At 44.4% G+C, this 72089-nt stretch overlaps 1 protein-coding gene across 13 annotated transcripts; it reads right to left on the reverse strand.

The window, feature by feature from the left end:
• Nucleotides 1-10628: 10628 nt before the first annotated feature.
• On the reverse strand, nucleotides 10629-39058 carry LOC109733531 (uncharacterized). Of its 13 annotated transcripts, none has more exons than XR_012184229.1 (15): nucleotides 38495-39058; nucleotides 38231-38320; nucleotides 37973-38024; nucleotides 37543-37666; nucleotides 36162-36293; nucleotides 35728-35917; nucleotides 34300-34562; nucleotides 15883-16514; nucleotides 15062-15207; nucleotides 14184-14907; nucleotides 13527-13605; nucleotides 11531-13381; nucleotides 11286-11435; nucleotides 10996-11088; nucleotides 10629-10892 (listed from the first exon to the last, which is right to left on the reverse strand). XR_012184229.1 is itself a non-coding variant. In XM_020292752.4 (4 exons), the coding sequence occupies exons 1-4, from the start codon at nucleotides 11789-11791 to the stop codon at nucleotides 10846-10848; spliced, it is 489 nt and encodes a 162-aa protein (XP_020148341.1). In that variant the 5' UTR covers nucleotides 11792-12240; the 3' UTR covers nucleotides 10629-10845. The 13 variants fall into 13 exon arrangements, 1 of the variants encoding a protein (XP_020148341.1); XR_012184231.1 differs by having other exon boundaries at nucleotides 11531-13605; nucleotides 14184-14278; nucleotides 14807-14907; nucleotides 38495-39057; XR_012184234.1 differs by lacking the exon at nucleotides 13527-13605 and having other exon boundaries at nucleotides 14221-14278; nucleotides 14807-14907; nucleotides 38495-39056.
• Between the last annotated feature and the right edge of the window lie 33031 nt (nucleotides 39059-72089).

A 72089-nucleotide genomic window follows, 5' to 3' on the forward strand; every position in this document is an offset into this window, starting at 1 on the left:
ACATCATACCCGACCTGGCACTAGCAGCGCTAGTAGCTAGCATGCTGATCACTAATCTAGGTTCTCTATCATGTGTGAAAATTCGGCACCACCATATATACGTGTTTGCAAAAAAGCAGAAAAATAAACACAACTTTTTATTCAATACGTTTCACAGAACCACACTTATATAATTAACTTAATATGTCGTTAAATTGCTTTTAACCCCTGTGTGATTTCCATGGACTTGACCAAGAGGGCGTGCTTTCCTGTCAGTGGAAAAGAAAACCCTATAGGCTATAACTAAGAGTCAATTACACCACTGGTGCCACAACTTGGCGCGAAAAGTCAGTTTAATGATAAAATTTGTAGCATACATTGAACTGGTGCCACAACTTGGCTTTGTCGCTCATATACGGTGCAAATTACGTTTCTATGCGAAGAGGATGTTGATTAGGCGCCCCAATGTGGCATGGGGCCCGCTGTCAGCAAGGCAAAGAGGACGTGTGGCCTGCTATTTTACACACAAAAAGCCTCAGAAAATTTTCCTCACGAAAAAGCTCTTGCCACGGCCGCAAGGGTCCACTTGTCAGCGTCTCAAAAATAATTGAAAAAATGGCACCTGCAAGGATTCAAACTGTTGTCCTGTAGCTCACAGCTGCGCGCGCCTAACCGCCTGAGCGAGGACAAATTCATGTAACAACTGGATGCTGCCCCTATATATTCTTTGAATATTATGCGGGCTACAGTCCCTACAACCCATTTTACACTGTTCTTTTACGAATTTATAGGATATATGTAAATTATAATCGTGCGTTATAAATAATATACATATTAATAAATTAAATTAAATTATAAATAATAATGTATTAATTTAACATTATCCAAATAATGAAATTATAAATAAAAAACTGTTCATGTAATAATTTGCATATTGAATAAAAACATATATTCAACAAATGCTTACATAAGTTTAATTTTTGTTGCAGTTTTAAAGAAATATTAATGTAATATACAAAAGTATGCATGCTTTAAGAAAGTGTATATTTTTTATACTCCCTCCGTTCTAAAATAAAGTGCACCCGCGCTTTCCGAGATTCAACTTTGACCATAAATTTAACCAACGAGACCGGCTGCGGCGGGAGCAAAAATTATATAATTGAAAACTTCTTTCGAATACGAATTCACTGGTATAATTTTTGCTCCAGTCGCAGTCGGTCTCGTTGGTTAAATTTATAATCAAAGTTGAAGCACGGGAACCGAGGACACACTATATTTTGGAACGGAGGGAGTATATTTTAGTAAATGCTTATATAAGTTTAAAAATGTTCACAGTTTAAAAAAGTCATGTAAGTATATAAAAGTGTTCATGCTTTAAGAATTTTTTTAGTTTTCTATATATTTTCATAAATGCTTATATAAATTTTAAATATTCACAGTTTTAACAAACTACTCATGCAGTATATAGAAGTGTTCATGCTTTAAAAAACATAACAGTATAGTGTAATTTTATTTTACACGTATAGTGTAAAAATAGTTGGCTAGGATTCAAAGCTGCAATATCTGGGCATCAGGTGTGAGTGGCCACCGCACCACCCAGCCGTGTTACTTTTTGTAGGAATTTATAAAGTATATGTAAATTATATTCTTATGTGATAAATAATAATTATATAGAATAATATTATGTTATAAAAATATTCAAGTATTATTTAAAAATTATATATATAATTAAAATATTTATGTAGTATATAAAAGTGTTCATTGTTATTTTGAAATTTATTTTATTTATATCACATGGTTACAATATTCATGTATTTATAAAGTTTTTTTAAATAACAGTGCAAAATGGGCTGCTGTGACTCCATTCCTCTTAAGATAAAAAGTTTATACTCCCTCCGTCCGGAAATACTTGTCGGAGGAATGGATGTATCTAGTCATATTTTAGTTTTAGATGCATTCACTTTTACACATTTCCATGATAAGTATTTCCGGACGGAGAAAATATATGTTACGTATCAATATTTATCATAAAGAACGTTGACGAGTGTACTGGTGTGGCATATGCTCCTGCAGGTCACGGGATGGAATTCCATTGGCGACAATTTTTGCAAAATGCTGTGGGTTGCTGACAGATGGACCCCACACAGCTCCATCTGTGAGAAAAATGAAAAAAATTCTGAGTTTTTTTTTTTTGCAAGATAAGCAGGTACACGTCCTCCTTGTCACCTTGTCCCTGACTGCGGGCCCATGCCATGTTGGCGCGCCTAATCAACATCGTGTTCGTATAGAAACGTGATTTGCACCGTATATGCACGTCAAAGCCAAGTTGTGCCACCAGTTCAATGTATACCGCAAATTTTAGCACTAGACTGACTTTTCATAACAAGTTATGACCCCAGTAGTGTAATTGACTCTATAATTAATCACGTAGAAATTTGCATCCACAAGATGTAAAATGTGACTCAAGGCCTATCTTGCATGTGGTCAGGATCTTATGCCATATACATATTGCTCCGCTTTCTCCTGCAAAGAAGAGTTACTACTTACATGCATACGAGTCGGTTTGGTGCACCATATTCCATGTTAGACAAGGACCCGCAATGGGGTTAGCTAGGACGTTCTGTCCAGCTGAGAAGTGGGGCCCATTCCTCAAACCACCACAAATGCAATCATAGTGCAACATATTGTGCCGAACACGGGTGATCACGCATGTGCTTGCGTGGAATACAAAACAAAAGGTGCCAAGTTTGAAAAGTGTGAAAAAATACACGTACAAATGGCTACCGTATATCATGCCAAGTTTGTACATGGCCAGGTTGAGCTTAATCTGTATTGGGACGTCTTTCATTTGACCCAAAATGTTTATGTACAAAAATGCCTCTGTTCGGAATCTTATACAAAACCAAGAAGCGTAGGGCGTGCTTCCCTACGCGGTCGAGTCTTTTAGGTAGTACTCCCTCCGTTCCTAAATATAAGTCTTTGTAGGGATTCCACTATGGATCACATACGGATGTATATAGATACATTTTAGAGTATGATTCACTCATTTTGCTCCGTACGTAGTCCATAGTGAAATCTCTTCAAAGACTTATATTTAGGAATGGAGGGAGTACTTATTACTCGGTCATCCTTTTACATGGTGGTGCACACTTCCTCCTCCTACTTACCAACGGGCCCATCAAGAGACAACTACTCTGAGCTCTCCTAGCAAGAGGTGCGCATATTAACCAAGGACGAAAAATTGATCCGAAATAACCGAGACCAGAGCAAAATTGACCAAAAAAAGAAATTCAGTTGTTACTTCTCAAAAACTGAATTTACTTAGGACTTTTTGGTTTTAGGCTTCAATTGACTGGAATAACCAAGTAAAGATATATCTAAACCTATAGAGTAACCCCTCCCAACATCTCACTCCCTGAGGCCCATCAAGCTCCTAACCCGCCGGCAACCCCCACGATTGCATCTCTCGCCTCCACCCTCCATGATCCCATCTCTCTTGCGGCTCCAGCTCGATCTCGCCTTGTCGCCGATTTGAAACCGGCAGTCCCTGCTCTCGTTCCTCACCTTGACCCGCTGGCTCGAAATCCCGACGACCTCCGTCGGTCGAATCTGGCGGCTGGTTGGGGCAGTTGGGGGCTAGGGGCTCTACATCGGGGGAATACCTTGTCTTGCTTCGGTGGGCACGATGTCGGTAACTCCCCGGGCATCGTTCCCCTTCCTGTAGGTGGCATCGAGATCCATCATGTGCCCTCCACCTCCGTGTCCTGGATGAAAGCCCAAAATATTAGGATTGGCCAGTGATGGCACTCCGGCGTCGCTTTTCTTCCTCAAGGCGCCGCTATGGGACGGTGGAGGTGATGGTCAAGGTTTCGGCGTGGGTTCTTGGTTTCTTAGTCGCGAGTGTATATTCAGTGGTGTTCCTGCTTAGCGGCTTGCAGTGGGTGTCACGTTCTTTGTCGGAAGTGGTGAGAATGTCAAGGTTTAAATTCACAATGAGGTCACCATGCTTGTCGTCATATCTCAGGCAACCCGCTGGTCCTTCCCACGCGTGCCCAGGGTTGAGGCGCCCTACCTGCCGATGGTGTAATGTCTCTCGATCTGGGAGGAGAGGGAAGGGTGGCCCTCTTCGGAGGCAGAAGAGGATCGTCGGTCAGTAGTGTTTTCCACATGAGAATTGACGGGGCGTGGCCTACTACGGCGGCGGTTTGCTTCCTTGGCTTCGTTACATCAATGGCAAAATCTAGGGTTCGCTAAGGGCTTCGATGTTCAGCTTGTTCTTTGTGCATTCGGATCCTGTTATTTGTGATTTAGCTTCTTGTAGCTTTCTCATTTTTTCTTTGTTTTTTTGGTTGTAATGTCATATATATGGCTTGATCGGTGCTTTATCTATATAAAGCGGTAAGAAAGTCTTTCTCGACACAAATAAGGGCCATACTTAGATCTCTTTGATGATAATTTTCCCTCCAAAAGCAAGTCCTCCGGAGGCTTCCACGTAGCTTCATAGCCTGGCTCACTCCCTTGATCGTGCGAGAGCCGACCACGTCTTCGGACCCCACAAATCCCACCAACAAGCTCCCATGATCCCATCTGTTTCGGTCATGCATTCAGCTTGCACCGGCAACAACGTCCCAAGTCGTACCGTTGTAGTACAAAGCAGAAGGATTACCAATTGCTTTCGAGGACTGCACTACTCCTGTACCAAAAGTTAGTTTGAGGCGAGTCACAGTGCAAAGCTCGTAAGAGTGGTACCGTCTACCATGCCACATCGCACGTCCAGGAAAAGCTGGTGCCCGGCCCGGTGCATTGTTTCTTTTCAATGCCTATGTTACAAACGCTGTCCAGGTTTCTTTCCCATCTACGGCGCTCAGCAGCCACCATAGGGAAGCGGGTGCTCAAATTACTTATTTTACCTTTGGCACCTGCACGTTTGCGGATCGGTTGCTGGTTGCATGTATGAATGCGCGCAACATGAACAAGAGATGTCACTGTTCTAGCAACTAAGTTTCGTGGCCAAACCTTTTTTTTTGTATATTCCACGCAGGTACATGCTTGACCACCCATATTTGGGACAATATGTTGCATTACTATGCATTTTGTGCCCGCCAGACGAATGGGTCCTAGACATTAGTTTAACAAACCGCCCTAGCTAACCCCATTGCGAGATTCTTGTGTGTAACATGAAATATGGTGCACTAAACCGATCCGGACGAGCTCATATGCACGTAAGTAGTAACTCTTATTCGCACAAGAAAGAGGAGCGGTATATGTATGGTCTAAATATCCTGACCACATGCAAGATGGGCCTCGAGTCACATTTAACACCTTGTGCATGTAGAAGTGCATGCTCTAGCCAATGCAACCAAAAGACCGATCTAATGAAAGAGACTAGATAGCACATTATACGTCAACACTCCTCCTCACGTGTGGCTCCTTTGGGCCTAAACGTGGACCGAAAGTGGGCTGCAATTTTAATTGCGTCAGCCGGGTCTTGACCTCAAGACCCCTTGGCTCTGATACCATGTAGAAGTGCATGCTTTAGTCAATGCAACCAAAAAACCGATCTAATGAAAGAGACTAGACAGCACATTATACGTCAACAGTGCATGCAAATCTTCAATGTGATTAGCTATAGGGCATTCTTATCCAATGACATGGAAGCACATCCTCTTGGTGAAGTCAAAATGTAATTTTGCGGCATATTATGTTAATTGCACACGGCCGGTTAGGTGAAATAGATATGTTTATAGAACAAAAGATTGTGTTTATTCTTCTAGTTTTTGCAAACATCGTATGGTTGTGCCAATATTTTTTACTCAAGGTAGATTGATCAGCAAGCATCTAGCTACCGGAAGTAGCTAGGATCCCTAGACACCTTTGCTCGTTAGTCAAGAGGAGCATGCACGCTGCATGACGTCGTACGCGTCTAGCTAGCCCTGCCCCTGCCAAAGGAGATCACGCCGGGCGGCAGGGATCAGACCGGTGCGCAGTTACCAAGTTTAGCTGGGATATGTAGTATCTGGTGCTTCATTTCTGGTGTGTGCTATAAAACGAACCTTTCTTGTACCGCTTGGCTTACCATGGTCGAGACTAGCTAGACCACACAGTACGTGCTACACATCTATATCTCTACAAAAAGCCCGTGTGCAGACAAATCAACCTTGGCAAGAATGAGTTACATATATTCATTTACACCCTTCTAAATATTATTTCAAAGTTTGCATGCATATCGCCTGTCTACGTAGCTGCACTATATATACCACTAGTTAATTAGCTCTACTCCAGTCCGTACGTAGAGTACGTACTCATGCATGCAGTTTGCGTCCTGCTTGAAGGCACCACATAGAAATAGAATGATAGAATCGCATGCATGCAGTTTCTAGCAGGGTCCTCTGAAAACGACATGGAGAAAACAGATGCCACCTCTGAAAACGACATGGAGAAAACAGATGGTCCTCTCCCTTCGAAAATGCTATTCACGGTACGAACAAGGCACCGGTGCTTTTATTGGTCTGATCCCTTTGTGTTGAAATTTTTTGTCAGAAAAGGGGTACTTATATGTATGATCAATGACGCATATATACAATGGTGCTCATAGCAGTGTGAACAGGGGTTAAGAGGCATGCATGCGCTTGAGTGCTCCTGGATCCATTCCGTGTAGTAGGCTGGTAGTTGCTTTTTATCTAGCTTACTGGCTTTAGAGAGAATAAAAATTCGTGAGGTTTGAGATTGTTTGTGAACAGGGAACGAGAGGCTGCTTGTAGTAGTAGTAGTACTCAAACGTGCATTAGTGTTTTTTTTATCTTTTCTGAACCACGAGTAATTTATACCAACATGCATGTCTAAGCTGAGACACTAGTATAGTGCTAGCTATAACTTTGTATTTCTTTCTTCCACTACACCACGTACGTACGTGGCTAGCTAGCCATGCATGGGGGGGGGGGGGGGGGGGGGGGGGGGGGGTATATATACATGCAGCAGGTAGCAAGCATATCGCCATCACTCGTTCAAGGATGCATGCACATGCATCGTTGTGTGTTATAGATACTAGTTGACTCGTTGCGCCAAATGGCGCAGAGACCTGCTATAGCCATGTTGTCGATGAAAATAGTTTTATTTTTCAAGGACATATTTGATATTGGTAGTAGAAAGCCCATGTGCGAAACCATGTTATATTGAAAATATATATATCACGCTACGAAATCCTAGTTTGAGAGAAAAACATTTGTATAACATGTACAGACCAGTTAAGGAAGCATTGTTTTAGTTGAAAATATGGTTATCACGATGAGAAATCTGAGTTTGAAAAAAAAAACATATTTGTATAAGATGTATAGATAGGTTAAGGATGTATTTTTTAACAGTGTTTGCACCAAACTTTTATTTTCCATGTGCACAAAAAGAAAAACCTCATAGTGTTGTGCATATGAAGGCATAGGTATTTGAAAAGCCCATATGCTACCAAGCCCAGCCCATGAACAATGGTGTGTGTGAGCCATTGCGCCAAATGGCGCAGAGGCCCGCTGAATCCATGTACACATTGAAAAAAAACATCAATGGTTTTTTTTTTTTTTGAAATTAAAAACATCAATGGTTTAGTTGGTTTTGTCGTGGGCAAACACACATGGCAACAAATTTAACCCCCTTTAATATAAAAATGGTGGCTTGTTGTCTACAATGAGTACATACACATTTTAATTTGGTAGTACGGATTCCCATTGCAGCCAAATTGAAAGTACACACATAAAACATGGTAGGTCAAGCTGAAAGTAACCGTACTATACTATATAGCATCAATCCAAGTTCCTGTGTGGTTGATTAATTGTCCTAGCCCTGCTGGCATAAGACTCTCCAAACTCCTTGTCATGTAGGAGAGACAAAAGGTGCTTCAGGAAAAAAGACCATAGAACATAAGACCGTAAGAGCCGACAAGAGACGTAGGTAATCCTAAGCGGGATAGTAATGGACAGCCGCTGGTATAATTCTGTATAAAGATGGAAATCAAAATTGAAATAATCTTTCAACCCTGAACCATCCCAATATTTATGGAAAGAGATGGTGCTAAAGATGCAAATACAGCAACATGTACAGCTAAAGAAGCCACGCACGTCTTCTGTCTTGTTTGTCGTTCTAAACAAAAAATCAAACTGGCAGCGCCACCAACAGACTATAAGAAAGTGAAAGGTACATTCTTTATCCAGTTGGCGCCTTCAAACCCTATTTTTTCCGCTCGCAGCCGTCGTGCCCTTCATGGCCTCCTGCGGTTCTACCCCGGGCCGACCTGGCCTGCCGCACGCTCCTGCAGACAGCGCGATGTGCACGCGACGCCCAGGGAGAGGGCGCGCCCGCACCTAGAATCAGTTGACCCAGCTAACATTCATGCTGCAAGAGCGCACCGGTCATTGGCCATACAAATTACCATGCGATCAAAATCGAGCAGCAAAATGAACAGCGAACATCCAACGCCCCATACGAAAAATACACAAGACTGGATTGACCAAGATCTAACGACCGCTAAGCACAGAGACCCGTTGAATTCATGTGTGCATTGAAAAAAAACATGTATTAGTTGGTTTAGTTGTGGCCTTGTGGGCAAGCACATATGATAATAAATTTACCCACCCCCCTCTCAATAAAAAAAGAATGGAGTCCTGTTGCCTACAATAAGTTGTACATACACGTTTTTAATAATAATATAATAAAAAGAATGGAGGCTTCTTGATAACAAATTTACCTATTGCGCCAAATGGCGCAAGGTCCCATTTCAAACAAAGAATTATTTGAAAATGCTTGTCAATTTAGCAATACTGAGGGTCTTTTAGTAATTAAATTTTAAGGAAATGTAGCTTTGATATGTAGTGCTATGTTAGGTGGAAACTAATGAGGCATACAATTCAACGCACTAATTTTTTTTTAATGCAGACTTCACTGGTTTCATACATATAAGCATTATATAAGATTTCACTATACATAAGGATGTTTTTTTTGTTTTACAGAAAAAGATACATTGTTATTTTTATTAGTAGTGCAAAGAAATAACTTTGTGGGAATTTCTCCCTTTTGTTAAACCACAGCTTGACAACATGAATATAAATATACATGATGTATTCATATTCCGGTAATATATAAGGAAGCAACTTGTTGGCAATAGAATCTTGCCTATTTTCAAGATGGCTTTCACAACATGAATATAAACATATATGACTGAGTCACGATTCAATAATATAAAAGCAAACGCTGGGCTGGTAACAGCACTGGCCTGTCTCTGAAATGGCAGTAAATTACAACACACTGCAACATGGATCCCCCAAATTTGTTTTTGCTTTGGAGCAGAATAGAGTGAAGTGATTTCTCCCATTGTCTTCATAAGCTTTCTTATCAGCTTGGGTGTGATTTCTTTCTCCTATTTATGGATCTTGGCCTGCAATTTTCCCTTCCAATAACTGACCTGTGAAAAAGCTAGTGCTAGTAAACAACAAGAAAAGACTGTATCAACCCCATGGGTAACCAGCTGGACTCATAACAGTACAGTTCAAATTAAATTTTGTACACAAAACATCAGCCATGTTCCTGTAATCTATGTGAATGACGGCACTTGCAGACAATGTTTCTTCCAGTCAATTGATGCTTCCGAGTCATGTCCGTGTAGTGTTGTCAAGGTTGGATCATTGTAAACTTCCAAATCTTTACTTGGTAATCAAGCAGGAAAGATGCTATATGGATATACAGAAAGATGATCTAATCCTCAGTAATTTTCTCTTGGGAGTAATTTCAGATTTATAAATAAGGCCCTGAACTGCTGCATATCATATATCTGTAAAAAAGAGTAGTTTCTTTCGGGGTTTTTTGAAAAGCTGCTGAGGCCAAAGCCTGGCTGGAGGCCAGAGAACTGCTGAACAAAGAGAACAATAAGCGAAGCGCTATGATAGGAGACAGGAGAAACACCAAAGATACAGTAATCAGTGAGTAAAGGGAAGAGACAAACCTTGACGAAGAGAACAAAGAGGGAGCAAGCTCACCAAGTCTGCTAAAAATCGATCAGGTAGAACATAACACCAGCTCCTGATATGTCAAGAAGTACAGATAAAGCCATAATAGTTGAAGATTAAATAAGCTCCACGTACTACCATGTAAACCAGAATGGAAACCACAATATACATCTTATATGCATATATATATACTCGCTAAAAAAACAGAGAACACTTTATGCGCATCCACATATACTTACAAAAAATAGAGGATGTTTAATTGCTCACCTACTATCTGTATGCATCCACACACTCACTCAAAATTTCATTTTTCGAATTTGCTAGCCTGCTAATTGCATTGGGACAAATTTGTAGAAGAAGAACCTCACCATCCAAAGAACCAATCTGGGAGATAAACCAATGGCTGAGGAGGTAGCAATTTGGGATGGGTGATCACCAGAAGGGAAAAACTAAAAACAAGGAAAAGGAACAGATCACCAGAAGCCACCGCCTAATGAGAGAAGGCAAATATACATCTCACCAGAATGTAGGCCTACACTACAGGTGGCTAGCATGGACTGCAACTAAACTGATGAATTGAGTTACAAAGGTCCAGCATCTCCTGATACCCTATGAACATCAGATTATTATGTTCTAATAAAGCAAACATGGGAACACAGTCAATTTGTTAGGTATCACACATATACAATGTCAACCAGCACTGGACAGCCTTATAATCAGAGAACAAGGTCTGTCTCTACATTTTAACAGGAATACCGTGTGTTCATTTTACATCACAATAATTTGGGGGCCTGAAATATCACAACAACAAAAAATCAAACACGTAGGTGGCAGTGCCATCTACTCATGCCTGATGTTCTTTAGCTATACTATCATAACTTCATAAGGCACCTCTATCCAGTTCAGTGATCGTTGTAGGCACTCTTCCTACAATAGAAAATGCCGCAAAAACTTAGCTGTATAACAACAAACAACTTTATATAACAACCTAGCTTTATACCAACGAACAAGAGAGGAAGTGGAGGCAAACCTGAACCGTCTCGAGCTCCTTGCTCCTGCTGCTCTGTCGACCGCAGCAGCCGCTCCGCTGACCCCTGCTGCTTGCGGCCTCTCCAGATACGCTCTGAAAATAAATCATCTCAAATTCTTAAGGTAACGGTGTCATTTCAAATTCTGACCCTAATACTATAGCTTTGTAAACGGTTCATCTAAATAAGCAAGTAGGACTCAACTAAGTACATAATTTAAGCCAATACAACATACCAAAGCATCAAAGCGTAAGTATAAGAAATAAAAGGAGGGAGAAGGGAGGGACCATACCACCACAGGAACCAAATCGAAGCACCATACTCCGAAGAACCGCATGGCTGCAGCAAGGCCATATTGTCATGGCGCAGATCAGATATTCCTGGTCACACCACACCACGTGCATTACCAGATCAATCTTGAGTCCGAAACACCCTCTAAAAACTATAAGAAAATATTACATGTTACCATGGAAGTTGAGGAAAGGATGAAGAAAAATAGCAAGTGTGTAAGAAAATCTTGAATCTGTAAATTCATGCCTGAGAAAATGAATTGAACATTAGCTCTGTACATTCACCAAGATACATGCCGCAGGCGCCCGAATCATTGACGTACGCCGACGATTGGCTTCCTTTCGTTGCGCTCACCGGCGCTCGCTGTTGCCCAGACGGCGAGCCTGCCCCAACCGCCGACCCCGCCCACATCTGCCACTCCTTCAAACCCTGCTGCTTCTGCCAGCAGCCGTCGTGCCCTTCATGGCCTCCTGCGGTTCTGTCCCGGCCCGACCCGACCGCCGTCATGCACCCTAGCGACGGGAGGTGGTCGGCCGTGGTGACGACGAACCCCAGCTCGCCCCCGGCGTCGTAGAGGGAGAAGCTGTCAGCGCCCTGGAACCGAACCCCCAGATCGGGGCCTGGAGTAGCCGCTCCCGCTTCTGTCGTCTCGCGCCCGAGCGCCGCCGCTTCGCAGCTCGACGCCGCCACCTGAGCGTCTCCGCCACCGCTGCTCCTCTCGCGCGACGGCCGACGCAGAGATCAGGAAGGGGGAGGAAGCTAGAAGAGAGAGGAGGAGACGAGTGGGTGTGGCGGTGGTAGGGATCTGTGAAGGAAGAGGGAGGCGGAAGAGAGGAATGGGTGCGACGGTCGTGAGAGGGAGAAGGAGGGAGGAGTGCGTCAGATGTGGATCGGGAGCTAGGGTTGGATGGGCTCCTCTCTCCAGCCGCAGGCAAGCCAGGGGATGCGCGACGTGCGGCGCGCGAGGAAAGGTTCACCCAGCCGAAGATTACCCAGCCAATGCAAGCGTGAGACGAGCCCACTTGTCATTGGGAAGTAAAATGACCGCGAGGTGAAAATTGATTTAACTGCAAGTGAAAATCCAACGGTTCAACTGAGTTGGAGAGGTAGATCGGACGGCCAGCGAGGCCCCAATCGGAGAGCATCCTTATAGGTTTAAACTAGTTCACCCGTTGCGCCAACCCGCTAAAGCCATGTTATCAATGAAAATAGTTTCATTTTACAAGAACATATTTGATATTGGTAATAGAAAGCCCATGCGTTAAGTCATGCTATATTGAAAATATGTTTATCACGCTGAGAAATCTGAGTTTGAAAAAAAATCATATTTCTATAACATGCATAGACCAACTAAGGAAGTATTTTTTTTAAGTTAAAAATATCGTTATCACCATGAGAAATCTGAGTTTGAAAAAAAAACTTGTTTGTATAATATTTAGACTTGTTTGTGTGGCCCATCCGGAGTCAGGCTTGCATCTCTTTTCCTATTATTAAGGATTTCTCTGCATACATGGTTACATAAATGGACCGTTACACCAAACAACAAACACGGATTGTTTTGAAAATTAAATTAAGTTTTAGCACGGAGGAACAGTCCAGACTTGAAACAGCAGATGCAACCACTTTACAAATTCAAACTCTTTAGCAACCATTTATGATTATGATGTCTAATGGAACAAGGTGTCAATTTAGACTAAAGAGTTATTTGAAATGTGTTTCATTCGTTCTTTACAAAGTGCTAGATACAATTTCAATGCACATAAGAATTTTCAAGCTCATTTAAAAATGTATTTTCATGCATATATAACTGAGTCATACTCCCTCCGTTCCGAATTACTTGTCTCGAAAATAGATGTATCTAGAACTAAAATACATCTAGATACATCCATTTCTGCGACAAGTAATTCTGAACGGAGGGAGTACTTCCTAATACAAAAGCAAGTAGGTAGGCCTGTTTTAGAGATTGTGGTAAATTACAGTTCATTATTACACGCAAAATGTTTTTGCCTCGGAGCAGAACACTGATATCTTTGTCTTCATATCCTTTTCTTCTCAGAGCTGGAGTGTGATGCCTTGCTCCTATTCATGGCTCTTGACCTACAATTTTTGAACAAACTAAATTAGTTATTCATTCAATGGGAAATCTGAAGTGGGGATTACTTCGCCAATATCGTTAGCAAGTTTATGAGGGAAAAGAAAGCAATGTAACTTCCAAAAGCAAAGGTAAGAATGAAGTACATACTGTAGCTGGGAAAGTAGGAACATGAGCTGCGACATGTTTCAGAAAAATGGTCGAGGTTCCCTGATCCTAATAATATGAGCTGCGATTATTTTGTCAGGGACTCATGGCTGTATATAACTTTCACAAGCAACATCCCATATGTGACAACCTACCTTCGACCACAAAGCTATATAATCTATATAATGGTGAAAAATGGAGCTTTCGATAACCTGCATACCTATTTTTCCTAAAGCAAAGCTAAGAATGAAGTACACAGTATTTTAACTGGAAAAGTAGGAAAATTAAATCATATACTCTGAAACATATTGCAGAAAGAGAAGTGTGAAGCACACTTCCTTGAAATTTGAACATAAGCGGACATATATTTTTGTTGAGCCTGCTATATATCTATGGGGAAGCATGGATAAGAAAAGATAGAAATTTAGAAAATGTATGCAAATTCGAATATATATTTTTCTAAAATCCCATGGAAATGTGTTGGTCCACTTGGTCTATCAGGTTGGTGTATTTCAAAAAAGCAAGTCAGGCAGCTAATAGTTTGGATAAAACCTCTATCGATAGTAGAAAACAACTTCCAATGATTCAACTGTACATACTAAAAAGTTCGCCAGGAAATGAGACGAGCCAGCAAAATACACTAAGTTACAGAAGAAGCACCTGAAATACAATAGTGGCAGTTAGTTTGGCAAGAAACCTGCATATATTTGAGTGCAATTCACATCCTCTAGGCCATCGTTCTCACGCATTTTTTCCTAGTAAGTAGAAAGCATATACAAAGTATGAAAAGGGGATACAGATTACACAACAAATAGTAGTTTCAGAGCTTTAGAAGGCCGTCCAGTTTTGCATAGTATGCTTTCACCTATGGAAAACTGGACGCTGTACTACTAATTTCAGAGTCAAGACATATTTCAATCTCTAAAAGAAACCTGACACGAATCATCTGCTACTCTAGAAATTTGATTTATCACAGCTAACCAACATGGAACGATCATCTGACTTTCTGGCTATACTAACGTGTAAATATTTGGCAGGTATAGACTATAGTGTCAACCATACAGTATTATTTGCAAAAGCAAGGAAGGTTGCTGTAGCTAGATAAATGACTCGTTTCAAGTTGACTGCCAAATTTTTATTACGAAGTGGATGCCTACTAATAGCGCATCTCGGGGAATCACAGTGAGATTGAAAGGCCTGGAGAAATGCAAAACGGCAAGATAAAATTCAGACATTGGCATAGAGAGAAACTAATAGAAAAACATGCACCATCAATCACTCACCAAGGTCAGCAGCTGGACAATAGCTGAGCTGCCGTAGATGGTTACCAAGTAATGAACAGAAGGAAAATCACTACAAAATAACCATGAGAGCACCAAACTATCTGCAAACATGAAGGCCCTTTCTTGGATTAGACAGGACGAGTACGCCATGATGATCCAAAGAACAAAAATATGGATTTAAATTTATAGAGCAATGCTAGGAAGATATTGTCTTGAAGAACGGAAAGTAAGAGAACAATAAAGCAAGCAACGAACCTGCAAAAATATCCTCGAAATTTTGCGTGAAAATCCATCGAATATATCCTTGATCGCATATTTGTCTCTGTCGAGGTACTCTACAGGAAGGTTCTCCAAAAAACAGAGTAAAGTTGTTTTTCCTTTTTGAGAGTTTGATAGCAAACCTGCAATGCATCAAAAAGGGATTAGAATTGATAAGAAAATAAATCTCTGCTATTTTATAGTCGAAGAACATGCTTCAATCAACAAAAATACAAAAACATTGTAATTTGACGGTGTAAGGAACCTGCAGTGATATATTGAGCCATAAACTACTTTGCAATTATATATTGAACCATAAACCTGAAGCTCTACTTTGATGCCAATATATTTATAACTGGGAAAGTAGGAAAATGAAATCATATACTCTAAAACATATTGCAGAAACAGAAGCATGAAGCACACTTCCTTGAAATTTGAACACAAGTGAACATTCATTTGGAATATGTAGCTAACATAAACTTAAGCAAGACTATTCAAATGATCATGGTACATGGTGGATTTATCATAATTGATATTTGGCTGGAAGTGGATAAGTTCTCTAGTTATTCTGAAGCTCATTTTCAGTAGTCAGATAAATCGACCTGATTTCCCAGCTTAGACGTTTCAGACATGTCTCACAATATGATGTGACCATGGGTTCAATCCCATATTCAATTATGTACAAAGAGAGGCCCCATTTGGGTACAATCTTGGAAAGCTATTTGGAAAAGAGAGGCCCCATTTGGCACATACTGATACATTTAGATCAAACCCCATGTGTAGTGGGCGCAGCAGTGGTTGCAAACAAAGAGCCTTACCTGAATGTGAAACGATGCTTAGCATTCTGCCTCACCAATTGATCTGCAAAGGATCTTCAGAAAAGAGAACATATTAGAGAGAGGGAGGATTAGGCAAATGTATATAGCAAAGCATCTACAGTAATGTCATCACACTGCCAGTTTCAATTCACGCAAAACAATTGACAATTTAGTCAACAAATAGCTTCAAGTTCTCATGATCATAGTTGATTTCATAATCTAGTCCACCATGTCGATGCTCTGAATATCAATTAAAAAAGTTCATTTGAAAGGGTTATTTTAGACTACATAACTTGAAATGGTGTAGCAATTAAGTACTACAGCAGACCGAATAGTAACAGGCAAATTATAAACAATGCAGTGCAATGCCCTTTTCCTTATGATGGTGTTCCTTAGTGTAACCTACAAACTAAATCGAGCATGACAACAACTATGTTACCTATTTTTGTGCTACATATAGACTGAAACCAAGTAAGATAATGTAACCTGACAAGAAGTACAGTATCGTTGATAACAGAATAGAAATTGAGAACTGGTCATTCCAAACAAAAACAACATTGCTAGTGCTGCAAAAATGGATAATCCAACGTCAAATAGTGATGCCTCCGTCAATTAAATCCCTGGGAATTTTCCTGCAGATAGCATAACACAAAAACAAATCTCAAAACACTGTACACCTCAGTAGAAATCCAAAAACTGCACTGGACAATGCCAGCGAAAAATTCACACCCCACCGACAATCATTAGACCATAGCGTAAATTTTGCATTTTCATTGTTAAGATCGTTCATAAATATATCATCTATAGTGCAGTTCTCCAGAAATAGACGAGCTAATCATTCTGTTCTACAAAAAGACCTAAATCAGTACTGCCGACTATCCATGCTCGAAGTAAAAACATCAATTCATAGCTAATCCCCAAATACAGATAGTAATCCAACGAAATCAAAACACCGCAGTCACCAAATATGGAGATCTGAAGATCGGAAGGGAGGCAGATGGTACCTGTAAAAGTCGACGGACTTGAGCTTGCTGGAGGAGTGGCCAAACGCACACAACACACATGCAGCAAGCAGGGCAGGAGGACCAGGGAGAGCAGGGATTCGGAGGAAGTTACCTTGCCGGGACTGGATTCCTGGGGGCAATGGTGGAGCTGACTCTCGGCGGCGGCCAGGGCGACTCCACGCGGCGGCCAGGGTGACTCCATGCGGCGGCTAGCAAATCCAGGCGGCAGCGGTGGCGAGGCCATGTGGGCGCTCTCGATCCAATCAGCGGCGGCGAGTAAGATTAGGAGTGGTCTTCTCCTAGGCTCGGGCTGATGGCATCCCTGACGTCGCATCGAGGGCAGCGGCGTTGGAGAGGAGGGAGCAGGGAGGAGACGAGGTGGAGGGGGCTCGAGGGCGGTGACGTGGGAGAGGAGGGAGCAGGGAGGAGACGAGGCGGAGGGGGCGCGGGCCTGACGAGAAGGGTTGGCGCGGCGGCTAGGGTTTTGACCCTTTTGCACGTTCCACAGGACGAGCGCGGCGCTCGGGCAGTGGGATCGGGGCAAATTTGACAATTTTAACATGAAAACGAAATAAATTCACAGAATGAACTGGGTGCGAAACTATTTCACACCCCTAACCCTTTTGTGTAGCGCCCGCCACGCCGGCGCCACACCCTACGGTGCAGCGCCTAGCTCCGGGGCGTTGCACCTCTGTCCACCGTGGCAGCCCATGGGCCTGCACCCAGCAGTGCAACCCCTTCGAGCTAGGCGCTGCACCTGTAATGTGCAGCGCCTAGCCGCTAGGCGCTACACGTGTAATGTGCAGCGCCTAGCGGCTAGGCGTTGCACTGTGACTTATCTGCAAACGCGCCAGCTCTCTCCTCCCCCACCCTTTCCATTGGCAGTTACAGAAAAACAGGGCGGCGGTCATCTGCACTCCCCCTCTCAATCCCCTCTCCCAAATCCTTCCGATCCGATGATTTGGTCCGTGCATTTCTTCACCAATCCATCGTAGAAGGTACTCTCCTCCGATCTCATTCTTTCTATCCATAGAAAATATTATATTTTGAAGATTTGGGGAACCCTTATTTGAATCTTGCATGTATTAGATTTGGGCAACTTTTGTTTGAATCTTGCATATATTAGATTTGAGGAACCCTTGTTAGATTAGAATGTGGTTTGGATAGATAGGTTGACATGTTATTTATATAGTTTGGATATATAGATTGACATGGTATGAAGTAGGCCTAGTTTAGTTTATTTGTACTAAAATTATACTCGTATTGAGAAAAATGCTTTGGATACATATGCTTTGAATCTTGCATGTAGTAGGCCTACTTTAGTTTTTTTGAATTGAAAAGATAATCGTGTTGACAAGAATGCTTTGTTGAAATTGTTAGGATGGTTTGGCTTCTCGATGATCATTAGGACAAACAACACCGGTCGTACGCTATGTCGGTGCAGCAGCGGGTAATACTGAAAGTGGCCGGTGTTATGAATTTCGTATGTTTTTTCAAACACAAATGCCCCATATGTAATGTTATGATTTCTTTGTTTGTAGGAGCTTGCACCTCTGAAGCTTCGGTCTCATGGGATCAGCCTTGGAGGGATGCGCTATGATAAGCGGTACACACCTTATGTTAGGGAGGCAGGACTTCTCCCTTTCATTGAGTTGGTCCGCCGGTCGACGCCACCCAACAATGCTGCAGCACTCACCGCGCTTATTGATCATTGGAGACCGGAGACACACACTTTCCATCCTCGGACCGGGAAGCTGTCGAACTTAGAACCTTTAGCAATCCTGTTCTTGTCGTCTGCCAAATCACGGTGAGAGCTTGGCCTAACCCCAAGAGGTACACATTGGCCACCATCTACCACGGCTTCATCCGCGAGACTAACATCCTTGAACAATGTAGTCCGATGATCCCGACCAAATACCTTCTCGAAAGCTTCGGCCTCCTTCACCGTGAACCCCTCCGCATCAACTTGTTCATCGGGACCATCGTCATCCGAGTCCGATGCATATGCACGGGGAAAATGGATGGAATGGTCCATTGTCTCTTGCAAATGATATTTGTCGAGATCACCCACATTGTTGTCATGGAGATCAACTTCATTGTCATCGTCCGCATACTCATCATTGTCCTCTTGCAAAGATTCATCTTGGTTGTTTCTATAAGGGCTCAATGTTGGCCTCACTTCTTGGGTCAAAAGAGGTTCAACAATTTTATCTCGCTTCAAGGATGGGGGGCTATTAGCAACCAAAGGGGAGGGGTTCCGGTTTAAGTCCAAATGCAAACTTGAATCAACCTTCTTCATTGCAAATAACTCAAGAGCCTTGTCTAGTGATTCGGCCACCGTCTCCTTGTATGCAACCCAACGTTGCTCCGAGTTTACACGCACACTACTAGAAAAAGGGCTATAGATGGGATTGACACTAATGGCGCACCAGACAAGCCGTGCGTCATTAGTATATACTAATGGCGCACCACCTTCTGATACGCCATTAGAGATGAAACTACTAATGGCGCACCTGGCCCAGGGTGCGCCATTAGTATCAAAAAAAAATTAACTAGTGCGCCTGTCCAAACATACTAATGGCGCATCCAGACACCGTGCGCCATTAGTAATTGAAACTACTAATGGCGCACCAGGGCCAGGGTGCGCCATTAGTATCAAAAAAAAATTTAACTAGTGCGCCTGTCCAAACATACTAATGGCGCATCCAGAGACAGTGCGCCATTAGTAGTTGAAACTACTAATGGCGCACGTGGACCAGGGTGCGCCATTAGTATGAAAAAAAAATTAACTAGTGCGCCTGTCCAAACATACTAATGGCGCATCCTGCACACGGTGCGCCATTAGTATAAAAAGTTTTTTTTAACTAGTGCGCCTGTCCAAACATACTAATGGCGCACCACCAGGAGGTGCGCCATTAGTAACCTGGATTACTAATGGCGCATCTAGAGTTGGTGCGCCATTAGTAAGTGGGCAGCAACAAGATATTTTGGACAGCCTCTCCTACCCACACTCACTTTCTCCCCACTTCATTCTCTCCACCTCCTCCTTGTCTCGGGTGCCTCCTCTTTTTCACCTCATTTTCACCATAGATTCATTCAATTTAAGTGGTTAAATTACCTTGTTTTGATAGGTAAGTAAGGGGGGAAGCTATATTTATGTTGTTCTCCCTACAACAATGTGCACATGCACTTTTTATGGCCTAGCTAGATCTATGTATGTTCGTGGTGTTGCATATGTTTGTGGTGTTGCATATGTGTTTGTGTTTGGAGGTGTATCGGTATTTGAAATGCGATAGTTGCCAATATTTTGCCGGAATGTTGATTCATTTCCGTTTCGGCGAGAATTTTGGCATTAAGCATTCTTTTTGTCCTATTTTTAGGGAAAGTCATGCCAAATTTTTTCTTGGTTCTAAAATATCGTTTTGCTCTACCCCGCAGGCGACCATGGTCCACATGATGACCGAAGGCATCGTGAATAGGTTTTTGAGGTCCGCGAAGGCCGAGATGCTTCAAAAGAACGAGACGGAGATAAGATGTCCGTGTCGAAGATGCAAGCTGAAGAGCCTTATTGCGGACCCGGAATCCTGGCAGGTGCGGGACCACCTGCTCTTGCGTGGTTTCATGGATGGCTATCGGTGGCAAGGTGATGAAGATGACTACGAAGTCGTCCATGGGGGCCGGGCAAGAAATGATGAGGAAGGGCAGCAAGACAACCACCGCGGCTCGGGCGGGCGAGAAGACGAAGAATCCCCAGGAGATGATCACGACGGTGATGCTGTACACAGTCATCATGTAGAAGATGCGGGACATGATGATGAGGAAGATGCCGGAGCAGACGACGGGCATGATCATGAAGATGATGATGCCGGCGGAGCAGACGACGCTGGACCATCGATGGGCTGGGTGCAGGACCCTCATATTCAAGAGCTGCTTCTCAAGCAGACGGATAACGCAAGAGCTGCCGCCCGAGAGAAAGCCAAGATGGATCAACTTGAGTTAGACGCGGTTACTCCATTGTATGAAGGATGCAGGCCCGAGGATACCCGCCTGAAAGTAACGCTCATGGCTCTGGAGATGAAGGTAAAACACAAAATGACCGACGCATGCTTCGACGAGAACATGCCATTCTGGCACGAACGTCTTCCCAAGGGGAACAAGTGCCCGACCAGTTTGGAGGAGGCGAAGAAAATCGTGTGTCCTCTGGATTTACCGCACGTGAAATACCATGTGTGCATGAACAATTGCATCATTTATCGGGACGAGCACGCGGAGTCTACCATATGTCCGGTGTGCGGCGTCACTCGATACAAGAAGAGGAAGAAAGCTCCTCGAAAAGTGGTGTGGTACTTTCCGATCACTCCTCGTCTGCAGCGGTATTTCGCGGACCCTAAGGTAGCAAAGCTCCTGCGTTGGCACGCGGATAGGGAGGAGAAGAAGCGAGAAGATGACGCAAATGATCCGGAGATAGATAAAAAGACAAGATGCTGAGTCACCCTAAGGATGCGAGCCAGTGGCAAGCGTTGAACTTCGAAGACCTAGAATTTGGGAACGATCCAAGGAACATCGTGCTGGGCGCGAGCACCGATGGAGTCAATCCGTTTGGCAGCCAGAGAAGCACACATAGCACCTGGCCTGTGTTTGTGTGGATGTACAACCTTCCCCCCTGGTTGTGCATGAAGAGGAAGTACATTCACATGAGTATGCTAATCGAAGGACCGAAACAACCAGGGAACGACATCAATCTATATCTGGGGCTGCTGAAAGAGGAGCTAGACACGCTGTGGAAAACGCCAGCCAATACGTGGGACGCCGCAGAGAAAGAATATTTCCCTATGAGAGCCGCGCTGCTCACGACGGTGCACGACTATCTCGGTTACGGATATCTCGCAGGGCAGGTGGTCCACGGATTTTCTGGATGCGTCAGGTGCATGGATGACACAACGTATCGCCAGCTAGATAGAGATCCCGGGTCTTCGAAAACCGTGTTCATGGGACATCGAAGGTGGCTTCGCGACGATGACCCGTGGAGAAAACGCAAGGATCTATTCGATGGTGAAACCGAACCCCGAGGACGCCCGCGTACGAGGAGCGGCGAGGAAATAGACGAGCTGTTGAAAAATTGGAAAGACTGTCCACTGCCGGGAAAGAAGCAAAAGGCGCCAGAGCCGGGAAAGAAGCGAAAGGCGCCAGAGCCGCTGCTGAAGGTATGGAAAACGAGGTCTGTTTTCTGGGACTTGCCGTACTGGAAGATCCACCGTGTGCCTCACAGCCTTGATGTCATGCATATCACGAAGAACGTGTGCGAGAGTCTGCTTGGTACCCTGCTCAACATGCCAGAGAGGACCAAAGATGGGCCGAAAGCAAGGGCAGACTTGAAATCAATGGGCATCAGGCAGGAGCTTCACGCTATATATGATGATGATGATGATGATGATGAGGCGAAGCAGGACACGGAAAGTCGTCGCAAAGGCAAAAAGGCCAAGAAGACCGGAAATGACTACCCTCCCGCGTGCTTCACTCTAAGTCAGGAGGAGATCGAGCAGTTTTTCACCTGCCTCGTAGGAGTAAAACTTCCTTACGGTTACGCGGGGAAGATAAGCAGATACCTAGACCTAGCGAAGCTGAAGTTCAGCGGGATGAAGTCTCACGACTGTCACGTGCTGATGACGCAGATACTTCCAGTTGCAATCCGTGGGATCATGGACGCGCACGTCCGTGAAACGCTATTTGGCCTATGCAACTTTTTCGACGTCATCTCTCGGAAGTCTGTTGGCGTGAGGCAACTCAGAAGGCTACAGGAAGAGATCGTGGTGATACTATGCGAGCTTGAGATGTACTTCCCGCCCGCATTCTTCGACGTTATGGTGCATCTGCTGGTCCATATCGTGGACGATATCATCCAACTCGGGCCGACGTTCCTGCACAGCATGATGCCGTTCGAAAGGATGAATGGTGTCATCAAAGGATACGTTCGCAACATGTCACGTCCAGAGGGAAGCATAGCCAGGGGATTTCTGACCGAAGAGTGCATCTCCTACTGCACGAATTATCTAGGCATCGAGAACCCCGTTGGTCTGCCCGTCAACAGGCACCTCGGCAGGCTCGCTGGATGGGGTCACCGTGAGGGTCGCCGCGAAATGCATGTCGACTTCGAGGGTCGACTCGCCGACTTTGAAAGAGCAAACCTAGTCGCGCTACAACACATAGACGTGGTCGATCCTTGGGTGGTAGAGCACAAAACCTTTATTAAGAAGACGTACAATGACCGAGGCCAACAGAGGACGGACGGAGATATACTCAAAGAGCACAACTCATGTTTCACGCGTTGGTTCAAGCAGAAGCTTCTGTCGTACCCTTTACATGAGGATTCTTCCGCGGAAGAACAACTCATATTCGCCTTGTCACAGGGCGCCGAGCACAACCTGATGACCTATGAGGCGTACGATATCAACGGCTACACATTCTACACCGAGGCCAAGGACATGAAGAGCGATGGTTATCAGAACTCCGGGGTAATGATGGAATCCTACACCGGTAACGACAAGGACAGATACTACGGAAGGATCGAGGAGATCTGGGAGCTGAGCTACGCTGGAGAGAAGGTCCCGATGTTCCGTGTCAGATGGGCCAAGAGCGTCCTAAAAGAAGACCGGTATTTCACCACCATGGTTATACCCGAAGCCAAATCCAAGACCGCAGGCGCAAACGTCACCGCGAAAAATGAGCCATGGGTACTGGCTTCCCAAGTGGACCAATGCTTCTTCATTACCGACCCGTCAAAGCCCAGTCGTGTTGTCGTGAGGAGAGGCAAAAGGAAGATCATCGGAATGGATGGAGTAGCCAATGAGCAAGACTTCGACAAGTACGGCGACCCGAGAATCGAACATGACGACGATGATGAAGTAGCAGCATACACCACAAGAAGAAGCAGGACCACCCTACCTAAAGGACGTCCGTTCCACAGAAGAACTCCATTTGTGAAAAAGAAGGGCAAGAAGATTGTGAACAGATAGCTAGCTAAGATCGATTGTATTTAAATCGTAGCCTTCATTTCTCGATTGTATTTCACGGGCACTTTTTGAACTATCATGAATATTTTTAAATTTCATGGACACTCGATCTCGATCCCCCTCCATCTCGATCGCTAGCTATCCCACCTCGCCAGATCCGGTCCCCCTCGCCGCCGAGCACCCCCCGGTCCACCGGCCCCCCGCACCCCGCGCACCCTCCCCCGCTCCACCGGCATTACTGTTTGATGATATTTTTTAAAAAATTATTATTGTCTTATAAAAAAATTATTACTGTCTTATAAAAAATTATTACTGTCTTATAAAAAAATTATTACTGTCTTATAAAAAATTATTACTGTCTTATAAAAAATTATTACTGTCTTATAAAAAATTATTACTGTATTATAAAAAAATTGTGGAGCCTGGGAATCAAACCCAGGACCTCCTGGTGTGAGAACTGACTGCTGACCAGTCGAGCTAGTAGAGGGGACTTGGTGTGGATCAGGTAAGGTGGAAGATAACCTGTTGGCTCGAGCAGAAAAAAAAGATACTAATGGCGCACCAGGGTGAGGTGCGCCATTAGTGTGGATGTACTTATGGCGCACCGAGGGGTGGTGCGCCATTAGTATTGTGCCCTCGCCCTCGCCTATCCCCGGCCCAAACCTATCCCCTCTCTCTCCCTCGCCCTCGCCCTCGATCCCCTTCCCCTCTCCTCTCCCGACGCCGCTGCCCCGCCGCCTCGATGTCGCCCCGTCGTCCTCGTCTCCGCCCCGACGCCCCGACGCCCCGTCGTCCTCGTCTCCTCGTCTCCGCCCCGACGCCGGTGTCTCGCATAGCCGCCGCCGTCGCCGCCTTCTTCGTTTGGCCGCCCACATCTCGTCGCCCCAACCGCTGCTCTTGCCCGTCCCCGGCCTCGTCGAGCTCTCCTCCGACCCTCCCCGTGGTGAGCCTCCTCCACCCCCCCGTTCCCCCCTCTGTCCCATGCACCCGTCGCCCCCGTCGGCCGCCCCCTCCCCGTGCACACAATACTGCTTCCAAGAACTGAATTGCAGTTCAGTACTGAAACTTGTGGCATCATCTAGCTCACACTTCTCATTTTTCTTCAAGGTTGCCCGTAGGATTTGATCTCCTTGTGCGATCATATGTGCTTTTTAATGCCAAAATGTTACTGCTGCTTGTCATTTTAGTAATCTTGCTTGTTGTTCTAAAGCCAGAGAGGAAACATGGTAAATGTATAACACGAACAAAGAGGAAACATTTTAGCAATCTTGCTTGTTGTACTGCTCTCGGGTCATCAAGAACGTCCGGTGCCGGTAGCTCAAGTAACCTGAACTCCTCACAGCAGAGTTTCTCCGTTCAGAAACAGAGCTTCTTTTTCTTCTTCTAAAATCTACACTTCAGTAGCAAGCTGGGACTCCCACATTCAGTCCATTTTGCCTTATCGAAAAGGCGCTATTGAGCGGGTGCTAATCATATACTAAACCATAAGCATGGATGACACCTATTAACAAAGGCACCACAAACCCAAAAAAAAAACTTTACTTTACAATCTGTTATGTTAGGCTGCCTCCACTTTTCTTTCTGTACCAACCTAACCTACTATCCACTTCACTAGGTTTCCTTCCTCACAGGCTCAGAAATCTACTTATGTTTCCCCACATTTATGCATGTGATTCCTTGCATTTTAAAACCAGCAATGACTGTACTAAACTACCAGTCGAGTCCAGTGCTGAAAAACACAGCTGCGAGCATATTTACAAACTTAGTCCTGTAATCAACCATCACATTCTTCTTTAGCAAAAATAACCAACACTGCTACTTCTTCTTTGACATATATAATATATTACCTGCCTGGCATCAACCAAATCAGTCCAACAATACAGAGTCAAAAGGGGGAAAATGCCATTAGTATTAATATTTTGAAAGCAACACCTTTGTGGTCACTAGCTGTATTCAGAGTGGAACAAAGCGTGTGCCTTTCCTTTCTATATATACTCTGGAAAGTGGTTATATCCTAATTCTACTTTTTATCTTTCTGTAGCTAGTTTTGATGTATTGTTAGGAAAAGACTGTGATTTCATTTTTTTATAAACTAGCTGGAGTAGATTTGTGCACACAATACTGCTTCCAAGACAATTTGCTTCCAAGGAGTAGTTTCAGTTTGCTTGCAAGGAGTAGTTTCAGTATGGTTTCAATATAGTTTCAGTAGCCAATTTGCTATTCACTTTGTGCTAGTAGTTTGCTTCCATCTTTGTGCCCACTCTGAAGAGTATTCGTATATGCTTGGAACTAAACAGAATTATACAATGAACTTCTGCAGGCTGATCTGAGTTGGACCATCCTCTGCAGCCAACTTCTCTTCGGCAAGAGGAAGAAAGGAGAATCAGGGTACGGTTTCATGGCTAGAAGATATATTGCTGTACCCCGAGTGAAGGGATATCATTGCATACCTGCGCATATATTTCTGTTGTGAGCATAACTCCAGAATTTATTTATCTGTGATTCGTATTGGGTTAATAATCTGCAGCTAGTTGTATTTTTAATTCACTAGCCTTTTACTTATACATGAGAGAAGTGGGAAGCTAAGTCAATAGGAGCTAAACTCAACCCTTGGCTTGTTACGTGAGCTCAAACTAGTACCTAGTGAGTGTTTCATGTACTGAACTTGGATTTCCGGTGTTTTTGTAACATCCATGTAAGGTTTCGTTCGGTATATTAAATCCTATGAAATTATCAAAGTGTGTTGTACTATGTTGGACAGAATTTTATGTTTGGACTTGGGTGAATGTAAACCGACTTATACTCTCAGATTTTGTCACAGTTGATGGTGTGAGGACTTATAATGTGATAAAGTATATACATTGTTGCAACACCTATATAATGTGATAAAGTATATACATTGTCATCTAAGTTTTTCATATGGCAAATATGAAGAAAAGCATCAACCTATACCTGAGGAAAAAATCTGAAGCTAGTGACCTGTGCAAAAAACAGAAAATTAAAAAATAAAAAACAAGAGCTTTTAGGACTTCATGTTTTGAAACCAGTTAAATCATATAGTTTCTGTTATTTTTTCTCATGCTCCTGTTCTCTGAACATATTAGCTAGGACAAACTTCAGTCTTTTTTTGTTTGTAACAGAAACTACAGTAGTAAATATTTCCTGAAGTAAATATTTTCAGTCATTACAAATATGATACTGCTTGGAGATGATACTGCTTGGTGTATTTTCCATGTTGTGATGGAGGCCTTTTTTGCCTTGTCCACCCAAGAGGCCCTTGAGTTTACCGGAATGTCGATTAACTTCCGTTCCGGCAAATTCGGGTACTCCATATGTCCTATTTTCAGCAAAGGTCATGCTGAAATTTTCCGTGAATTTTAGCATGACTTTGCTAAAAATAGGACATATGGGGTACTTGTGACTAATGCATGGGCCGGGGTATCTTAGTAGTTAATTAAGTAGGATCAAGTGCCCCGGCGTACTTGTGACTAATGCATGGCTTTTAGGGTGCCTCGGTGTCAATAAAAACCGAAATGATGAAAGCTTAGGCTTTTAGGGTGCCTCGGCGTCGAAAAACCCTCAATGATAAAAGCTTAGCTTTTAGGATGCCTCGGTGTCGACAAACCCTAAATGATGAGACCATGATCTTGTTCCTTGACAATAACCAACTTTTTGACCAAACTTTGTTCCTATTTAGAGAGAAACATGGCCAACAACGATGAGGCCGGGGGTTCGAGCGTCAAGCCATTCTGGATGCTGTCCCAGGAGATGGAGGAACAACCTCACTTGTATGAGGACGCCGCCTTCCCCACCGATCCTGAGACCACTGATGGTACCGCCGAGGATGACCCCACTGATGCCACCACTGATGGTGCCGCCGAGGATGCCACCACTGATGGTGCCGCCGAGGATGCCACCACTGATGATGGGGGCGCACGCACAGATGGCAGCCAACCGAAGAGGCAACGGAAGGACCGGCGCCCGACCGTGCTCCGCACCCTCAAGGAGGAAGTTACTGAAGTGGACTCCGACGGGAATCCAACGGCGCCCGAACGAATAGTCAAGGGGTACTCGCTTCAGCTCGGGTGCATTCTCCGGAGCACCGTCTCGATCAACACCGAGAACCTGAGGCATCCTGACCGAGGGAATTTGCGCAACCTCCTCTTCACGAAGCTGCACGAACGATACAAGTTCCCCGCTGAATTTGAAAACACAAGCCTCAAAGGGAATAAACTGAACAATGCTGCCCTCACGAAGATGAGCAAGGCCCTGTCTACTTGGAAAAGCAATGTGAAGAGAATGGTCGAGAAAGGTGAGAGTTATGAGAAGATCAAGGAGAAAAATCCTTCGATCACCGAAGATGACTACAATGACTTCAAGATCAATTGCTCGAGCACCGCAAACTCCGAATCAAGTAAGTGGGGGAAAGAAATGCGGGAGCTGAACTTAGGGGAACACACACTCGGTCCCGGCGGTTACAGAGTGGCGGAGCCTATATGGGACAAGGAGGAGGCGGACCGTGCCGAGCAAGGCCTATCGCCCCTCTTCGATAAATACGGTGACAAGCAGACCAGGAACTTTGTCAGGGCCCGGTACAAGAAGGACCCGAAAACAAAGGAGCTTACCACGGATCCGAAGACCAGGGCGCTTGAGCTTGTTCTGGTAAGGAATACACCCCCTCGTAATTAGCTCCATATGGTTGCATTCTAATTAATGAAGCCAAATTTCTAAATGGTTCACATTCCTTCCGCAGGCGACTGAAAGCAGTAGCGCGGGGTCGACTAAGAGCAACCCTTGGGACACCACTCTAAATAGGGCGTTGAATGTAATGAAGAACAAGGATAAGCTCAGTAAGCCGACGTCAGCTGGTCGTGTGGCCGGCAAAGGCTTGTCGACAAAATGGTCGTCATACTATGACACTGCTGGGCGAAAGGAGAAAAAGACCAGCTCGGAAAGCCAGGCGCGCGAGGTTCAAGAACTCAGGGCACAGGTGGCGCGGATTCCGGAGATTGTCCAAGAGCAAGTGCAACAACAACTCGGAGCGACGATCACCGCCATTGTGCCTACCTTGATCCAGGGGATTAGTGCGTGGATTGCGGGCGGCCAACAGGGGCCGCCCCCGATTCCTAGCTTCACGGCCAGCAACTCGCAGAACGCGATGGCGGGGCCTTTGGTGTCTCCGGCGGAGCCGGCATTGGTGTCTCCGACGCCGGCACGGGAGCTTAATGCACCCGGGTGTACGCCGGCCGGCACCTCTGCAGCAAGCCGCCCCTCCGTCAACTGCACGCCCGCCGTTGGCGGTGCCTCGACATTAGCCGAGCTCGACGCCATCATCACGGTAACTAATTAAGCCTCTCTCGGCCGAGGACTTCATCTCCTTGCCTTTGACTGGGCATCCCTAACGCCCTACATGTTTTCGCAGGGCGCCGCCGACGTTCCGTGCACTCTCCTGCACTTCGTGAACAACGAGTTAGTCGATGTCGCCAAGGGAAAAATCGTTCAACCGGGCAACCCCTTGTTCCACGGTACCCAGATGCCACCCAACTTGTTTAGGGTTCAACTGGTTCGGGTGCTGTCAGGCTGCGACGAGGTGTTACCTCCGATTCGACCAATGGGGGCCGACGATGATGACGTGATGAACCTCAGCGCCTGCCTGAGCTGGCCCCTGCTTTGGCCGAAGAGCCAGATTCGTTTGGGGGCGGGGGACACCACCCCAAAGACAACACCGCCAGTCGTGCCGGCGCCAAGTCGGCCCCATGGCAAGACCGCCGCAACGGTGCCGGACATCCCTATGCCACTGGATCCAAACATGCATATGGCACAGGATCAGAACGACGACGACGACGATACATTTGCCAACGTCGATCAGTACTTTGCCGATCATGGGGATGGTGGCGACTTCATGGGGCCTCCTTCTCAAGAACCCAACCCAACAAAAGACGTGTGCGATCTAGCTAGTACCGCGGAGAAGCCAAGTTGCAACAGGCGTCATCTGCAGTTCAGCTCTCAGGAGACGCCTCCAGCTGCCGACTTCACCGAGCCTCATATAGGCGAGGTGCGAAATATGATCAGCCCCAACACACTCAAGAAGGCGGTCTGTGAGCAGAACTCGGTTCCATTACAGGAGATCAAGAAGAAGGCACGCAAAAGAAAGACTAACAAGGGTGCGGGCCAGCCGGCACCGAGTACGATCCGTGCTCAGGACGGGCCACCTTCAAGTGCGGATATCTCGAGGAGGGTGCATGTGGCGGGTAGGCCGATGCTACCGAGAAATATGCTCGATGCTGCAACCGGTGCTATGCGGAGTCTGCATGACAGTGTGCTTTCTTTGGAGAAGCGGCGTCTCCGAGAGAAGGATGTGGCATACCCGGTTTTCGCGGCCAAGGTGCCAGAGGGCAAGGGCTTTGTGGATAACTCCATCGGGGGTACGATCGTCCTGCGGTTTGATGACATCCACGCTATGTTGAACCTTCATCCGCTGCACTACACCTTCGTTCGGCTATTTTCGCTGAGTATGGAGATGCGGATCATTCGCGACAAGACCCCGGACATCGTGATAGTCGACCCCTTCTACATGCGTGCCAAGATCTTGGGTAGCGCTGGGGACCGGCAAGTCACGAGTTCTTACCTCGAAGGCGTCATTCTGGCAAACCAAGATAAGGACAACTTCCTCGTGCCTTACTTTCCCGAGTAAGTCCTCCCCTCAACCGCCCCGTAACATATGAATTCTTAGATTTCGATCGTTTTTCTTTTAACATTCCGTGTTTTCTGCAGTGACACACATTGCACGCTCATCCTCCTAAGCCCCAAATATTCCATGGCCACGTATTTCGACCCGGACCGTCAATCGAACGTAGACTACACAAATGTCAAGAAGGTTCTTGATGATGTTCTCCCCGGCTACGTCAAATCTGGAGGCACCTTCACCAGGCCTATTCGTAAGTACGGCAAGCACGTGTTCTCCCACAACACGACGTTCTGCTGCGTCAAGCAGCCGCCTGGCGGTCAGAAGGGTGCCTACTACGCCATCCATCACATGCGGGCGATCGTACGGGACCATCATCAACTACTGCTGCCGAGTAGACTCAAAGATTGGGCCGCGAGCGTGTCGGCAATCCAGGACGCGGACATCAGACAAGAATTCTTTCGCATCCTGTCGGAGTTTGCGGAAATCATCCATCAAGATGTCCTTCGTACCTCGGGGCAGTTCTACCTCAGAAATCAACCGTCCAACAATGACATTGACACAATCCTACAAATGCAGGCTGACAACGCCCGTGGTTTCATGACTCCCACGATAGACGGCGGCTTCATCCACGCTCCGGTCCCTTGAGTCCAGTCGAAAGCAGTGATGCTGTGTCTAGTTCTGAAACATCGATTGGCTCATGTTGTAATTAAACTTTAATGAACTTGTAGTATGTCTCTTTGGTTTCGAGAGTCCTTCAACTTAGATGTAATCGATGCTATTAATGTCTTGCTTTTCTCTTCCGATCGTTCTGTTGCATACTTATATATTGCTTATGTATTGTCTGTGAATTGGTACTAACGTTTCGTTTGGCTACTACATAGCGATGCCGTGGTATGTCGTGTACAAGGGTAAGGTTCCCGGAGTCTACGACGACTGGGAGGAGTGTCGGAGACAGGTTCACCGATTCAGCGGTAACAGTTACAAAGGGTACGCCACTAGGGCCGAGGCCGAATCTAGATACGCCCGCTATCTAGCGGGAGAGGGGAGGGAGCGTTGGAGGAACCGGATGAAGACGAGTTTCATCGTGATGATGCTCATCGTGATGACCGCAGCTCTCTTCTATGTGATGGTAGTTTGGATGATCGATATCGACTTGTAATGTGAAGACAAACTCGCGGTCTCGAGACTTGTAATATAATGATTCATACTTATACATTTTGTTCGGTCTTTTCAATTCGGAGACTAATATGATGAATTGTATTCGGAGACTAAAATGATGAATTGTATTCAGAGACTAATCTTTTATTGTATTCGATGAATCTGTTGTTGATGTGTGCTGCCTATATTTTGTCCAATTATACATTTTGTAACCTGTGCAAAAAACAGAAAAATAAAAAATAAAAAAACCTAATATTCATACTAATGGCGCATCACATCACAGTGCGCCATTAGTATGCCAAAGGATACTAATGGCGCATCAATAAACAGTGCGCCATTAGTATGCCGAAGTTACTAATGGCGCATCCATCTGCAGTGCGCCATTAGTATGCCAAAGCACCTGGTATACATGGCCCCCTGGGAGGCATACTAATGGCGCACTGTAGTATATACTAATGGCGCACCAGTGGTGCGCCATTAGTAAAATATACTAATGGCGTGCTACTAATGGCGCACCACTGATGCGCCATTAATGGCCAGATTAGGTGCGCCATTAGTAGGCCTTTTTCTAGTAGTGGCATTGTCTTCCAACGGATGTGCATTCCAAAACCAACATTATGCCTTCCCTCCAACTCAATGATATCACTAGGGTCCATCCAATTCAAATCTTTCCTAACTTGTTGCAAGAGCTCCGCATAGCTAGGACTACTATCAAACACCATGTCAAACTCATCCGGGTCCGGTTCTTTATTGCCTTTCAAAAAGGCGTCTTTGTCCCCATGATGAACAAACACACATGTTCTTCCCATCCCTATAAGCAATGAACACAAGGTAACATTGCTTCCATGAGTACTAATCCATGGATTAACACCGAATACAAACCCTAATATATATATGAACCAACAACCCTAACCCTAACCATAACCCTAACCCTAACCATAACCATAACCCTAACCATAACCCTAGCCCTAAACCTAACCCTAGCACCAACATAAGAACACCCATGAGAATAACCCTAGCATACTAACAAAGCCTAATCATAGAAATTGGCAAACAAACATCTCACATCTCCATGCAAATCTCTAGATCCAAACAAAACTAGGGTTTCCCCAAACTACCAACAAATGAGCAATGGGAGAACTTTACTTCGATCAAAAAAAGGGGATCGGAGATTATTACCTTGAGGGAGGGTTTGACTTCGAAATCCACGGACAAATTCTTCAAATTTGCAAGATTTGGAAGAAGATTTGAGAGGGGGGAGAGTGGGAGAGGGGGCAAAGCTCGGGGAGAGAGTGAGAGAGTGTGTGGTGGGGGGGTGGGGGAGGGGGGCCCAGCCAAGTGGCTGGATAAGTCACAGTGCAGCGCCTAGCCGCTAGGCGCTGCACATTACACGTGTAGCGCCTAGCGGCTAGGCGCTGCACATTACATGTGCGACGCCTAGCTCGGAGGCGTTGCACTGCTGGGTGCGGGCCATGGGCTACCACGGTGGACAGAGGTGCAACGCCCCGGAGCTAGGCGCTGCACCGTAGGGTGTGGCGCCGGCGTGGCGGGCGCTACACAAAAGGGTCAGGGGTGTGAAATAGTTTCGCACCCAGTTCATTCTGTGAATTTATTTCGTTTCCAGGTCAAAATTGTCAAATTTGCCTGGGATCGGCGAATCCCGACTGCAACGCGACGTGCAGCCAGTGCCACTGACGAAAGGGACCAGGAGCAGCACCAGCCCACCCGTCATCATTATAGGACAGACGCGGGTGCATAAGCCGGGTACACACACATCGTCCTATCCCTGCGCAACTGCTCCCCATAACGCACGCAGCGGGCAGTGCGAGGAGCGGTCCCCCACGCGCGTTTGACCCGCGACGCGACGCAGGAGGCAACGCTCACATGAGAAAGTCACAGAAGTGAGACCGACTTGTGAGACCAAATAACAGGCAGGCCCACTTGCAGCCGCACAACAGGCGAAACGGAGGGGCTAGCGGGAAGCAGAAACGACGCAGCGTCCACGACGCGCGCACGCGGCGCGGCAGAAGAGGCCGCTCGCGCACCCCAAAAACGGGCACCCAGCCAATCGGAAATCGCCCGAGCCCACAGGTCATTCCCCGTCCACGTTTCACCGCGCGGTCAAAACAACAACAGACGTTTTCCAGCCAGATCCGACGGACAGCAGCAAAAAAAAGACCGCGTTGACCCTGATCAAACGGCCAACGAAGGCTGAAATTGGGGGAGCCTTCTCCATGCGAGTTGGCCAGCCTCATTGTTGTTTTAAACTAGATCGGCAACGCGCCTTGGCGCGAGGGTGCCGGTCCAACCAATATAGCCAAGCGATGAAAGATCAAACTGCATGATGCATCAGTAGGAAGCAAGTTTACCACATGTAAAACGTCAACAACCGATTTTCTGGTTCAGGGGAAAGAATAAACCATTTGATGAACTAACAATAAACCAACTTTTATGAACAAAATCAAGAGTACAGCTTGAACCATGTGATAAACTAACAATAAATCAAGATCATCTCTCAATGGCAATATGCATGTGTTGTGAAGATGGAGGCACATACATGTGTGATGCCCAAACAAAGAGTTTGATATTGCCGTCATGCCACGATGACCAAACAAATGCAGTTCTTCTCTGGTGCAAGCATGACCAAACAAATGCAGCAACACTCATTCATTTCTCTCTTTATATGAATAACCGACTCAGCATTCTGGCACAGTGGTATTCAGCCAGTAAAATCAGGATTATTTGTTCTCCTAGTTATTCTGTTGTCAAATAAATTTCTTCTCATGATCGGTGCACACAAGAGGCCATAGCTCTGGGTACCTGTGAAGCAAATAATAAAATCAGTAAAACTGGCTCATATTACTATGTCATGTATAAAGATTAAAACTATAAATTTTCAGCTAGTTCCAAACATAAAATCTGGCATCATAGTTACTGAGCTTATCTGCGTGCATCAAACAACGCAGATGGTAGGGGCAGCGTTGCATCTATCAATAAGAGAACAGTCACAGAGCTAATGCTAAACCTCCCAGATGAATCGGTATAGGAAATATCAGACATATCCAGACAGAGCAACATGAGGCACTAAAGTTGAAGAAGAGTTTGTAGATTTGCACTGATGCATATACAGTTTACATAGACCTTCGTTTCCATCAGATGAGAATAGCTTGGTAAATGAACTTGCTTCACAGCTAAACAGTTTGCCGACAAAAATAAAACTCAGGTCTCTTGGACCATTTGCTAATCACATGATCGGTAAATGGGAAAACTCATTCCAAACAAACTATGCTTAAACTAATTAATGATTAATCAGTACAAAACAGAAAGAGGATTGCCATCATGTATGTGATAGATGTTTGCACATATATCATTATTTCCTCACAAAGCAAGTAGTACGGCTGCATTGGCTTTAGATGCACCCAATTTAGTAATCCTTTTATCTTTAGTTGTACGAAATTTAGAAATCTATCATGTAACTTATTGGAACAACTCGGCAAGTGAAAACATCCTTTATCTTTAGCTGTACCAAATTTGGAAATCCTATGTTAGCCCTGAAGTTTTGTAGTCACTTCCCTCACAATCAATAAGGTCATTAAGATCTTGCATCCAAAATGAAAGATATAAATTTGCTATAAGAGAAGATACAATTTTTGTATCATTCAGCTCTATAAAAACTGTACAACCATAAATTTGCAAACAGGAGGAGGTGAGTAGAGCCGTGAGTATCATTTTGGTTTACATAGAAAATTAGGAATTTGCAAACAGGAAAAGGTTTATCTATACATATCAGCATGGTTATATATCAGTATTACTATTTGTCAAGATCGGGAGATTTGCTGCTGGGATTAAGCCAGCCTAATGTTGGCTGTTGCTAAATCTTGCTGACATTCATAGAATTTCAGTGCAAGTAGCAAGCAGCCAAGCACACACGTAACACTTTAGCAGTGCAAGTAGAAATGTAGAGAAAAAAGAACGGAGAGGCTACCTGCAGGCTGCAGCAGTTGGAGCATGGAGGCGGCTGTCGGAATGCATGAGTTTTCACAACATCAGAGCAGGGCCGAGAAGATCCTGGCTGAGGCGGAACGAACCCAACGGCGGATGAAGGATACTGAAAGTCTACAAAACAATTGGCCATACAAAGGTGGCCACATGTAGTCCTTCAAGTCTTCCTTGACCTGAACATCAGAAATCACCAAAATCAAATAAACAACACAGAAAGGTTCTCTGAACCCAAATCTTTTCTTCATAAATATGGAGAAACATTGATGAACAGAGCAATCTTAGGTCATATAATTTTTTTAAGATATTATAAGCAAGAACACGAGATAAGAGCGCTATAAAGTGCAGCTAGCTACCAAATTTAGTTTAGAATATATGCTAGCAAAATAGACATCTACCATGAGAAGGAAAAAGACAAACCTAAGAAGATGATTGATCATTTCCAAGGAAGCATATATTGACCTTAGAATAGGGATGATCCTTCTTGATTGTGAACTTATCAGCACACCATATCAATTCTTGCTACGCAATGTAGCTCGCTAGCAGTCTACACTGCAATAAAAGAAGATCTAAGTAAGTGCACATTTATGCTCTGCGCAATGGGTCAGCTTTTGATCCAATGGTCAAGGTCTTTCCATCCCGTGATCGAATGGCCAGGAACGCATCAAAAGGATGATCCAACATCCAAGAGCCGCTAAGCTCTGAGAAGCCTCACAATGTCCGAAAGACCAACATCGCATTTAAAAGCACAGAACCACAGTTTGTTAGTATTCATTGCCACAACAATATGAGCATGGGCTTTTTATTTATATTGTTGCGTCACTCCCCAATTAACCCCTTCTAGATAATATTGATAATTGTAATTTTATTCTGTCCTGGGAAAGGGGATAAGAATCTATTTTGTTATTCTGATCATTATGCGTGGGATTAGTCGACTGTCTTTTTGACAACGCAGCCATTGTACATACCATACGTGTTATTTTGTTTGTTTGCTCATACTTCTCCGAAACTGTCCAGTTGAAGCTTTCAAATGTGGAAAGAGTTAACATAAAAAATATTCATTTTATTTTAAAACTGCAGAACCACTGTACTTGACCTTAATCATGCCATTTATTTCAGCACGACTAATCATGTTCTAATATGGAACTTGCATTTGTTGGTAGGCACTAATAAGTACATATGTATCGTTAGAAGGGTACAATATACCCTGGGTTCTATCCTCAGGTCTACCTTGACTGAGGCATCACTCTTTTCTAATGGCTTGGGCACCCAATAATAATCAACAAATAGGTTAGTATGCAAGAATGGTTAAGAGCATAAGATTGGGTTCTTTCTACTACACCAAAGAATATATAGACAACCGTAATCGAGAAAATAAGGAAAAAACTCCAATGCAAAACCATGGAAATAAAATCAAAACTTGCAGCATTAACCGGTTCAACATTTCTCTAAGTTATTCAACTGAAATAAAGATATATGTGATTACATAGCTGACATCTCTGAACCATAATAAGAAACTTAACGAATATAGCAAGATCAGAAGATGGAATATAGGTAGAGGAACTACATTTGAAGAGAGTTCTTCCCAAATTTTATTGTTTCTGGGCAATGGTAAAAAAATATACATAAACAATCTTACTACAGAATTGGCTTCTCTGAAACACATGGCAGAGCAAACAAAAAGAGTGATCACCCTCTCTCCTGGTGACCAAACCAAGAACCAGAGATAAAGTACATATGGGCACACGTTTCTCTCTCAGAAGGAAAGACCATTTCTTATTACAGAAAAGGGGATACGTACAATGTTAGACATGTGTGTTGGTCAATAATGCCTCAAATGGTGCACCACTGAGATTTTCCATTACCAGCTTCATATGGAGCGGTGATACGGTGCTCTCTGCTTGTGCCTGGCTTGGCAGCTTCCTCTAGACCAGCAAGACAATAAATAGATTAAGAGAGTACCTCATCAAACTCAAGATTAATTTATAGTACCTAAACAGATCCATAAAATCATTTTATTATTTCTAGAAAATATAGAATTATCCAACATGTAACGGGTGAACCACCATCACAACACCAGCATCTAGAATAAGTTGATATGCAGAAGCATGGCCACTAAGAATAATGCATAACAATGATTTTTTCCCTAGATATAAGGGAGGCCTAAAACAAAATCATTTACTTCCATAGCACATCATACAATGCCCCATTAAAAGAGTTCTTCAAAATACCTTGCAAGCGCCAGATCGAACAGGGAACGACGGAGGAGGCCACCCGCGGTTGCTGCCAAAATTATACAAATTGATTAAGACTAACAACTAATGCTTGGAAAGGGCATTATTTGTGCTGTAGGATTCTGAGAGGCACAGAAAAGTTGTTCCAAGTTGACCGGGCCAAACATATACTCAGTGTAAGCCCAAAAGAAGCAGACCAACAATCTTGAGAAATCTTATATTGAAATGCATATGTAGAAAGGTTTATCCTACTACCTTGCCACCGGCTCGTCTCCTATAGCACTTGGATGAGAACAAAACTTCATTTCCAGAGAGCAAGGGCACAACCTTGGGCCAAATCCAGACCTGCACATATTTCTAAATACATGTATTTAATCTATGTAATGTATTACATGTGATGGCTAATCTTCTGTGCAGACTACTTGGATTTTTGTCAAACACCTTGTGGGCATACATAAAACCGGATCAGCAGTAAGAAAATTATGATGAGGATTAGAGAGAGAGAGAGAGAGCACGAACACGAGGATGCCGGTCCGGAGGGCAGCGGTGGCACCGGAGGAAGGAGCGACACCACGGCGGCAGAGCTCTCCTTAACGCCACCACGCCTCTCCCTCCCGGAGGGGTGGGCGATGGTCGAGGACGGGGCAGCCGCGGGGGACGGCATAGGCGCGTGGGCACCGCCGCCGTGGCTCACCTCACCACGAGGTCCTGGTTCCTCTCAGATGCGGCCTAGGAGGACGCTCTCGCGTAGTGCGGCGTCTGCTCGTGCTGCCTTCGCCGAGCACCGCGGAGGAGGAGAGGTCGCTACGGAAGAGAAGGAGGAGGCCAAGGCGGCGGCCAGCTAGGTGAAGGAGATGGCGGCGGCGTGGGATTGGCTCTCGTCGACCTCGGAAAAGACGGGACGACGGCACGTCGACCTCGTCGCTCGCAACCCCCATCTTCTTCTCTCTAGATGGGTGGCGTGAGGTCGAGGATGGGTGCCCGGGCGAGTGTCGGTGGCGGCGGCCAGCGGCGGGGAAGGGAGGCGGGCGCGGGTTAGGGTTTGGAGGGAGAGAGAGAGAGGTGAGGCGAGAGGAAAGGGAGAGGAAGAGGAGAGGAGCGACACGAGGCGGCCGCTGGGTGGAGCCGCTCCGTTTTATACGCCAGAAGATGAAATGACGGAAATGCCCTTGGCGGGGCAGTTTAATTACAGGCGGTGGCACGAACGAGAGAGACTATTCATTGTAGCAGTGTCCGGTCCTCATCCGACGGCCAGGACCATCCGAGGGCGAGATCCGACAGCCGAGAACGCATCAAGTAAACGATCGAACGGCCAGAATGATCTAAACTCTGAGAAGCCTCAGGGGCTCCCAACTAACATAGTACGAAGATTGTGCACATATACAGAAGCACAGTGGTCGGTGGGTTTAGCGTGCATGTGTGTGACGCACCTCTGTGAACCAGTACTAGCTAGCTAGTGTGCAATGCAACTCTCCTCTCTCTCTCTCTATCTATCTCTTTCTCTCGCTCTCTACAAATACAGAAGCACTTTTTCTTTCCCTGCTCGCTCTCCCCTGTCACGGAACAGAAGAACCCAATAGAAAAAGAGAAGGTACGAAAATCACACAGGAAAAAGATTGTAGGTTCTTCTGTTCCTGCAAAAAAACGAAAAGGAAACTGTTTTTTTTAACACGTACGGTGGTGCCGAGTTTTCACACATGTATACATGGTAGAGACAAGCTAGATTATTTGATCACCATGCTAGTATCTACTAATACTAGTTAGGATCCCTAAATATCTATCTTTGCTTTTTAGTCAACAGGGGCATGCACGCTGCATGACGTCCTACGCGTCTAGATAGCCCTGCCAGAGTCGGACCAGTGCTCAGTTACCAAATTTAGCTATAGGATATTTGGTGCTTTGTTTCGGGTGTACTACTCCAAGTCGAACCGACCCTCTCTTGCACCACTAGCTTATCGCGATGGAGAATTAGACTACAGTGCTACACGCACTACGACTAAGAGCGCGTTGATAGATCGACCCGAGCCGGGCAGGCCGCCATGGAGTAGTAGGCACAAGCTACACTGAGTTACACATTCATTTACATGAACCCTATCCCACGCTATCTTCTTTTCCTGCCCAAAACTGTCAGCGCCGCTTTAGAGCGTGAGCGTCGCGTTCATGTTGGTCCAGAGTGGACGCAACCTTTCACTGAAACTGGCATTGAAGCGGCGCATCGACCGAGAATGCCAACCGTGTCATTTCCCGGTGCACGCGACTTCTCTCCGCATTCGAACAACACCCGTCCATCTGCCTCCCTACATTAGACCACTAGTAGGAAAAGGGGCTTTTACCCCGGCTTGTAAGGGCCTTTTGTCCCGGTTTTCGAATCGGGACTAAAGTGTCGTTACTAAAGCCCTAACCCTTTAGTCCCGGTTCTTACACGAACCGGGACAGAAGGTCCTCCACGTGGCCGCTGCTGCCAGCCCAGGCAGGGGGTCTTTGGTCCCGGTTGGTGCCACCAACCGGGACCAATAGGCAGGGCCTTTTGTCCCGGTTGGTGTCACCAACCGGGACCAATAGGCATCCACGCGTCAGCATTTCAGGGGCTGGAGTTTTTGTTTTTTTTGAAAGGGGGGTTGGGGGGTTAATTTAGGTGTTTCATATATTGTGTTAGCTAGCTAATTAATAGAGAGAAGTGTCCTCTCTTATCTCCGTGCTTGGTCGACGCTACGTACTATATACGTATGGAGAGGACTAGACATGCTAGTTAGTAATCAAATGAAGGAAACAGAAGATCGTCATGAACATATGCATACAGAGAGAAGTGATATCGACCACCTCTCCTTCTCCGAGAGATTGGTCGAACAACAAGTTCTCGTATATCTATCCGACACTACCGGCTACATATATACAATAATTATCTCTTACAATACAATCTCCTAATTAAATTGTAAGAACACAGGGTCCACATAGTATTCTCCGTTTTCAGCAATCACGTGGTCAAGGAAGAATGCCGCCAATTCCTCTTGAATTCCTCGCATACGATCTGGTGCTAGGAGTTCATCCCGCTTCCGAAACATCTAATTTGAAGAAGGGGGTCAATACATATATATATGAATACATGAAACTCAACACAAATGATGGTAATAAAATAAAATTGTGAATATTATTGCTTACGCACTTCATATTGTTCTTCAGTGTAGCCCCGCTCACAGGTCGTGTGGCGGATGGACTCGCAAACGTAGTATCCACAGTAATTATTCCCGGGTTCCTGCCACAACCACTTTACAAGAAATAGAGGTCAATCAAACTGATAAGCAAGCATGCTAAATGGTATTGATGAAACTAGCGCTTGAATCACTAGGAGATGCGCGGAACATACTATTATAGTACTTACTTTCGGGTGTTTAAATTGCAGCTTCTTCGGCAGTCCCGGAGCTTTTGTGGTGAATTTTCTCCAAACCCTGCCAGACAAAGAAAACAATTACTTGATATCAGGAAATGAACAAAGTTGCTGATATGGTGGATAATGATCGATTTAACTTACTTCTCGAGCATTTGAGTCATGTTCGCATAGTCCTGGGGATCTTTTCGTCTCGAGTCTAAGACGGTTACTACTCCATGCTCAAGCTTAATCTCTAGGAGAATATAGTGGAAGCTGCGCATGCATGCATAAGTCATCAATTACATTACCATAACCTGGACTAATAAGGGAAACCGAATATGCACAAGACAGTAACACTCACTTGAAGTTGTAAGGAAAGAGTATTATATCTTTGTTTTGATTTAATACCAACGATTGTAGCAAGTTGGCCTCGGCTTCTTTCGGATGTTTTTCAACCATATATGCATCTATGAGACCGATTTGTCTTTTCTTCAATTCGGCGATCTTCAATCTGCATAATATAGTGAAGATAATTATAAATACATGCAATGAAAGAGTTGACCTATATAGAGAGACTTAATGACAGAAGTAGTACTACTTACAGATAGTAGCAAGTGATCGTTGTTTTATCGAGGGCCTTTTGATTGTAAAACTGGAAGAAATCCTCAAATGGAACATTCAGCAGTTCAATTCCAACGAGGTCATGCTCCGATTTAACTCTCAGCGTCAAAGTACTCGTCCCATCAGACTCTCTGCAGGTTTTCATGTACCAATCATGTAATCTTCGCATCATCGTTGTTAGAGATCTTTCATCTTTGACGAGAGGCTTCCCATAATGGTATTTGTGTTCGTCCACCTCCATGATTTCATAATGTACATCGTCGGGCAGGTAATCTCCAAGATTGCTATAACCGGGCACCATCCTCGGATCATTAGCGACGATGTCTTTTGACACCTTGAGCGGGGGGCACGATTGGTTCGCTTGTTCGCCGAGCTGGGCAATTTTTTTCCCAGCTCGTCGTTCTTTTAACCTTTGATCACTGACAGTACTTCCCGACCGCTCCGCTTCGGCATATGTCTTTGCAAGAATGCGCTCATAGTAGCCTCTCGGCGGAGACTTTGGTGGTTTTGTCAGGGCAGCCGAGTGCGCTTTGCTTTCACCGGATCTACCTTCTCCTCCGAAGGTGGATGTTTCTTTGCTTTCACCCCTTCAAAGAAGTTTGTCACTTCGGCTCGCACGATCTTCCTGGTTTCCTCCTCGGTCCTCTCGTATGGTAACTTCTCTGGAGTCTTCAAAGAAGGACCGAATCTGTATTGCCTCCTGCCTCTGGCAGCTGTACTGCTAGACGCCGGCAGAGCAGACGGAGCGGCTGCGGCTGTCTTCTTTCCTTGCTTACGAGGCGGAGGAGAAGGACTACGACGCGCCGGAGCAGCCGCAGCGGCGGCGGGTCTCTTCCGCCCTTGCTGACGAGGCGGAGAAGGAGGAGGCTGGCTGCTCTGGCGCGCCGGCGCAGGCGGAGAAGGAGGCGGAGTGCCGCCACGCGCCGGAGAAGGAGGCTGAGTGCCCTGATCACTCGCCGGAGGAGGAGGCGGAGGAGGAGGCGGAGGAGGAGGCGGAGTGCCGCCACGCGCCGGAGAAGGAGGCTGAGTGCCCTGATCACTCGCCGGAGGAGGAGGCGGAGGAGGAGGCGGAGTGCCCTTACTCGCCGGAGCCGTCCAGTTCGGAAGCTTTATGAGCTCCTTCCGCCATAGGCATGGAGTCTTCAGAGCAGAACCCAGCCGAGTCTCCCCTTCACCGGTAGGGTGGTCAAGCTGGAGCTCCTCAAATCCCTCCGTTATTTCATCCACCATCACCCTAGCATATCCTTCTGGAATCGGCCGGCAGTGGTAGGTTGCGCCGGGTTCAGGAGGTAAAACAGAGCCAACAGCCGCCTTGACTTTGAAGTTCTGCCATTCCGCCATAAGGTGGCAATGTTGAGACTCCGTGATAGCATCCACGGGGTAGCTAGCAAGAGCCGCATGCTCCAGCTGAAGCAGCTCGGTGGAAGCCACGCTGCTTCTCTGCTGAGATGGCGGTGTAGCTTCGGGGCCAGTTTCGGCATGTCGATTGCCGTCTCGTTCCTCTAGCGCTTGAACCCTTTCGTGCAGCTTCTGAATTTGGATCTGCTCCACTTTTTTCCTCCTCTCCTGGCTTTTGTAACCGCCCGCGTCCGGAAAACCATCCTTCCACGGAACGGAGCCTGGCGTGCCTCGTGTCCGTCAAGGGTGCTCAGGATTCCCGAGGGCCATTGTGAGCTCGTCGTTCTCTCTGTCTGGAACGAACGTCCCTTCCTGCGCTGCATCGATATATTGCTGAATCTTCTTGACTGATATTCTCAAAAGCTCATTTGTCCAAATGCACCTCCTTGATACAGGGTCCAAGGTTCCGCCAGCCCCGAAGAACCAAGTCCGGCAACGGTCTGTCCAGTTCATTGTCTGTGGTTCGATCCCTTTTTCAAGCAGATCATTCTCAACCTTGGCCCACTTAGGTCGGGCTTTGAGGTAGCCACCTGACCCCGTGCGATGGTGAAGCTTCTTCTTCGCAGCATTCTTCTTGTTTGTCGCTGACATCTTCTTACTCTTTTCCGATGTCTTGTGGGCCACAAATGCGGGCCAGTGATCTCTGATCTTCTCATACCGGCCGATGAATTCTGGTGTCTCTTCTTTGTCGACAAACGTTTTCAGCTCATTCTTCCACCTCCTGAATATGTCTGCCATCTTCTTAAGAGCATGAGACTTGATTAATTGCTCTTTAACTGGCTTCTCCGGATCCTCCTCTGGCGGTAGGGTGAAATTTGCCTTCAGCTCAGTCCAAAGATCATCTTTCTGCATATCATTGACATAAGACACCTCAGGGTCTTCCTTCTTAGGCTTATACCATTGGTGGATGCTGATCGGGATCTTGTCCCTAACTAGAACGCCGCACTGAGCAGCAAATGCATCCTTTGTCCGGATGGGTTCAATCGGTTGGCCGTCGCGCGCGATTGCTGTGATCTCAAACCTTTCATCCGAGCGCAACTTTCTCTTCGGGCCTCGTCTCTTTACCGCAGTTGTGCTCGATCCGGAGGGCTAGAAAAAAGAAGAAAGACGAGTGTTAATTAATATGTGTACATACCAAAACAATGAATGCATCAATTAGCTAGTCAGCACAGGCTTAACTAATATATTTACCTGGTCGGACTCTGTTCGGTCACCGGAGCCGTCACCACGGGCTCCTTATTGCACCAGCATTGGGTCACCGGAGCCATCATAATCATGTCTTTCCTCCTCCACTCTTCGATCACCGTAGCCTGCTTCTTCACCCTGTTCTTCCAGACCATCATTGTCGTTAAGATACGACAAGATATCACCTCCGGCTAAGATTATGTCCCCCAACACCTCTTCTGCTTGCTCGTCTCGTCCGTGCTCCATTGTTTCTGCAAATATTACAACATGGCAATTATTACACAAACATGACAGCAGGTGGATATATTAGTGCAAACATAGACCTAGCTTATTCCGGGTTTGGGGTGGCCTCGGCAACGCTTCAAGGGTAGGGGCGCGGCGGGAGGGGGTAGGAGACCGACATCGTTTTTTTCTAGGGTTTGGATGCTCCCGTGGTATAAGTTATCACGGTCGAGAGGGGGTATAAATATCGACCGTCCATCATGTCGAAGTTATCTGGGAGGAAGTTATATATATCGACAACGACGACATACATACATGGGAAAATAATGTTATCGGGGAGGGGGTATATCGACCCCCCCCACGTGTTGAAGTTATCGGGAGGGGGTTATATCGACAACGACGACATACGTACATGGGAAAATAATATTATCGGGGAGGGGGTATATCGACCCCCCCTCGTGTTGAAGTTATCGGGAGAGGGGTATATCGACGACGACAGACCCGATAAAACATAAGAAAACGAAGAAGAAATAAAAAGAGGAGAAGAAGAAAAGGAATAGAGGAGAAGATCGAAGAAAAAAAAGAAGAAAAAAAAGAGGAGAAGAAGAAAGGAATAGAGGAGAGAAGAAGAAAAAATAGAATTTTTTCTATTTTTTCTTCTTCTCTTCTATTCCTTTCTTCTTCTCCTCTTCTTTTTCTTCTTTTTTCCTCTTCTTATTAATTTCTCCTCTTCTTCCTCTCCTCTTCTTCTCCTTTCTTCCTCTTCTTATTTTCCTTTTTCCTCTCATTCATAAAAAAATGTTCAAATAGAAAATTTCGAAAAAAGTAAAGGTTTTGCCTAATGCATTGTTCATATGAATATACAAACATTTGCATATTCTACAATAATTAATATCACCAAAAAAATCTATGAACAGAAAAAAATCCTAACTTTTCTAAAAATCTATCTTTTGCATATATACATGAACATATATATACACAGAGAACATATATACATACATATACTCATACATGAACATATCATCATATATATGAAAAAACAAGCATATATATGAAAAAAAACAAGCATATATATATGAAAAAAAGGGCGCCGGCCGGACCAAGGTGAGGAGGACTGCGGGGTCGGCGGCGAGGATGGCGACGGGGCAGTGGGCGCGCGCTCGGGGTAGGGGGCGACGGCGGCGAAGGGCGGGGCAGGGCGACGGCGACGACGGGGACGGGCCGGGACGGCGCGCGGCTGACGGCGAGGGCGTGGGCGACGGCGGGGGCGGCGGGCGGCATCGGGGCGGCGGGCGGCGTCGGGGCAGCCTGGCGGCGTCGGCGTCGCCGGGGCAAACTGCAGATGAACTCTGAAAAATTTCCTAAGTGTTTGCTTATATAGCAAAGCCTTTAGTCCCGGTTCGTGGCACCAACCGGGACTAAAGGTAGGCATTAGTCCCGGTTGGTGCCACCAACCGGGACCAAAGGCCTCTTTTCAGCAGCGCAAAGGGCGGGAAGCGGCGGCCTTTGGTCCCGGTTGGTGGCACCAACCGGGACCAATGCCACCCTTTAGTCCCGGTTCGTGGCACCAACCGGGACCAATGGCCTTGCACATCAGCGTGGTGGTGGGAGTTTAGTCCCACCTCGCTAGCTGAGAGAGAGAGCCGCACCTGTTTATAAGGTGCGGTGCGCCTGAGCTATCGAGCTCCTCTCTAAAGCAGGCTTACGGGCCTAACCTCTCTGTACATGCCTGTGGGCCTACTGGGCCTTCTGCGGGCCTGAATCCTGGCCCATGGATGGGTTTCTAGTCGTATTCAGGCCGTGGTGGCCCAGTAGGTGGCATAATTTTTATTTTTTGCCTGTCTTTTTGTTTTCTTTTTTGCTTTATTTATTTTGTTTTGTTTCTACTTACAACAAAAAACTTATTTATTTTATTTTATTTTGTTTCTAATTACTTATTTATTTTACTTTATGATAATTCTTTTTCTATTAAAGTTTCTATCAAAAAAAGTTCTTTATGAAAATTCTTTTTGCTGTATTTAGTTTTTTTGTTTTCTTTTTTGCTTTATTTATTTTGTTTTGTTTCTACTTACAACAAAAAACTTATTTATTTTATTTTTTTGCTAATTACTTATTTATTTTACTTTATGATAATTCTTTTTGCTATTAAAGTTTCTATCAAAAAAAGTTCTTTATGAAAATTCTTTTTGCTTTTAATGATTTTGAACAGAAAATACTTCGATAATTTTAGTTGCATCAATTTTATATGATTTTAGTTTCAATAATAATAGAGGTTTCTTATAATGTTTTGAACAGAAAATACTTTGTTAATTTTAGTTTCATAAATTTCATTAAAGTTTATTTTATTTTGTCGGAACACAAGAAGTCCGGAGTTGTAATAAGTTATTAAAAATAAAAAAGAGGGGCAATGCTCGTTGATTTGCTTCAAGCCTTTCGGAATAGTGTAGACTGCACTGCACATAGCTCCATGCAGTCTACCTTATTCCTCAAGGCTTGAAGCTAAGCAACGTGAGCATTGCGCCTCTTCTTCATCGTCTCTGCACTCAGGGCTTATAAACCACTCCCAGTGCCTCTCAGCTAGCGAGGTGGGACTAAAAAACTGCTTAGTAAGAAACTCTAGTACCGGTTCGTGCCACGAACCGGTACTAAAGGTGCTCGTGGGGCCACAGCCTCATTAGTACCGGTTCGTGGCACCAACAGGGACCAAAGAGTGGAATTGGTCCCGGTTCGTGCCACCAACCGGGACCAATGGCCTTGCACAGCGGCGTGGTGGTGAGTTTACTCCCACCTCGCTAGCTGAGAGAGAGCCGCACCTGTTTATAAGGTGCGGTGCGCCTGAGCTGTCGAGCTCCTCTCTAAAGCAGGCTTACGGACCTAACCTCTCTGTACATGCCTGTGGGCCTACTGGGCCTTCTGCGGGCCTGAATCCTGGCCCATGGATGGGTTTCTAATCGTATTCAGGCCGTGGTGGCCCAGTAGGTGGCATAATTTTTAATTTTTGGCCTGTTATTTTTCATGCATTTACTAATTATTTTGAGCTATAAGACCCTAAAATTGAAAAGCATTTCAAATGAACTCTGAAAAAGTTGAAAGTTGGCATGGTATCATCATTTCATCCACATAGCATGTGCAAGAAAGTTGAGAGGGTTACGGCAAAAGCTAGATGCACTTCTTGTACAAAACGGACAATGGTATCATACTCCTCTGTTACAAAGTTGGCATGGTATCATCATAATAGTTGCGGGAGAAAGTCTTCACTTTTTCTTTGCTTGTGTCATTTGCTTATTGCGCCGTAACCATGGATAATCTTCATCGTTTATCAGGATGCTTGGGTCAGCCTTGACTTTGAAGGGAGGAATTTCATGAAACTTTTCATAATCTTCAGACATGTCTGTCTTGCCCTCCACTCCCACAATGTCCCTTTTTCCTGAAAGAACTATGTGGCGCTTTGGCTCATCGTATGATGTATTCGCTTCCTTATCTTTTCTTTTCCTCGGTCTGGTAGACATGTCCTTCACATAGATAACCTGTGCCACATCATTGGCTAGGACGAACGGTTCGTCAGTGTACCCAAGATTGTTCAGATCCACTGTTGTCATTCTGTACTTTGGGTCTACCTATACCCCGCCTCCTGACAGATTGACCCATTTGCACTTAAACAAAGGGACCTTAAAATCATGTCCGTAGTCAAGTTCCCATATGTCCATTATGTAACCATAATATGTGTCCTTTCCCCTCTCGGTTGCTGCATCAAAGCGGACACCGCTGTTTTGGTTGGTGCTCTTTTGATCTTGGGCGATCGTGTAAAATGTATTCCCATTTATCTCGTATCCTTTGTAAGTCAATACAGTCGAAGATGGTCCCCTGGACAACAAGTACAACTCATCACAAACAGTGCTGTCACCTCTGAGACGTGTTTCCAACCAACTGCTGAAAGTCCTGATGTGTTCACATGTAATCCAGTCGTCACACTGCTCCGGGTGTTTGGAGCGCAGACTGTTCTTGTGTTCATCGACATACGGGGTCACCAAGGTAGAGTTCTGTAGAACTGTGTAGTGTGCTTGAGACCAAGAATATCCGTCCCTGCATATTATTGAGTCCCCTCCAAGCGTGCCTTTTCCAGTCAGTCTCCCCTCATACCGCGATTTAGGGAGACCTATCTTCTTAAGGCCAGGAATGAAGTCAACACAAAACCCAATGAGATCCTCTGTGTGATGGCCCATGGAGATGCTTCCTTCTGTCCTAGCGCGGTTACGGACATATTTCTTTAGGACTCCCATGAACCTCTCAAAGGGGAACATATTGTGTAGAAATACGGGACCTAGAATGACAATCTCGTCGACTAGATGAACTAGAACGTGCGTCATGATATTGAAGAAGGATGGTGGGAACACCAGCTCAAAACTGACAAGACATTGCGCCACATCACTCCTTTGCCTTGGTATGATTTCTGGATCAATCACCTTCTGAGAGATTGCATTGAGGAATGCACATAGCTTCACAATGGCTAATTGGACGTTTTTCGGTAGAAACCCCCTCAATGCAACCGGAAGTAGTTGCGTCATAATCACGTGGCAGTCATGAGACTTTAGGTTCTGGAACTTTTTCTCTGGCATATTTATTATTCCCTTTATATTCGTTGAGAAGCCAGTCGGGACCTTCATACTAAGCAGGCATTCAAAGAAGATTTCTTTCTCTTCTTTCGTAAGAGCGTAGCTGGCAGGACCTTCATACTGCTTCGGAGGCATGCCGTCTTTTTCATGCAAACGTTGCAGGTCCTCTCGTGCCTCAGGTGTATCTTTTGTCTTCCCATACACGCCCAAGAAGCCTAGCAGGTTCACGTAAAGGTTCTTCGTCACGTGCATCACGTCGATTGAAGAGCGGACCTCTAGCTCTTTCCAGTAGGGTAGGTCCCAAAATATAGATTTCTTCTTCCACATGGGTGCGTGTCCCTCAGCGTCATTCGGAACAGCTAGTCCGCCGGGACCCTTTCCAAAGATTGCGTGTAAATCATTGACCATAGCAAGTACGTGATCACCGGTACGCATGGCGGGCTTCTTCCGGTGATCTGCCTCGCCTTTGAAATGCTTGCCTTTCTTTCGACATTGATGGTTGGTCGGAAGAAATCGACGATGGCCCAGGTACACATTCTTCCTGCATTTGTCCAGGTATATACTTTCAGTGTCATCTAAATAGTGCGTGCATGCGTGGTATCCCTTGTTTGTCTGTCCTGAAAGGTTACTGAGAGCGGGCCAATTGTTGATGGTTACAAACATCAACGCGTGCAGGTTAAATTCCTCCTGTTTGTGCTCATCCCACGTACGTACACCGTTTCCATTCCACAGCTGTAAAAGTTCTTCAACTAATGGCCTTAGGTACACATCAATGTCGTTGCCGGGTTGCTTAGGGCCTTGGATGAGAACTGGCATTATAATGAACTTCCGCTTCATGCACATCCAAGGAGGAAGGTTATACATACATAGAGTCACGGGCCAGGTGCTGTGATTGCTGCTCTGCTCCCCGAAGGATTAATGCCATCCGCGCTTAAACCAAACCATACGTTCCTTGGGTCAGCTGCAAACTCAACCCAGTACTTTCTCTCGATTTTTCTCCACCGCGACCCGTCAGCGGGTGCTCTCAAATTCCCGTCTTTCTTACGGTCCTCACTGTGCCATCGCATCAACTTGGCATGCTCTTCGTTTCTGAACAGACGTTTCAACCGTGGTATTATAGGAGCATATCACATCACCTTCGCAGGAACCCTCTTCCTGGGGGGCTCGCCGTCAACATCACCAGGGTCATCTCGTCTGATCTTATACCGCAATGCACCGCATACCGGGCATGCGTTCAGATCCTTGTACGCACCGCGGTAGAGGATGCAGTCATTAGGGCATGCATGTATCTTCTGCACCTCCAATCCTAGAGGGCATACGACCTTCTTTGCTGCGTATGTACTGTCGGGCAATTCGTTATCCTTTGGAAGCTTCTTCTTCAATATTTTCAATAGCTTCTCAAATCCTTTGTCAGGCACAGCATTCTCTGCCTTCCACTGCAGCAATTCCAGTACGGTACTGAGCTTTGTGTTGCCATCTTCGCAATTGGGGTACAACCCTTTTTTGTGATCCTCTAACATGCGATCGAACTTCAGCTTCTCCTTTTGACTTTCGCATTGCGTCCTTGCATCGACAATGACCCGGCGGAGATCATCATCATCGGGCACTGGTTCCTCTTGATCTTCAGCAGCTTCCCCCCTTGCAGCATCATTGGGCACATCGTCTGGTTCCTCTTGATCTTCAACAGCTTCCCCCGTTGTAGCATCACCGTATTCAGGGGGCACATAGTTGTCATCTTCCTCTTCTTCTTCGCCGTCTTCCATCATAACACCTATTTCTCCGTGCCTCGTCCAAACATTATAGTGTGGCATGAAACCCTTGTAAAGCAGGTGGGTGTGAAGGATTTTCCGGTCAGAGTAAGACTTCGTATTCCCACATATAGGGCATGGACAACACATAAAACCATTCTGCTTGTTTGCCTCAGCCACTTCGAGAAAATCATGCACGCCCTTAATGTACTCGGAGGTGTGTCTGTCACCGTACATCTATTGCCGGTTCATCTGCGTGCATTATATATAATTAAGTGTGTCAAAAACCATTACAGAACATCATGAATAGATAATTAAGTGACCAAATTAATAGAAGTTCATCATCACATTAAAACCAAAGTACATACATAGTTCTCATCTTACAACATATATATAGCTCTCCAGAGCATCTAATTAATTAAACCATACATTGAAACTATGTAAAACATTTCAATGCGAAAACAAATGCGATCATAACGCAACCAAGGTAACAATCGATCCAACGACATAATGGCCAAGCCTCGGTATGAATGGCATATTTTCTAATCTTTCTAATCTTCAAGCGCATTGCATCCATCTTGATCTTGTGATCATGGACGACATCCGCAACATGCAACTCCAATATCATCTTCTCCTCCTCAGTTTTTTTTATTTTTTCCTTCAAGTAATTGTTTTCTTCTTCAACTAAATTTAACCTCTCGACAATAGGGTCGGTTAGAATTTCCGGTTCAACCACCTCCTAGATAAATAAAATCTATGTCACGTTGGTCGGTATATTTGTCATAAACAATAAATGAACCAAATAGTTATAAAAAGATAATATATACCACATCCGAATCATAGACAGGACGAGGGCCGACGGGGGCGGATACCAAAACCATCGCACTATGTAATAAGAAGGAATAATAAAAGTAACAAAATTAGACAAGTAACTATCTAAAGTAAGAATTTTTTTCCTTTCAGAAAGAAGATAAGAACAAGAGGCTCACCACGATGGTGCTGGCGACGACATCGGCGCGGGTGAGCGACGGCGGTGAAGACGGGGACGGGACGTGACGGACCGCTAAACCTAGACAAATCTCGGGGAAAATGGAGCTCGGAGGTCGAGTTTCGAGAGGAGAAAGATTAACTAGTGTGGCTCAGACATTTCATTGAACACCTCATGTGCATGGGAGGTGAGCTAGAGCACCCAAATGCCCTCCCCTCGCCGGCCAGAAAAAACAGAGCACTCTGGAGTGCTCTGCTGTGGCGATGGAGTATATATAGGGAACTCTTTGGTCCCGGTTCGTGGCACCAACCGGGACTAAAGGCCTTTGGTCCCGGTTGGTGCCACGAACCGGGACCAATGCCCCCTTTAGTCCCGGTTGGTGGCACCAACCGGGACCAAAGGCCTTGTGCTGCCCCGCGTCAAAAGTTTAGTCCCACCTCGCTAGTTGAGAGGGCTCGAGAGTGGTTTATAAGCGCTGCTGCGCCCACCCTCTCGAGCTCCTCTCAACTGCAGGCTTTCGGGCCTAACCGTTCTCTTTGCCTGTGGGGCCTACTGGGCCTTCTGCGGGCCTGAATCCTGGCCCACGGATGGGTTTCAAGTCGTATTCAGGCCGTGGTGGCCCAGTAGGTGGCATAATTTTTTTCTCTGTTTTTTGTTTTCTCTTTTGCTTTATTTGTTTTGTTTTGTTTCTACTTACCACAAAAAACTTATTTATTTTATTTCTAATTACTTATGTATTTTACTTTAATTATTTTATTTTTATTTATTTTACTACTGCTATTTTTATTTATTTTACTGCTGCTATTTTTATTTAATTTATTAAGGGTTATTTATTTTAGTTACTATAGTTTATTTTATTAAGGTTTATTTATTTTATTTACTATAAAAAATGAACATAGATGCGCTTATAGAGGAAATTCATAATAAATTTCTATGAAATTTACTGTGAATTTAGGTCAAATTCCCTGTATAAGAGCATCTATTTTCACTTTAAGAGGAGCTCAACAAGGCAGAGAGGGACGGGCTTATAAACTGGTGTGAGCGCCCTTCGGTTGGAGAGGTGGGACTAAACACTGGCCGCAACTAGGACCAGCCCTTTAGTCCCGGTTTGTGGTATGAACCGAGACTAAAGGGTGGTGGGCCAGGAGCGTGGCCCATTGGTCCCGGTTTGTCCCACCAACCGGGACCAAAGGGTCCAGACGAACCGGGACCAATGCCCACACGAGGCCCGACAGGCCCCTGGCCGCACGAACCGGGACCAATGCTCACATTAGTCCCGGTTCGTGACTGAACCGGGTCTAATGTGAATATTGCCCTGTGACCAAAGCCCAGTTTTCTACTAGTGGACATGCGCGGTTGACGAGGAACCTACTCAGGTGCCTGCTTGGGAAGGCCACCCATCCATCCATCTGCCGGCCACCATTAAACACCTCGCCACTTGGTCTGGCATCCGTCGGCTATTTAAACGCAAGACCCGGCAACAGCCGCATCCAACCTCCTTCGCTCCCTATCACTAGTAGAAAAAGGGCGTATTGTCCCGGTTGGTAAGGGCTTTTTGTCCCGGTTTTTGAACCGGGACTAAAGGGTCGTTAGTAATGCCCTAACCCTTTAGTCCCGGTTCTTACACGAACCGGGATAGATGGGCCTCCACGTGGCTGCTGCGGCCAGCCCAGGCCGGGGGGCCTTTGGTCCCGGTTGGTGACACCAACCGAGACCAATAGGCATCCACGCGTCAGCATCTGGCTGGAGCTGAGGTTTTTGTTTTTTTAAAGAGGCTGATTTAGGGGTTTTGGGGGTTAATTTAGGTTGTTATTAGGTAGCTATTAGAGAGAAGTGTCCTCTCTTATATCTCCGTGCTTGGTTTACCAACACTACGTACTGCTATGCCTAAACATGGCTTATATTGAAGTGAAGGCAACATGTGGTGCATGTCGAAAGTAATACTAATCCTAACTTGATCAAGTTTGGATTGTACTACTTCCGACATGCACCACATGCATGTTGCCTTCACTTCAATCCAATCCATGTTCATTTCACCCGCTGATATATAATAACTCTTCATGCGCGCATCATGCATCATCATATATAATAACAAGTCCTACTAATCATCATCATACAACTTCTACTCGTTATTAATAACCAGTCATACGATCATCATCCTCATAGTCATCGAACCAACCCTACTTAATTGTTCTTAGCACATGATCATCAGTATTAGGTAGGACCGAAATACCCTCTTTAAGGTAAAATAGCATAAAACAATATAGACCCTGACTCTCCATTATGGAGAATGGAGATCATCCTGTCTCCAATTCTTGCGCTTCGCTTCCTTTTGCTTCCAAGAACCTCCTTGCGACTGTCCATACATTTTTTCCATTCTTTGATTTGCATGTCTCCACTTCTTTTAGAAATCCGGTATGGACAGTTGAGATTCGTAGGATGACCTGGTTGTATGTTCAAAACATCAAGCCTACCATTCTGATACATCAAATGAGGCACACAATCCTCTGGGATTATCTGTTGAAAAACATAGTAATAACTTCATAGTTAGCAATGATGTACTAGTTTTAGAAGTATGCAAAAGATGCACGGATGTCGTAATAGTAAGAAATCTTACCAGGGTATCTCCATAGTAGTTACCGTAGTTCAACACGTGCACTAGTGGCACGTATTGACCATAATGTGGAGGAGTTTTACAATAGATATTGTAATTCTCAAGATCAGTACAAAATCCGACCAGATGAGTTTTCTCCTTATAAGTTAACTCAGAGCCATCGGTGTAGTAGGTTCTGTCTACCATGTTCCGCACATTGTTTGAACAATTAAAATAAGCTGTCAATGAAAATAAGCTGTCAACTATTTTGAAATGAACAATATAAATTAGCTAATAACTATGTTTGAGAAACTCACATAGCGGTAGAATTGGAGGCGTATCAACAAGGACCCAAATGTCCATATTGTCTTGCTCGATGTCAGGATCACCAAGATCCATGGTGACAAGCATACCCTCGTCAAAACCATACATCTTGCAAAATGCTTCCCAATTTTTGCAACCAAAATGGGTTACGCTCTCAGAATTATACAGATTTACTTCAAAATCTATATCATGATGGGTCCTTAGGTGAATTTTCTTTGTTTCCATACTTTCATGGTCTTCAAAACCCATCCTCTCCAAGACGTAGCGTCTTGCATGGCATGGGATAAGCTAGCCGAATTGTAAAAGATGAAAAGTACACGTTGAAATAGTTGAAGTCGTGCTTAATTACGAAAAAATAACACTTGTCGTCATTGCGTACCGTTTCAACATCGAAGGTCTCCTCCAGCTTAATACTGAAGTGCCGATCTTCGTCCAGGTGAGGCCTGTCGCACTGACCTCGGTCGTCGTGGCACCAGTCGCACTCCGGGAGACTTTCGTCGTCCGAGTACGACATTTCCTATGTTCATAATTCAAATATTAAACGTCTACAATTAAATATATGTACTAAAAAACCTAGATCATTATTATTCATCACGGGTTGACTATCGGTTTGTCGAGTCTTTTCTTGAAAACTCTCAGCTCACGTGGTGTATACATTCGACCGTTGGTGATGGTCGCTCCTCCATTTGTCCCCGAGTGCATTACACCAAAATGTCTAGCACACGGGAACAAAGGAGAAGCGACCCCCACGACAACAGTCGGGATTCTTCGCCCTCTCATATATATATGGTGGAACTCTCCCTCACTAATTCCTCTCTGAAATTTGCGACCGTCGGTGATGGTATGGTAGCTCCTCCTTTCGTTCTCGAGTGCATTACACCAAATTGTCTAGCACACGAGAACGAAGGAGAAGCTACCCCCACGACAACAGTCGGGATTCTTCGTCCTCTCATATATGGTGGAGACTCGACAGACTTACAGTCAACCTGAAATATCGTTTAATTATCTTTCTAAAAGAGGATTTGGCTAGTCTCACCTCACCTCGATGTCGGAGGGGGCGGTGACGGGGACGACGACGGGGATGATGGAGGGGCCGGGGGCTCCTAGATTTCTGCAAAAACAAAAACCCTATAAGCTATCAACTAATCATATGCATACGCCTTGCATAGTGCTCTCCAATTTTAGCATTCAAAGTAGGAGTAGTTTTCCACTTTGAGAATTCAATAAGCAAAATCAAATCACAAAATAAAGTAGTATTCAAATTAGGATGCATTCAATTATAAGCAAAACTACATCATCTCCATGCGTCCGTACATCATCGAATATTATCACTAATACACCTCGAATACTATCATACATATAGCATTGCTAGTACAGCTAGAACAGTAGCGCCCGACGGGTATCGGCGCGGGCGGTGGACACCCAAAGGGACGGAACCATCACAGGATCATAGCTCCACTGAGATCCCTGAAGAACCTGCCAGGTATTGTCGAACCTGCCCTCCAACGCAACCATGTAGCGACGGACGTGCTGGTCCTCCTCGCTGACACGGTGACGTACCACCTCCGCGGTGTCCGGAAGCCTCGGCACCGTCACTGGCCCACGCGACCGCCACCAAACAAGGATCGGGTCAACGACGGGCTGGCTCCTCACCAACCTACGCCCACCGGAAGGTAGCACCTCCCAAAACCAGCCCGGCGGAGCCCAGTCCCGGACATGGCCCCTCTGATCAAGCCGGCCTCCTCCGCCGAGTCGACGACGAGGATGCGGGATAGGCATCGTCGACGTCGATGCGGGATTAATTGCTTGAACTAAAAAAAATAAACTAGTTCTATTAATTTTCTTGCTAAAATAAAGTAGTTCAACTAGTTCAACTACTAAGCACTTACTATAAATAAATAAAATAAAGTAGTTCTTACTAAAAATAAACTAATTCTATATATAGTAAAATAAAGTAGTTTTATTAAATCAACTAGTTCAACTACTAATTAAGCACTTACTATAAATAAAATAAAGTAGTACTTACTAAAATAAACTACTTCTATAGTAAAATAAAGTAGTTTTATTAAATCAACTAGTTCAACTACTAAGCACTTACTAAAAATAAACTTGTTTAACTAGTTCTATTATATTTAACTAGTTAAACACATTTTTTTTCTTCTAAATATGCACATATATATACATAAATTGACAAAAAAAACATCTAATTCAACTAATCTAAAATACATGGAAAAACATGTAATTCAACTAATCTAACTAATTTTATTAAACACTTACTACTATATATACATGGAAAAAATACATATACAAAAAAATTGAAAAAAAAGGATTCGGGGCGGCGGCGGCTCACAGCGGGGCCGGCCCGCTAGGGCGACGGCGGGGGCGGCGACGGCGTCTACGACGGCGACGGTGGGGGCGGCGGACGGCGTCGGCGTGCAGAGGATCCGGGTGGGCGCCCGGAGCAGGGCACGGGCGACGGCGACGGCGTGGGCGGCGGACGGCGTCGGCGTGGGCTCCGGGGCGGGGGCGACGGCGACGGCGGCGGACGGCGTCGGCGTGGGCTCCGGGGCGGGGGCGACGGCGACAGCGTCCGGCAGCCTGGCGGCGTCCTCTCCGCGCGCGTCGTCGGGGGCGAACTGCAAGATGCAAACCAAAATTTTCACAAGTGTGCCTTATATACATGAAGCTTTAGTCCCGGTTATTGTCACGGACCGGGACAAATGCCCCTCTTTGGTCCCGGTTGGTACCACCAACCGGGACCAAAGGCCCAAAGGCCTCTTTTCAGCAGCCCAAAGGGCGGGAAGCGGCGGCCTTTGGTCCCGGTTGGTGGCACCAACCGGGACTAAAGGGGGGCATTGGTTCCGGTTGGTGCCACGAACCGGGACCAAAGGTGTGCATTGGTCCCGGTTCGTGGCACCAACCGGGACCAATGTCCTGCGCCTGCCAAAGTCGCGGTGCGGTGGGATGTTTAGTCCCACCTCGCTAGCCGAGGAGCGGCAGGACCTGTTTATAAGCCCTGCCCCGCCATCTTCATTGAACTCCTCTGAACTGTAGGCCTCTGGGCCTAATCTTGCACTGCTATGCATGTGGGCCTGCTGGGCCTTCTGCGGGCCTGAATCCTGGCCCATGGATGGGTTTCTAGTCGTATTCATGCCGTGGTGGCCCAGTCGGTGGCATTTTTTTATTTTTTCCCAGTTTTTTTGTTTTCTTTTTTGCTTTATTTATTTTATTTTGTTTCTACTTACAACAAAATACTTATTTATTTTATTTCTAATTACTTATTTATTTTACTTTATGATAATTCTTTTTGCTATTAAAGTTTCTATCAAAAAAAGTTCTTTATGAAAATTCTTTTTGCTTTTAATGATTTTGAACAGAAAATACTTCGATAATTTTAGTTGCATCAATTTTATATGATTTTAGTTTCAATAATACTAAAGGTTTCTTATAATGTTTTGAATAGAAAATACTTTGTTAATTTTAGTTTCATAAATTTTATTAAAGTTTATTTTATTTTGTTTCTACTTATATATTTTAATAAAGTTTATATTATTTTGTTTCTAATTACTTATTTATTTTATTTGTTATTTTTCATGCACCATTTTTCATGCATTTACTAATCATTTTGAGCTATAAGACCCTAAAATTGAAAAGCGTTTCAAATGAACTCTGAAAAGGTTGAAAGTTGGCATGGTATCATCATTTCATCCACATAGCATGTGCAAGAAAGTTGAGAGGGTTACGGCAAAAAGTAGATGCACTTCGTGTACAAAACGGACAATCTCTTTCAAAGTATCAGGATTTCATACGGAAACTCGTCTGTTACAAAGGGATTTCATTTTTTAAAACTTATTTGAACTCCTGAGTTTTTGTGTGTTCAAAATGCACCATTCAAAGCCACATCATAATTTTTCAATCCTTTCTGACTTCATTTGTTATTTTTCATGCATTTACTAATTATTTTGAGCTATAAGACCATAAAATTGAAAAGCATTTCAAATGAACTCTGAAAAGGTTGAAAGTTGGCATGGTATCATCATTTCATCCACATAGCATGTGCAAGAAAAGTTGAGAGGGTCCCGGCAAAAACTAGATGCACTTCGTGTACAAAACGGACAATCTCTTTCAAAGTATCAGGATTTCATACGGAAACTCGTCTGTTACAAAGGGATTTCATTTTTTAAAACTTATTTGAACTCCTGACTTTTTGTGTGTTCAAAATGCACCATTCAAAGCCACATCATCATTTTTCAATCCTTTCTAACTTCATTTGTTATTTTTCATGCATTTACTAATTATTTTGAGCCATAAGACCCTAAAATTGAAAAGCATTTCAAATGAACTCTGAAAAGGTTGAAAGTTGGCATGGTTTCATCATTTCATCCACATAGCATGTGCAAGAAAGTTGAGAGGGTCCCGGCAAAAACTGGATGCACTTCGTGTACAAACGGACAATCTCTTTCAAAGTATGAGGATTTCATACGGAAACTCGTCTGTTACAAAGGGATTTCATTTTTTAAAAGTTATTTGAACTCCTGACTTTTTGTGTGTTCAAAATGCACCATTCAAAGCCACATCATCATTTTTCAATCCTTTCTGACTTCATTTGTTATTTTTCATGCATTTACTAATTATTTTGAGCTATAAGACCTTAAAATTGAAAAGCATTTCAAACGAACTCTGAAAAGGTTGAAAGTTGGCATGGTATCATCATTTCATCCACATAGCTGTGCAAGAAAGTTGAGAGGGTTATGGCAAAAGCTGGATGCACTTCGTGTACAAAACGGACAATCTCTTTCAAAGTATCAGGATTTCATACGGAAACTCGTCTGTTACAAAGGGATTTCATTTTTTAAAACTTATTTGAACTCCTGAGTTTTTGTGTGTTCAAAATGCACCATTCAAAGCCACATCATCATTTTTCAATCCTTTGTGACTTCATTTGTTATTTTTCATGCATTTACTAATTATTTTGAGCTATAAGACCATAAAATTGAAAATCATTTCAAATGAACTCTGAAAAGGTTGAAAGTTGGCATGGTATCATCATTTCATCCACATAGCATGTGCAAGAAAGTTGAGAGGGTCCCAGCAAAAACTAGATGCACTTCGTGTACAAAACGGACAATCTCTTTCAAAGTATCAGGATTTCATACGGAAACTCGTCTGTTACAAAGGGATTTCATTTTTTAAAACTTATTTGAACTCCTGACTTTTTGTGTGTTCAAAATGCACCATTCAAAGCCACATCATCATTTTTCAATCCTTTCTAACTTCATTTGTTATTTTTCATGCATTTACTAATTATTTTGAGCCATAAGACCCTAAAATTGAAAAGCATTTCAAATGAACTCTGAAAAGGTTGAAAGTTGGCATGGTTTCATCATTTCATCCACATAGCATGTGCAAGAAAGTTGAGTGGGTCCCGGCAAAAACTGGATGCACTTCGTGTACAAACGGACAATCTCTTTCAAAGTATGAGGATTTCATACGGAAACTCGTCTGTTACAAAGGGATTTCATTTTTTAAAAGTTATTTGAACTCCTGACTTTTTGTGTGTTCAAAATGCACCATTCAAAGCCACATCATCATTTTTCAATCCTTTCTGACTTCATTTGTTATTTTTCATGCATTTACTAATTATTTTGAGCTATAAGACCTTAAAATTGAAAAGCATTTCAAACGAACTCTGAAAAGGTTGAAAGTTGGCATGGTATCATCATTTCATCCACATAGCTGTGCAAGAAAGTTGAGAGGGTTACGGCAAAAACTGGATGCACTTCGTGTACGAAACGGACAATCTCTTTCAAAGTATCAGGATTTCATACGGAAACTCGTCTGTTACAAAGGGATTTCATTTTTTAAAACTTATTTGAACTCCTGAGTTTTTGTGTGTTCAAAATGCACCATTCAAAGCCACATCATCATTTTTCAATCCTTTCTGACTTCATTTGTTATTTTTCATGCATTTACTAATTATTTTGAGCTATAAGACCATAAAATTGAAAAGCATTTCAAATGAACTCTGAAAAGGTTGAAAGTTGGCATGGTATCATCATTTCATCCACATAGCATGTGCAAGAAAGTTGAGAGGGTCCCGGCAAAAGGTGGATGCACTTCGTGAACAAAATGGACAATCTCTTTCGAAGTATCAGGGTTTCGGACGAAAACTCATCTGTTACAAAGGGATTTCATTTTTTAAAACTTATTTGAACTCCTGACTTTTTATGTGTTCAAAATAAAACCATTCAAAGCAGAGACTGATTTTGAATGGTGCATATTCAACACACAAAAAGTTTGTAAAGATCGCCAACCCCAACATAAAAAAATGAGCATAGATGCGCCTATAGAGAAAATTCAACCTAAATTCATAATAAATTTCTATGAATTTTGGAGAAACTCACTATGAATTTAGGTCAAATTCCCTGTATAAGGGCATCAATTTTCATTTTGAGAGGAGCTCAACAAGGCAGAGAGGGACGGGCTTATAAACCGGTGTGAGCGCCCTTCGGTTGGCGAGGTGGGACTAAACTTGGGCCGCAACGAGGACCAACCCTTTAGTCCCGGTTTGTGGCACAAACCGGGACTAATGGTCATGGGCCAGGGGCGTGGCGCATTGGTCTCGGTTCGTGCGTTGAACCGGGACCAAAAGGTCCAGACGAACCGGGACCAGTGGCCCACGTGGCCCGGCCGGCCCCCTGGGCTCACGAACCGGGACTAATGCACCCCATGGGTCCCGGTTCGTGCGGAACCGGGACTAATGGGCTGGCCAGGCCCGAACGAAAGCCCTGTTTTCTACTAGTGTATCCCCTCTCTGCACTACACCCACCATGGCCTTGAGATTGCCGACAAATGAACAGAAGAAGGAGATCACCAGCATTGCGGAGGAGCCAATGGAAGAGGAGGCCGACGACGAGCCGACGCCACCGTTCTCGCATGTCCATGCAGGCATCACCATGGGCGAGGCGTGATACGTCTCCAACGTATCTATAATTTATGAAGTATTCATGCTATTATATTATCTGTTTTGGATGTTTATGGGCTTTATTAAACACTTTTATATTACTTTCGGGACTAACCTATTAACCCAGAGCCCAGTGCCAGTTTCTGTTTTTTTTTCCTTGTTTCAGTGTTTCGTAGAAAAGGAATATCAAACGGAGTCCAAACGGAATGAAACCTTCGGGAGAGTTATTTTTGGAACAGAAGAAATCCAGGAGACTTGGAGTGTACGTCAGGGAAGCAACGAGGTGGCCACGAGGAAGGGAGGCGCGCCCCCACCCTCACGGGCCCCTCGTGGCTCCCCTGACCGACTTCTTTCGCCTATATATATCCATATACCCTAAAAACATCGGGGAACAGAATATATCGGGAGTTCCGCCGCCGCAAGCCTCTGTAGCCACCAAAAACCAATCGGGACCCTGTTCCGGCACCCTGCCGGAGGGGGGATCCCTCACCGGTGGCCATCTTCATCATCCCGGCGCTCTCCATGACGAGGAGGGAGTAGTTCACCCTCGGGGCTGAGGGTATGTACCAGTAGCTATGTGTTTGATCTCTCTCTCTCTCTCTCTCTCTCTCTCTCTCTCTCTCTCTCTCTCTCTCTCTCTCTCTCTTTCTCTCTCGTGTTCTTGAGGTGATACGATCTTGATGTATCGTGAGCTTTGATATTATAGTTGGATCTTATGATGTTTCTCCCCTCTACTCTCTTGTAATGGATTGAGTTTTCCCTTTGAAGTTATCTTATCGGATTGAGTCTTTAAGGATTTGAGAACACTTGATGTATGTCTTGCATGTGCTTATCTGTGGTCACAATGGGATATCACGTGATTCACTTGATGTATGTTTTGGTGATCAACTTGCGGGTTCAGTGACCTTGTGAACTTATGCATAGGGGTTGGCACACGTTTTCGTCTTGACTCTCCGGTAGAAACTTTGGGGCACTCTTTGAAGTTCTTTGTGTTGGTTGAATAGATGAATCTGAGATTGTGTGATGCATATCGTATAATCATACCCATGGATACTTGAGGTGACATTGGAGTATCTAGGTGACATTAGGGTTTTGGTGGATTTGTGTCTTAAGGTGTTATTCTAGTACAAACTCTATGATAGATCGAACGGAAAGAATAGCTTCTCGTTATTTTACTACGGACTCTTAAATAGCTCGATCAGAAAGGATAACTTTGAGGTGGTTTCGTACCCTACAATAATCTCTTCGTTTGTTCTCCGCTGTTAGTGACTTTGGAGTGACTCTTTGTTGCATGTTGAGGGATAGTTATATGATCCAATTATGTTATTATTGTTGAGAGAACATGCACTAGTGAAATTATGAACCCTAGGCCTTGTTTCAACGCATTGCAATACCGTTTGAGCTCACTTTTATCATTAGTTACCTTGCTGTTTTTATATTTTCAGATTACAAAAACCTTTATCTACCATCCATATTGCACTTGTATCACCATCTCTTCACCGAACTAGTGCACCTATACAATTTACCATTGTATTGGGTGTGTTGGGGACACAAGAGACTCTTTGTTATTTGGTTGCAGGGTTGCTTGAGAGAGACCATCTTCATCCTACGCCTCCCACGGATTGATAAACCTTAGGTCATCCACTTGAGGGAAATTTGCTACTGTCCTACAAACCTCTGCACTTGGAGGCCCAACAACGTCTACAAGAAGAAGGTTGTGTAGTAGACATCAAGCTCTTTTCTGGCGCCGTTGCCGGGGAGGTGAGTGCTTGAAGGTATATCTTTAGATCTTGCAATCGAATCTTTTAGTTTCTTGTTTCATCACTAGTTTAATTTATAAAAGAAAACTACAAAAAAAAGGAATTGAGTTTGTCTCATATTCTTCATCTTTTTAACGTCTTTCGTGAAAATAATGGGAAGGAAAATTGTGCTCAAGTACTAGAAGAAGAATTACATAGAATGCTGGGCATAAAATATGTGAATGATGAGCATGATTGCAATGTTGTTAGTATGAATTCTTTGAATACCCATGATGCTAATGATATGCAAAGCCACAAGCTTGGGGATGCTATGTTTGATGAAGATGATATGTTTAGTCCCTCAAGTTTTGATGAGCAAATTTATTATGATGAAAGCATGCCTCCTATTTATGATTATTATATTGACGAAAGTGGGTTTGGAAGAGTGTCAACTTTAGGAAGTAATGATCCCACTATTTTGGAGGATGTTGAATATTATTGTGATAATTATGAAAGTGGATTTGGAGAGGTCATGACTTTATTTAGTGATGGATCCACTATTTCGGAAGAGGTTCCAATTGATTACGAGAATAAAGTTGCTATCTATGATGATTATTGTGATGACTTGTATGCTATTAAGAATAATTATAACCATGAAACTTGTCATCATGATTTTAATTTTCAATTGGATTATGCTTCACATGATAGTTATTTTGTTGAGTTTGCTCCCACTACTATTGATGAGAATAAATTTGCTTATGTGGAGAGTAATAAAATTTCTATGCTTGTGGATCATGAAAAGAATGCTTTATGTGATAGTTATATTGTTGAATTCATTCATGATTCTACTGAAAATTATTATGAGGGAGGAACATATGCTTGTAGGAGTTGCAATAATATCAAGTTTCCTCTCTATGTGTTGAAAATCTTGAAGTTATGCTTGTTTTGCCTTCCTATGCTAGTTGATTATTATTCCCATAAGTTGTTTTCTCACAAAATCCCGATGCATAGGAAGTGGGTTAGACTTAAATATGCTAGTCATATTCTTCATGATGCTCTCTTTATGTTTCAATTCTTATCTTTTATGTGAGCATCATTGAAATCATCATGCCTAGCTAGGGGCGTTAAACGTTAGCGCTTGTTGGGAGGCAACCCAATTTTATTTTAGTCTCTTGCTTTTTGGTTCTGTTTAGTAATAAATAACCCATCTAGCTTCTTTTAAGATGTGGTTTTGTGCTTTAATTAGTGTTTGTGCCAAGTAAGGCCTATAGGATCTTCTTGGATGATAGTTATTTGATCTTGCTGAAAATTCCAGAAACTTTCTGTTCATGAAAACAATTGTTTAAAATCACCAGAACGTGATAAAATACTGATTCCAATTGCAGCAGATCAATAATCAAATTATCTAGGTCTTCCTATTTTGGTAGAATTTTTTGAGTTCCAGAAGTTTGCGTTAGTTACAGATTACTACAGACTGTTCTGTTTTTGACAGATTCTGTTTTTCGTGTGTTGTTTGCTTATTTTGATGAATCTATGGCTTGTAAAATAGTTTATAAACCATAGAGAAGTTGGAATACAGTAGATTTAACACCAATACAAACAAAGAATGAGTTCATTACAGTACCTTTAAGTGGTGTTTTCTTTTCTTTCGCTAACGGAGCTTACGAGTTTTTTGTTGAGTTTTGTGTTGTGAAGTTTTCAAGTTTTGGGTAAAGATTCGATGGACTATGGAATAAAGAGTGGCAAGAGCCTAAGCTTGGGGATGCCCAAGGCACCCCAAGGTAATATTCAAGGATAACCAAGAGCCTAAGCTTGGGGATGCCCCGGAAGGCATCCCCTCTTTCGTCTTTGTTCATCGGTAACTTTACTTGGAGCTATATTTTTATTCACCACATGATATGTGTTTTGCTTGGAGCGTCAATTTATTTTATTTTGTTTTGCTTGCTGTTTGAATAAAATATCAAGATCTGAAATTATTGAATGATAGAGAGTCCTCACATAGCTAAATAATTATTTAACTACTCATTGATCTTCACTTATATCTTTTTGGAGTAGTTTGCCATTTACTCGTGTGATTCACTTATATCCTATGAGTTGAATGAATTGAATATCATAAATCTGAAATTATATATGTTTCATATGCTTATCCCATGGGGAGTAATGACTTTACATATAAGAAGTAGAGGTGGTAAATTTATTGAAGGTTAGCAAACGTTGTATTGGTCACTTAAACAATTCATGAAAGAATATTGAAGGAGGAGAGATTTCACATATAAATATACTATCTTTGACATCTTTTGTAATTGTGAGCACTCATTAAAATATGACATCTTTGGTGTTTGCGTTAAGCATGAATATGATTTGATCATGTTTATTGCAATACGGTTATTCATTTAGGTTAGAGAACAATTGTTGTTCTGTTTACATGAATAAAACCTTATATGGTTGCACACCCAATGAAAATGGTTCGTTGGATCTCGATCGTAGTGATACACATATTCATAATATTGAAACCAAAAGATGCAAAGTTAATTATGATAGTGCAACTTATTTGTGGCACTGACGTTTAGGTCATATTGGTGTAAAGCGCATGAAAAAACTCCATGCTGATGGGCTTTTGGAATCACTTGATTATGAATCACTTGATGCTTGCGAACCATGCCTTATGGGCAAGATGACTAAGACTCCGTTCTCCGGAACAATGAAGCGAGCAACTGACTTATTGGAAATAATACATACTGATGTATGCGATCCGATGAGTGTTGAGGCTCGCGCGGGTATCGTTATTTTCTGACCTTCACAGATGATTTGAGTAGATATGGGTATATCTACTTGATGAAACATAAGTCTGAAACATTTGAAAAGTTCAAAGAATTTCAGAGTGAAGTGGAAAATCATCGTGACAAGAAAATAAGGTTTCTACGATCTGACCGCGGAGACAAATATTTGAGTTACGAGTTTGGTCTTCAACTAAAACAATGTGGAATAGTTTCACAAATTTGTGCCACCTGGAACACCACAGCATAATGGTGTGTCCGAACGTCATAACCGTACTTTATGGGATATAGTGCAATCTATGATGTTTCTTACCGATTTACCACTATAGTTTTGGGGTTATGCATTAGAGACAGCTGCATTCACGTAAAAAAGGGCACCATCTAAATCCGTTTGAGACGACACCGTATGAACTGTGGTTTGGCAAGAAACCAAAGTTGTCGTTTCTTAAAGTTTGGGGTTGCGATGCTTATAAGAAAAAGTTTCATCCTGATAAGCTCAAACCCAAATCGAAGAAATGTGTCTTCATAGGATACCCAAAGGAGACAATTAGGTACACCTTCTATCACAGATTCGAAGGCAAATTCGTTGCCAAGAGGCAAGTGGGAGATTGAAGGAAATATGCCCTAGAGGCAATAATAAAGTTATTATTTATTTCCTTATATCATGATAAATGTTTATTATTCATGCTAGAATTGTATTAACCGGAAACATGATACATGTGTGAATACATAGACAAACAGAGTGTCACTAGTATGCCTCTACTTGACTAGCTCGCTGATCAAAGATGGTTATGTTTCCTAGCCATAGACAAAGAGTTTTCATTTGATTAACGGGATCACATCATTAGGAGAATGATGTGATTGACTTGACCCATTCCGTTAGCTTAGCACTTGATCGTTTAGTATGTTGCTATTGCTTTCTTCATGAATTATACATGTTCCTATGACTATGAGATTATGCAACTCCCGTTTACCGGAGGAACACTTTGTGTGCTACCAAACGTCACAACGTAACTGGGTGATTATAAAGGTGCTCTACAGGTGTCTCCAAAGGTACTTGTTGGGTTGGCGTATTTCGAGATTAGGATTTGTCACTCCGATTTTCGGAGAGGTATCTCTGGGCCCACTCGGTAATGCACATCACTATAAGCCTTGCAAGCATTGCAACTAATGAGTTAGTTACGGGATGATGTATTACGGAACGAGTAAAGAGACTTGCCGGTAACGAGATTGAACTAGGTATTGAGATACCTACGATCGAATCTCGGGCAAGTAACATATCGATGACAAAGGGAACAACGTATGTTGTTATGCGGTCTGACCGATAAAGATCTTCGTAGAATATGTAGGAGCCAATATGGGCATCCAGGCCCCGCTATTGGTTATTGACAAGAGAGGTGTCTTGGTCATGTCTACATAGTTCTCGAACCCGTAGGGTCCGCACGCTTAAAGTTCGTTGACGATATAGTACTATGAGTTATGTATGTTGGTGACCGAATGTTGTTCGGAGTTTTGGATGAGATCACGGATATGACGAGGAACTCCGGAATGGTCCGGAAGTAAAGATTGATATGTGGATAGTAGTGTTTGATCTCCGGAGAGGTTCCGGAATCCATCGGAAGGGGTTCCGGATGTTTCCCGAAATGTTTGGGCACGAGAACACTTTATCTGGGCCAAAGGGGAAAGCCCACGAGGTTTTTGGAAAGCGCAAAAGGAAGTTTTGCGGAGTCCAGGGGCCAGACGCCAGGGTCCCTGGCGTCTGGGTCCAGACGCCGGGAACCCTGGCGTCTGGCCCTGGAGTCCGAGAAGGACTCTTGCCTTTCGGGTGAAACCGACTTTGTGGAGGCTTTTACTCCAAGTTTCGACCCCAAGTCTCAACATATAAATAGAGGGGTAGGGCTAGCACCCAAGACACATCAAGAAACACCAAGCCGTGTGCCGGCAACCCCGTCTCCTCTAGTTTATCCTCCATCATAGTTTTCGTAGTGCTTAGGCGAAGCCCTGCGAAGATTGTTCTTCACCAACACCATCACCACGCCGTCGTGCTGCCGAAACTCATCTACTATTTCGCCCCTCTTGCTGGATCGAGAAGGCGAGGACGTCACCGAGCCGAACGTGTGCATAACTCGGAGGTGCCGTGCTTTCGGTACTCTGATCGGTCGGATCGTGAAGACGTACGACTACATCAACCGCGTTGATATAACGCTTCCGCTTACGGTCTACGAGGGTACGTAGACAACACTCTCCCCTCTCGTTGCTATGCATCACCATGATCTTGCGTGTGCGTAGGATTTTTTTTTGAAATTACTACGTTCCCCAACAATATGATCTTGTGATATGGAAGCAATAAAAGGGACGAACTGCATAATAAAGGTCCCTATCACAAGTGGCAATATAAAGTGACGTTCCCTCGCATTAAGATTTTGTGCATCCAACTATAAAAGTGCATGGCAACCTCTGCTTCCCTCTGCGAATGGCCTATCTTTTATTCTTGTCTTTTACCTTATGCAAGAGTCATGATGATCTTCACACTTCCTTTTTACATTTTATCCTTTGGCAAGCACATTGTGTTGGAAAGATTCTGATATATATATATCCAATTGGATGTAAGGCATCATGAGCTATTATTGTTGACATTACCCTTGAGGTAAAATGTTGGGAGGCGAATCTATAAGCCCCTATCTTTCTCTGTGTCTGATTAAAACTTTGAACCCATAAATATCGCGTGAGTGTTAGCAATTGTGAAAGACTAAATGATAGTTGAGTATGTGGAGTTTGCTAAATCAAACTCTGACATAGACTCTTCCTGAAAATAAGATGAATTGTAATTGTTTGATGACTGATAACACGGTTTGTTAGTTTTCAAGAAAGTTTATGATCTATACTTTAATTTGTGAATAGCTTGTTACTTGATCATGAGAAGCTTTATGAGTTGAGCTACTGTTACGATATATAATGATGCTAGAAAAGGTGATTGAAATTATCATTGATCAAACTTGTGCACCTGCTAGCATTCCCACTTCATAAATTCTTTCTTTTATCATTTACCTACTCGAGCACGAGCAGGAATTAAGTTTGGGGATGCTGATACGTCTCCAACGTATCTATAATTTATGAAGTATTCATGCTATTATATTATCTGTTTTGGATGTTTATGGGATTTATTAAACACTTTTATATTACTTTTGGGACTAACCTATTAACCCAGAGCCCACTGCCAGTTTCTGTTTTTCCCTTGTTTCAGTGTTTCGCAGAAAAGGAATATCAAACGGAGTCCAAACGGAATGAAACCTTCGGGAGAGTTATTTTTGGAACGGAAGCAATCCAGGAGACTTGGAGTGTACGTCAGGGAAGCAACGAGGTGGCCACGAGGCAGGGAGGCGCGCCTGCCCCCCTGGGCGCGCCCCCACCCTCGTGGGCCCCTTGTGGCTCCCTTGACCGACTTCTTTCACCTATATATATATCCATATACCCTAAAAACATCGGGGAGCAGAATAGATCGGGAGTTCCGCTGCCGCAAGCCTCTGTAGCCACCAAAACCAATCGGGACCCTGTTCCGGCACCCTGCCGGAGGGGGGATCCCTCACCGGTGCCCATCTTCATCATCCCGGCGCTCTCCATGACGAGGAGGGAGTAGTTCACCCTCGGGGCTGAGGGTATGTACTAGTAGCTATGTGTTTGATCTCTCTCTCTCTCTCTCTCTCTCTCTCTCTCTCTCTCTCTCTCTCTCTCCCTCTCTCGTGTTCTTGAGGTGATACGGTCTTGATGTATCGCGAGCTTTGCTATTATAGTTGGATCTTATGATGTTTTCCCCCTCTACTCTCTTGTAATGGATTGAGTTTTCCCTTTGAAGTTATCTTATCGGATTGAGTCTTTAAGGATTTGAGAACACTTGATGTATGTCTTGCATGTGCTTATCTGTGGTGACAATGGGATATCACGTGATTCACTTGATGTATGTTTTGGTGATCAACTTGTGGGTTCAGTGACCTTGTGAACTTATGCATAGGGGTTGGCACACGTTTTCGTCTTGACTCTCCGGTAGAAACTTTGGGGCACTCTTTGAAGTTCTTTGTGTTGGTTGAATAGATGAATCTGAGATTGTGTGATGCATATCGTATAATCATACCCACGGATACTTGAGGTGACATTGGAGTATCTAGGTGACATTAGGGTTTTGGTTGATTTGTGTCTTAAGGTGTTATTCTAGTACGAGCTCTATGATAGATCGAACGGAAAGAATAACTTCTTGTTATTTTACTACGGACTCTTGAATAGATCGATCAGAAAGGATAACTTTGAGGTGGTTTTGTACCCTACAATAATCTCTTCATTTGTTCTCCGCTGTTAGTGACTTTGGAGTGACTCTTTGTTGCATGTTGAGGGATAGTTATATGATCCAATAATGTTATTATTGTTGAGAGAACTTGCACTAGTGAAAGTATGAACCCTAGGCCTTGTTTCAACGCATTGCAATACCGTTTGTGCTTACTTTTATCATTAGTTACCTTGCTGTTTTTATATTTTCAGATTACAAAAACCTTTATCTACCATCCATATTGCACTTGTATCACCATCTCTTCGCCAAACTAGTGCACCTATACAATTTATCATTGTATTGGGTGTGTTGGGGACACAAGAGACTCTTTATTATTTGGTTGCAGGGTTGCTTGAGAGAGACCATCTTCATCCTACGCCTCCCACGGATTGATAAACCTTAGGTCATCCACTTGAGGGAAATTTGCTACTGTCCTACAAACCTCTGCACTTGGAGGCCCAACAACGTCTACAAGAAGAAGGTTGTGTAGTAGACATCAAGGCGTGGACACACTACACCGACATGGTGTGGGAAGAGGGGGAGGCCACGTTCTGCCAGGCACAGGCCAATGAGAGGTACAACCTCCGCCTCGACGAGCACCGGATCGCGAAGGAGCAAATCGCCGGCAGCCGGATCGTGGAGGAGCAACACATCGACACGGTGCTCGTGGAGGAGCAACTCGCCAGCATTGGCATTGTGGCGGAGGCGCTGCTCCTTTTCTACCATGCCACACATGACATCCGTTGTGAGCGATGGTACTACCGCGTCCTGCAAGCAGAGAAAGAAGCCATATTCGCGGAGATCGACACGACGACGGAGGAATTTGACGATGGCATCGGCGACTTCGCCCGCTCCACGCTGGCCGCGCCCCAACGCAATGGCGATGAGGCCGGCATGTTCATGGCCGTTGCCGATAGTGAGGAAGAGTAGAACATGGGAGGCCGCTGATGCTTGGGTCCCATGAAGGCCATGCCAGCGTCTTGCCGGGTCACACAGTCGGTGACTTGCCCCCTTCGCGGAGATGAAGGCCACTACTCTTCCCCTCCCGTTGGAGCTAAGCTTTGTCGGTCTCATCATCATCGGCCGATTAGCCGCTTGCCCGCTTCGTGGAGGCGGAGGCTACTCTCCTCCTCCCGTTGAAGTTTCACTTTCCAGGGCCCGCGGCTGTCCGATGAGCTTTGCTGCTAGGCATGGGAAAGACATGGCATGGGAAGCGGGCGCCGGCGATCAATTAGACTAGGCTAGAATAAGTTTTAG

The sequence above is a fragment of the Aegilops tauschii genome, chromosome 5, assembly GCF_002575655.3.
Source record: "Aegilops tauschii subsp. strangulata cultivar AL8/78 chromosome 5, Aet v6.0, whole genome shotgun sequence".
In the NCBI taxonomy this organism is placed as follows: Eukaryota; Viridiplantae; Streptophyta; class Magnoliopsida; order Poales; family Poaceae; genus Aegilops; species Aegilops tauschii.

Coding starts and splice junctions, on each gene's coding strand:
- LOC109733531 (XM_020292752.4), bottom strand. CDS start 11,791: ATGACGGCGGTCGGGTCGGGCCGGGACAGAACCGCAGGAGGCCATGAA. Junction 11,089..11,285: donor TCGATTTGGTTCCTGTGGTG/GTATGGTCCCTC, acceptor ATTTATTTTCAG/AGCGTATCTGGAGAGGCCGC. Junction 10,893..10,995: donor AGGAGCTCGAGACGGTTCAG/GTTTGCCTCCAC, acceptor TTTCTATTGTAG/GAAGAGTGCCTACAACGATC.